The sequence below is a fragment of the Glycine soja genome, chromosome 1 (assembly GCF_004193775.1).
Source record: "Glycine soja cultivar W05 chromosome 1, ASM419377v2, whole genome shotgun sequence".
NCBI classification, from domain to species: domain Eukaryota; kingdom Viridiplantae; phylum Streptophyta; class Magnoliopsida; order Fabales; family Fabaceae; genus Glycine; species Glycine soja.
In genome coordinates, this window is record NC_041002.1 from 51,029,194 (window position 1) to 51,100,381 (window position 71,188).

The 71,188-nt window shown below is 31.7% G+C and overlaps 8 protein-coding genes across 13 annotated transcripts in view; 5 read left to right on the plus strand and 3 right to left on the minus strand.

The window, feature by feature from the left end:
* Positions 1–3,716: 3,716 nt before the first annotated feature.
* Positions 3,717–8,326, minus strand: LOC114419884 (filament-like plant protein 4). The gene is made up of 6 exons (XM_028385686.1): positions 8,158–8,326; positions 7,167–7,312; positions 6,872–7,073; positions 5,180–6,731; positions 5,011–5,059; positions 3,717–4,384 (listed from the first exon to the last, which is right to left on the minus strand). Exons 2-6 carry the CDS (start codon positions 7,296–7,298, stop codon positions 4,055–4,057), a joined length of 2,265 nt encoding a protein of 754 aa, XP_028241487.1. The 5' UTR covers positions 7,299–7,312; positions 8,158–8,326; the 3' UTR covers positions 3,717–4,054.
* Positions 8,327–12,047: 3,721 nt separating this feature from the next.
* On the plus strand, positions 12,048–13,511 carry LOC114419910 (60S ribosomal protein L8-1-like). The gene is made up of 2 exons (XM_028385725.1): positions 12,048–12,559; positions 12,999–13,511. Exons 1-2 carry the CDS (start codon positions 12,120–12,122, stop codon positions 13,342–13,344), a joined length of 786 nt encoding a protein of 261 aa, XP_028241526.1. The 5' UTR covers positions 12,048–12,119; the 3' UTR covers positions 13,345–13,511.
* A 28-nt stretch (positions 13,512–13,539) lies between these two features.
* LOC114419892 (zinc finger CCCH domain-containing protein 45-like) lies at positions 13,540–16,955 on the plus strand. Of its 3 annotated transcripts, none has more exons than XM_028385705.1 (5): positions 13,540–13,650; positions 13,725–13,838; positions 15,053–15,244; positions 15,417–15,539; positions 15,646–16,955. In XM_028385705.1, the coding sequence occupies exons 4-5, from the start codon at positions 15,490–15,492 to the stop codon at positions 16,481–16,483; spliced, it is 888 nt and encodes a 295-aa protein (XP_028241506.1). In that variant the 5' UTR covers positions 13,540–13,650; positions 13,725–13,838; positions 15,053–15,244; positions 15,417–15,489; the 3' UTR covers positions 16,484–16,955. The 3 variants fall into 3 exon arrangements, with proteins under 3 accessions (XP_028241506.1, XP_028241514.1, XP_028241499.1); XM_028385713.1 differs by having other exon boundaries at positions 13,725–13,827; XM_028385698.1 differs by having other exon boundaries at positions 13,645–13,838.
* A 7,813-nt stretch (positions 16,956–24,768) lies between these two features.
* LOC114419919 (GDP-mannose 4,6 dehydratase 1) lies at positions 24,769–26,263 on the plus strand. Its single transcript, XM_028385737.1, has one exon. The coding sequence runs from the start codon at positions 24,882–24,884 to the stop codon at positions 25,977–25,979; it is 1,098 nt and encodes a 365-aa protein (XP_028241538.1). The 5' UTR covers positions 24,769–24,881; the 3' UTR covers positions 25,980–26,263.
* An 838-nt stretch (positions 26,264–27,101) lies between these two features.
* LOC114419926 lies at positions 27,102–31,680 on the minus strand. 3 transcript variants are annotated; one of them, XM_028385748.1, is made up of 6 exons: positions 31,446–31,680; positions 31,274–31,357; positions 31,099–31,183; positions 29,521–29,636; positions 28,242–28,353; positions 27,102–27,880 (listed from the first exon to the last, which is right to left on the minus strand). In XM_028385748.1, the coding sequence occupies exons 1-6, from the start codon at positions 31,539–31,541 to the stop codon at positions 27,660–27,662; spliced, it is 714 nt and encodes a 237-aa protein (XP_028241549.1). In that variant the 5' UTR covers positions 31,542–31,680; the 3' UTR covers positions 27,102–27,659. The 3 variants fall into 3 exon arrangements, with proteins under 3 accessions (XP_028241549.1, XP_028241564.1, XP_028241557.1); XM_028385763.1 differs by having other exon boundaries at positions 29,521–29,603; positions 31,446–31,679; XM_028385756.1 differs by having other exon boundaries at positions 29,521–29,609; positions 31,446–31,678.
* Positions 31,681–34,294: 2,614 nt separating this feature from the next.
* On the plus strand, positions 34,295–35,240 carry LOC114419947 (histone H1-like). The gene is made up of 2 exons (XM_028385775.1): positions 34,295–34,521; positions 34,610–35,240. Exons 1-2 carry the CDS (start codon positions 34,366–34,368, stop codon positions 35,045–35,047), a joined length of 594 nt encoding a protein of 197 aa, XP_028241576.1. The 5' UTR covers positions 34,295–34,365; the 3' UTR covers positions 35,048–35,240.
* Positions 35,241–39,906: 4,666 nt separating this feature from the next.
* LOC114419956 (NAC domain-containing protein 37-like) lies at positions 39,907–44,857 on the minus strand. Of its 2 annotated transcripts, none has more exons than XM_028385786.1 (4): positions 44,722–44,857; positions 42,630–42,809; positions 42,109–42,380; positions 39,907–40,927 (listed from the first exon to the last, which is right to left on the minus strand). In XM_028385786.1, exons 2-4 carry the CDS (start codon positions 42,790–42,792, stop codon positions 40,328–40,330), a joined length of 1,035 nt encoding a protein of 344 aa, XP_028241587.1. In that variant the 5' UTR covers positions 42,793–42,809; positions 44,722–44,857; the 3' UTR covers positions 39,907–40,327. The 2 variants fall into 2 exon arrangements, with proteins under 2 accessions (XP_028241587.1, XP_028241595.1); XM_028385794.1 differs by having other exon boundaries at positions 44,628–44,845.
* Positions 44,858–70,277: 25,420 nt separating this feature from the next.
* LOC114419971 (V-type proton ATPase 16 kDa proteolipid subunit-like) overlaps positions 70,278–71,188 on the plus strand; it is a 1,808-nt gene continuing 897 nt past the window's right edge. Inside the window, exon 1 of the mRNA XM_028385804.1 lies at positions 70,278–70,772. Coding sequence (XP_028241605.1) covers positions 70,411–70,772 — 362 coding nt within the window. The 5' untranslated portion in view covers positions 70,278–70,410. The remainder of the gene's footprint in view (positions 70,773–71,188) is intronic.

Sequence of the window (71,188 nt, forward strand, 5' to 3'; positions counted from 1 at the left end):
AATAAAAATTCATTAAGTTATAATAATAGTAATTTTTGAAAAAGGGCCTCATTTTATATTTTATTTTATATATAAGAATAAGAATATATAATTTATCCAATCACACCCCTAATCTGAAGATGGACATTCTCAATAATGTTTCATTTACTCTTCCAGCCGACATGGGACAACAACAGTACCTGTCCTTACAATTGCAAGTACTGAGATATTTTCCTTCTAAGTTACCTGAGAATTATAGTACATACATTGGCCCCATATAGTATCTACTCAGAGTACGTGTAAATTCCGTAATTTACCATTACATAATTAATTAAATTATAGGCCTCCGGCAAATGCCTGCTTAATCTGTCTGTAACTTTGTTCATTTGGTATGCACATGGAAATGAGGCCTCATAGTTCATCTAATGGGGTCCCCTGGGCAATTAAACGCGTAGTCCTTTTGTCCCTTCCTTGATTAACAGATGACAAAATCTAATTATCTTAAGCCACAGAAATAAAGCAGAAGTTCAGCTTGTTTTCTTTGATATTGTTAGGCTGCTATACTATGGACAAGTGTGTGTCATAAGAGAGTCAGAGTCGAACCTTTGTCCGATTCTTTCAATATTAATTTTATTAGCTTAGAACTTTAAATTAATTAGGTTGATAGTCACCCACTAATGTCGATCGGATGTCTGCATGTATAGAGGACAAGGAATTAGGGATCAATTAATCACTGTATAATTGTCCCAGCAAGAAAATAGTTAAATTATAATAAATAGTATTTTTATTGTAATAATTATTGACCAAGGAAAAAAAAGGACAACAAATTGAAATGATAGCAACACTTTTCAATAAGGAAAAGAAAATATTGACAGGTTAACCACTAAAGTTCACATCTGAAAGTACTATTGTACAAGACATGAACTCTTTATGCCGTCGACCTTGCTCTCTGTACTGCATGATTCAAATATAATGATGAAGGTAAGCACGAATCCCGTGGTTCCCATGTTCTGTTAGATGAACTTTTCATGATCTTCTTCTAAATATTCACTGGTCGAGTCATGTGTGATTGTGTACTGTATCCTAAGATGCAAGTTCTAAATCCAAATTCTTTTGATGATCAGTGGGACAAGGATGAAGCTTATAAAAGGAGACATTATGTCCATTCAAGATAATGATGTAGTATTTATTTGCATGATGTGGAAGGATGCGGGGTTTATTTAAAAAATGGGCCTTCACTGCTAATATGCACCATCCTTATACTCTAATCTAATGAGCATCAACCTATCATGCATGTACAATTTAAAATTGGCTAAACACCAAAATTGATTGGATGAGAAATTAGCAATTTCTGAAAATTTATATGAAAAATACATGGGGCTAATGAATGGTAGGTTAAGTAATTAGCAACAATCTGGCAATTTAGCTAACTCAATCCCTAGAGAGTGCTCAATCTAATTTATCCTTTTTCATTCTTGCAGATACAATATGTAATTTATAAAACTTTTCTAGCAAACTCCCTGCCAATAGCTCTAGAAAATCATTAAAAGCACCCAAACCCAAAAGTCCAACAAAATAATAAATTTCAAATATTAACCTGTATTCAGATGTACTTCATAGACAAGACTTGCTTTTTGCACGCTGTTTTCCAAATCTAAGACCCTCCATTTGATTATTTGAAGATGCACATAAGGTAGGTTCGGTTGCTGAAGAAGTAGTAGGGCAGACATGTCAGGTTCATGAACACAAATAAAACCTAGCGTTGCCCACGTACCCATTTTTCTGTATTTTAAATGTTGTACACTCATCAACACCACGTCAACAAGTCCTAAACTAATACCAAACACACAAGCTCAACCACTTTAAGAAATTATAAAATCAGTATATCAAGTATATATGTCTCCCAAAATTCAAACTAAATGTTCAACTATGACATCTATTTGCACGATTTAATGGAGACAAAGTAATGGTTCACTGTCCTCATCTTCTTTGGGTGCTTTTGCTTCCATCAAAACGTGGATTCCAGGTGCATCCTAAAATATTGTCCGTAAGACGATGGTTTTAAATTTTAGTTGAGCTTGCACGTGAAATGTTTTCAATTTTTCATCCGTGATTGAGCACGAAAATGAGTGTATGCTATTGGTTAGCTTTTCTTCTTTTTAAATTAGTTGACTTTTCTATTTAACTAATTCGAGCTTATCAACACACGTGTTCGCTCCACGTTATTTTTGGACAAAGCTATCAAGTTGTTCAACTTCTAATAAACACTGCCTAATAGAAACATATACTTATAGCTCCCTTCTTTCTAAGTCATAGCTATAATATAGTATATTATAATTGATAAAAGAAGAAAGTTTCTATATATGATATTGAAATAATGTTTGGTTTTGACTTTTTCTATAAAGTCAGATGTACCCTTGACCCTCGTTTCCATTTAGTTTCATTGTACATGGTCAGATGAACACTTATTTTTCATTTTGGCTGGTTTCATTTTAAGAAAATTTCACTAGACCATTTTTATTACCCCGATCACTATAAATTAACTTCCTAAGGATGGTGTCGATTTTTCAGTGTTAAAAATATCCGTTAAAAATAATAGACAGAAACAGAATCAGTCCTCTAATTTTTTTTTTAGAACAATATTAGTGGATAATTTTATTAGAATGTTAGTAAGAAATTTGAACTCAGCATTTCTTTCTCTCACTTTTTAATTTAACTACTACTCTAACTTTATAACTTCACATTAATCCTCTAATTAAATTTGATTTAAGTTCTAATTTGATATTTTATTTATTTTAGTAATCTAATTTAATTTTTCGCTTTAACATTGTTCTCATCATTACCTGCTTCTTTTAATTTAGCAAAGGCATGTTCATAATGTTTAAAGTCATTAATTGAGAATATTAGTTAATTGAGGGGTTACTAAGAAAATCTAGCTCGATTAAATAAAGTGCGTGAATTTTATAAATTTTTTAATGTTATTTTTTATTTTTACGGATAAAAAAATCATTAATTGAGTTTCATAATATTTTCTTAATATTTTATTATTCCCTCTATTTTTAGTAAAAGAAAATTGTTCAAAATTAATCGTCGATAAATGAATTAATAATGTTAACTGCTAGTAAACTATTAAATTGAAAGAAGGAAGTAACAATTAAGAATGTTGGAGGAAAATTTTACGACTGAAATGAATAAAAAAAAGGTAGGAGAATTAAATTCAAATCTAATGTAAAGAGGATGAAAATATAATTTTTGCCAAAATAATAATCAAACTTAAAACGTAATATCATTGTTTGTTTTTTAGAATTCCCAATGACTTCGGCCGGGTTCATTTAGATAAAATACTAGTATTAAAGTCAATTACCCAAGATAACACATGTTTCAATAACATCAATGTTGCAGTAAATAAAAATAACATCAATGTAAAAATTATGACTACGATTAATTTGAACAAATCGCAATTACGAAAGGTCAAAACTATGATTCGCCCAAGGGGAAAAAATTTTTTGCTTCCAAATAAATTTGCATTAGAAATTGTGTAAGAATCGTAAACAGACTACTATATATAATTTTAAGGTGTTTATACTCAATTTACGAAGAATATTTATACCTTTTTTTAAAAAAAAAATAATAATTATATACTTATCTTTCTAATAACTTGTTAACAACTTACCAGTTTCAGTACACAATTGCGAGATAAAAGTGAGAGTTTCATTGTCTCTTTGATGGAGGCCGAAAGAGCAAAAAGGATCTGTATGTTTTATAACCAGATTGGTGAACCCTCACAGATTCATGGAATACAAGTGCTGGAATAAGAACCAAAGTTTACCCAAAATCAACATACTGAAGAGAATTACACACAACATTCTCCACAAAATTTGACTATATAGTCTATGTACAACATCATCGGGGAGCTCTCGATGACACTTGAGAATTAACAATGTTAGTGACTACTCTCCTGACAAAAAGAAGTGGCTCAAACCATGAGCATTCTTCCATGTAACAGTGGCAGAAGAATGGGAATTTGATTCAGTAAGAGTTTAACCTGGGTGGTTTGAGCCTACTTAAGAGTTACTCAAGTGTTTAACCAAAAGTTGCCTTCGGTGTCTGAAAGACATGATGTGGCACCAGAGTTATGCGATGAAAACTCATCAGTCACTCCTTGAATGTCAGACACTATGCTACATGCCTCAGCATGATCAATTTCATTTGAGTTACATGACCCATAAGAATTTGACCAGCCATAAGTTGGTTTGGCTAACTTTTCATTCATTTGAAGCCTTTTACTATGATGAGTCATGGTTACCCCTATCTGAGGGCACATAGCTTGCAATTGCCTACCAAGTATAGACAGAGTTTCCTGACATTCTGCCAGCTTTTTCTCTGCAGCTGCTAGCTCTTTATCCTGATGTCAAGAAGATATTAGAAAAAAAAATGAGGACAAAAAGGTGATGAAGCCATGAAGGAAGCCAAATAACATTAGAAAGAGGAACAATTGTTTTTTTTCCGTTATAGAAAAAGAAGTTTATTTCACAAGTGCTATGGCAAACATATCACTAGAGTTAGTACTTAGTAGCATCAAACAACTGTTTTATTTAGAATGAATCCACATTTTTTAGTTTGATGCAGTGTTTTAGCTATACTATGATTGATTTCCGTTTGAATTCAAATGGGCACATTACTTCAGATGCTAATTCAATAAAAATGCAAAAGGAGTTCCCTGCATAAAGCAAGAAAACCATGCATTGTTTTGCTCTGGTGGGCAAATAAATTGGTTCGAAACACCACTTGTTTAGCAGTCTGCATCTAGGTATTTCAAAACTTGGTTGGAGATGGAGATGCATTCATGATTAGTAGCCAAACTTAACCTCAATTTTGATCAAAGATCCCATATGTCAAATATATGTAATTGTTTCATTTTTCATATGCATATGTTCTCTACTTATTGCAAAACAATCATGATGATATATAGGAAATAATGCATGACCGACTGTAGCTATAATGACGTGTAAAGTACGTGAATGTAAATACCTTCCCAGAATTTGCCGCCGAATTTGCTGCACACACCAAGCACTTGTCCCTTCAAGTAGCAAACACACCAAAATTTCAGAAAGGATCTCATATCAAACTAAAGAAACAAAGCTTAAATTATACATTACAGAAACTATGTCATTGTTGCCAATTGAGGCTCAGAGCTAACCTTTGCATTTTCTCTTCAATTTCTCTGTACCTCACCAAAGCATCATGATGACTTTGTTTTTCCTCTGCAAGATCATTCTTTAGCTCATCCATCTTTTCCTTTAAATACTTATTTTCAGCTTCTAACTCCTCTACACGTGTTTGAAGTGACTTGTAAGACTCAGTCATGCATTTCAGCTGAATCTCAGCTAAACTACATGATTTATTAGACGACACCAATTGTGCTTTCAGTTCTTCTAGAAGCTGCATGTTTTCCTCTAACATCATCCTTTTTTCCTTAAGATCTTGCATATGCTCATCATGTTCAGCTGCCTCAGGTTCTATTGTTTGGTTTGTCCCATCAAAACAATTTTTATTTGAAGATAAACAGCTAGTCTCCTTTTTATCTTCAGCATCATCATTAGCTTTACTAATGATGCAAAGAGGTACACCACCATTGTCTGATAAACATGCCATCTTCTCCACTTCCAGAAAGTCATCCATCAGTTCTGAGATAGTTTCAGTCTTATGATTCTCAAATTTACCTACACTTCCAATCCTCCTGATATCAGAATGGTCAGGAATTGATGCTGCACTTGACTCAACAGGACTTTCTGAATCCTCATGCCCATTGTCAGGGATAGAAGTGATGGTTGGTGGATAGCTATAAACTCTACTGAAGGAGTTTCCATAATTGGTTGCCAAAATTGCTTTCTGGGCGTTTCTTTCTTGATGCATCTCTGCTTCCAAGCGCTTAAGCCTGCCAACCGTTTTAGCATACAAGTTTCTAGAATCCTGCAGTTCAGCATTACTTGAGGCCAATGCTTCTTTCAATGTCTTTGTTTCTTCTTCCAACACCTTCAACTGTTTGGTAAGAAACTCGGATTCTTGCAGGCTATCAGTTTTTGAACTAGTTTTTCTCAGATGGGTTGCACTGAAGACATGGTGTGAACTCTCAACTTCTAACTTCATTTGTGCCAATGCAGCAGGCCCAGGTAACTTTTTTCTCAAAAGACCACGAAGTCGTTGGCACTCACTTTCTAGCTTGGTGATGTTCTTGACATCCTCAGTGTGTTGCTTGTTTGCCACTTCTGCCGATCTCATAATCATATTCTTCTCTTCATTACGGATATCCAGCTCCTTAGAAATCATGTGCAGCTCATACTTTAGTGAAGTTATTTCTTTTTCTTTTGATTGAACACTCTTCTCTAGATGCTCTACCTCTGCCTCTGCTTCAGACTTCTCTTCTTTTAGTTTCACTATTTTGTTCGAACTTTCTTGAACTGATTTTAGAAGGGCAGCATTTTCATTGGCTAACTCACGAAGTCCTTCATCCAAATTGTCTATTTGTGCTTCAAGTTCTAACTTGATTTTCTCCCACTGATGAGATTTCATAAGAATTACCTCCTGCAGTTTCTGGTCACTTTCTTCCTTTACCGTTCTTATCTGCTTCATGCACTCTTTTAGGGCTTCATCTAGGTGAGCAGCTTTCTCATCAACAGTAAGCTTAGAGAGAGACAAAGATTCAAGTTGACGTCTTAAGGAAACAACTTCGGCATCAGCTTTCTCCCAACCTAAAATGCATAGAAAACTTAATTAACTATCTCTCCCTTTTACTTACCAAGTGGAATATAGAAATTGAATGACTGCTCTAATTATTTCCACTGTTAAAACTGAGTTTTCTTTTATAGTCACTTGGAATTATGTACATTACCTGAGATTGCTTCCTCAGCAACTTTTGCATGCTGTTTAACTAGATCATCTTTGTTATTTAATTCTGAATAAACTGCAGATAGCTTTTCTTCCAAAGCTTTTACTTGATCCTCCAAGTTTACAACTTGATCTTCCAATCCAGACATATGTGCGTATGATTCCATTGTTATTTGAACATAGTTCTTATTTTTGCTGTTGTCTTGCTGAAAAAGAGAAGAACAAGGCTAGTGAGAAGTTTAGCAAGGGACTTCATGTAAAAACTTCTTCCCTCCCGAACCTCTAAAACGAACAAATACCTGATCTCCTACATGTGCCACAGAAAACAAGGTAGGACCAACAAATTCAGAAGTAGACACTGGTTTCTCATTCTCAACCTTTATGTTTTTATCGGATGATCTTTTCTTCCATAGCCAACCCCGGCGGTCCATCTCAAAATTCTACCCTGCTCACATCATTTGATCAACAGGTGTGATAAGAATTTTATAGTATTTGTTATCCACGCACCACCAAGTCCAAGAAGTGTTAGGCGTGAAGGGACAACCCTCACTTCTTGAATTAACTTTTGGGGTTGAATTAGATCTAAACTTACATTTTAAAAATTCTAAAAGTATTAGCAGGCATGGATGAGCTAAAACCAATACCAGCTTCAAGTATTGTTATTAACTTATTATAATAAAATCAAATGGAACCAGATAGAAATAAATATACTACTATAAATAAATTTATGATTTTTTTTTCATAATTGTTGTTAATGACGGAAAAATATATTGCTATTTTGGCAATTGCATTCGTAGAAAATAAATTTTGGAAAGTCTTGTAATAAAATTGTGGTATTTCCATCCACAGTATAATCGCAAATAAGACCTTATACCATAATCTGTTTTTTCTTTAACATACTGTTCTATTTTGCATATTCTTAATGTTATATCATCATTACCATGGTCTAAGAAGTTATCGCTATTTATAGTCTGCTAAACGACCTAAACTGAGCATGAAAAGTTTGAAATTTGAAGGGGGAAAAAACCACAATCTAATATATTGGGAGTGTAAATCCGAGTCATTAACTACGTTATTTTGTTTATTTAGTTTAGAACAAATCAACTACCTCATGAATTTCAAAATCCAACAAAGAGAACCCCAGATTAAAACAGCAGTAACAAAGTAGAATGCACTAATATACACCGCCCCAGGCCCCAGAAACATGACTTGTTTTTGCAACACATAAGTTGGCAAACTGATATAAACACAACATGACACTAAAAATATAGAGAAAGAAATAAAACTCACCCGGAAAAAATAGAATTTTTTTAGTTGATGCGGTGGAAGCAACAAAAGCAGAATGAAAATGAGGATTGGAATTGAATGGGGTGTGTTGGCTCCTGAAGGGCTCAAAGAGTGACTTAAGTCTTTGACTTTGGAGTGTGAAGAGAAGAGAGACAGACAAACGAGGAAAGGAGCAGGGGTTAAGGTAATGAACAAAATGGCCAAATGTGCGCGTGTGTGGTCACTGTTTAAACGCTCCTGCGGGCTCCACCTCGATAAAAAATAAAAAATAATAATTTGAAAGAACTACTACTATTACATGAAAAGGTGACGAAAGAACGTCATAGTCAAAAAACAAAACAATATTTTTTTTTTCTCTCTTTAATGGATAAAACGTATTTGATTTGAACGATGAGAAATTGTTTAGTTGTTTCTAGTGTCGTTTTGTCTTTCTTTTTCCACCTTCAGTGTTGTCGTTTATGTGGCTCAAAGGTTGGCATTGGGAGGCGCGAATTCCCATTATCTACGTCAACATAACAGAAATCAAAAGCTAAGCTGGAGCGGGCAAATCGTTGGCGTGAGACCTTTGTCCAATTGCACCTTTGCAGTGTGTGCGTGAATTTGAATAGCGATAGCAATGTAATGGGCTGTTTTGTTTTTGTCATGGCTATAAATACATGATGTGGTGCTTCGTTTGATATCACATGCACTTTCTTACACTGCATTAGCCATATACAGTTACCTATCTTCCATTATGTTTTGCTTTGAATTGCTTATATGGATTTTTTTTCTATACATTGCTCAAGGCATGTATTGATTCCATATTTTGGGCAAAAAGCCAATACAAAATTTCTAAAGGCAAAAACAGTGATCAAGTAATACGGTGTGTTGGGTGGGAGTGTGGATGGCTAATAAGGTATACCACTTACAGTGTGATTAAGTAATCTTGTCAACATATGCATGCACAAAAACTTTTCCTATTGACGGATTTGGGGGGAGGCTTATTTTTTGTTGAGTTTTTATCCAGATTTATTATAGAGTGTAGTTGACAAGATTTTGAAGTCAATTTCAAATTTATTGTCTAAATTTAATACTTAATTGATTAAAGCATACTAATTTTTGTTAAGTTTTTAGCCAAATTTATTATATGGAGTGTAGTTGACAAGATTTTTCAATCAATTTCTAATTTAAAAACTTATATGACAAAAAAAATATTTTCGTCAAACTTTTTTTTTGGATAAAATTGGTCAAGTTTTTATCCAAATTCAATACATGAAGTGTTGTTGACAAGATTTTTATCCAAAATTATTTTCATCAAGTTTTTATCCAAATTGGAAATTTAATTTAACTATCTTATAATAGATATGTTGTTTTTCCTCTAAATTACAAGTATCTTTCATCATAAACAATCATATTTGAGTGAAGGTTATTATAAATAAAAACTTTCTCTATAAATATTTTAAACTAATTGCATATTCAAGATTTAAATTTGAAACATCTCGTCACATTAGATAGATATGCATGATTTAAAACTTATATTGGATTTTTATTGTTTATAAAAAAAGTTATCTTTATCAATAATCACTAATTCTCGGCTTGATTTTTAAAAAATTCCGTTTAAAAAGAAGATAAATTCAAATTTATTCCTAAAAAGTGTGATAAAGTAACAAATTGGTCCCTAAAGAAAAAAAATACAAATTTAATATTTGAATATGTAAAAAGCACAACAAATTAATCTTACCATAAATTTGTAAGACTATTTTATTATTAAGTTATAAGATTTAAAGATCAATTTACTAATAAATTATATTTTTTGAGAATCAATTTCACATTTAAGCGGTAAAAGTTAGAATCAATTTATCAGTTGTAAGCAAAACTAATTTATTATTCTTTTTGCACATTCAAAAAATGAATTTGAATTTTTTATCTTCTAAAAAATAATTTGCTAGTACCTCATAGTTTCAGCGACGAATTTCACTATTTACAATTAAAAAAGTAATCATATTACTTTTATATCTTTTTCTTTTTTTTAAGGTTTAATTACTTATTTGATTTCTATAGTTTCATCATTTGTATCTTTTAGTCCTTATAATTTGAAAGTGAATTTTTTAGTCCCTATAATTTACATTTTAATTTTTTTTTAGTCCTTATAGTTTTAAAGTGATCTTTTTAATCCTTATAATTTGCATTTCAATTCTCTTTTAGTCCCTATAGTTTGAAAGTGATATTTTTAGTCCATATATTTTATATTTTAATTTCCTTTTAGTTCTTACCATCAAAATATGAGTAATATTATCAATTACAATTAATTACAAAAAATATTAGCAAATAATTCATAACTAATTTATCACAAGATAATTTGTAAATAGTTGATGATTTATAACTAATTTGTAGCTAATTATTTTATATTTTTTGTAGTAAGACTAAAAGGTAATTAAAATACAAATTATATGAATTAAAAAAATCACTTTCAAACTATAGAGACTAAAAGAGAATTAAAATATAAACCATTAAGACTAAAAATATGAATCATGCAGGTTTTGATGATGCCAAAAGAATTTTACTTGATGATGATTGTCATCATTAAAAAGGGAAAGAATGTAAATCATGCACGTTTTGATGATGTTAAAAGAATTTACTTGATGAAAGCACAAATTGTTTCAAGTCAACAAACAAGATTAAGAAAATCACAGATAAAGACTTCGTTAAATTGTCAAATGAATCTCATTTTTTATTGCAATAGTTTGGCCTTAAAGTCTTTTATCAAAATTTCTTTATCAAGCTTAATCAGTTCAAAAGTAAGATATTTTTGAACTAGTAATCGATTACAAGAGCTTGTAATCGATTACCAGAGAGATCCTGAACATGGTCTGTTTTAAATTTTGAACTTATTTGAATTTTGAATTGTATAATTGATTATCTATGAAGATATTTCAAAAAAGCTTTGAAAAGACATGACTCTTCCGAAATATAACTATGTAATCGATTATCGATTACCAATGAGAAAATTTTAGAAAAACTTTTTGAAAAGACACATCTCTTCAACTATTTTGAAAAGGCACAATGGATTTTCTATGAGAACTTAATTGTCAAATTCTCTCTAAATAACAATTGACCAAACTCTTGCAAATTTATTGAGAATTCTTCTAGGAACTTCAATTTGTATCGTGTACTCTAAAGGAGAGAAATCTTTCTCTATATCTCATGTACTGAGTTGTAATCAAGAGACTGTTTGTCTTTTGACTTGTGAAAATCTTGAACACAAGGATGAGGAATCTCAAGGTTTGTTCAAAGACGGTAAAGAATTTACAAAGATAGTGAAAAATCTCAAGTGGGTTACTTGAGGATTGGACGCAGACACGAAAAGTGATCGAACCAGTATAAATCGAGTTTGCAATTCTCTCTTCCCTTATCTCATTTATTTTATTGCAACTGATTCTATCTTACACGTTTAAATTCTTGCTTCTTGTGCATTCTAATGTCATTTAAAAGAGAATTAAAATTTATTAGTGAAAAAATTTTGAAACTTAATTCACTATCTCGTAAGTTATTGAGGTCATTTGTCCAATAAAAAATAGCACTTTTAAATTATATGAATTAAAAGAAAATTTAAATTTAAATTATAGGAACTAAAAATATCCCTCAGTTAAACTGTAGTAATTAAAAGATACTAATTGTGAAAATGAGTAATTTAATTTATTTATTTATATTACGTCAAACTCAACCCAAGTAATCTTCTCAGTTGTTAATCCAATCCACTTTTTAGATTTGTTTTTGTCAGTCTAACAAAATCAGACCACTTTTCAAAATGCTACATCGAACCCAATTGGGCCCATATCTCCAGTCCATTAACTTCTTCAAGTTGCAATCTAGGTCAGAGAGAAAACGATATCGCCTCCGCTATATATTATACACGAAGCAAAAGCCCTAACTTCTTCACTATCCTTCTTCCATCGGCGCGGCACCCACACACACAGTTCGTCGGAATGGGAAGGGTGATTCGCGCTCAGCGTAAGGGTGCTGGGTCGGTGTTCAAGTCTCACACTCACCACCGCAAGGGTCCGGCGAGGTTCCGCAGCCTCGACTTCGGCGAGCGCAACGGCTACCTCAAGGGCGTCGTCACCGACATCATCCACGACCCCGGTCGCGGCGCCCCTCTCGCCAAGGTGGCATTCCGCCACCCCTTCCGCTACAAGAAGCAAACGGAGCTCTTCGTCGCCGCCGAGGGCCTCTACACCGGGCAGTTCGTCTACTGCGGCAAGAAGGCCACCCTCGTGGTCGGCAACGTGTTGCCCATCCGATCCATCCCCGAAGGTGCCGTCATCTGCAACGTCGAGCACCACGTCGGCGACCGCGGCGTTTTCGCCAGAGCCTCCGGTGACTATGCTATTGTTATAAGCCACAACCCTGATAACGACACCTCTAGGTATTTACTTACTTGTCCTTTTCGTTTTTGTTTGAGAATTATTGGTTTTGCACATGTTTTGTCTGTTTTGTTGATTCAAAATCTGTGCTTGAGAAGTGGGTCTATTGCTTAGCGAAATTGTATTAAATTTAGTTTAAGTGTATTATGTTACGAAGTCAGGGAAAGTGTAAGTTTTGTATAATTAAGAACTAAAAGAATGATGTGGAGTGTAAAGTGAGATTTACCGGCTCTAAAGCAAATAAGGTTTAATGATAGAAGTAAATAATTCCTTTACAAAATTAAGAGTTAATATTCCAACACTAAGAGTTATATTTCATCAGAATAATGAATGTAATATCAATTCTTTTGATCAATTTGTAGGTGTTGGATTTAGTGAAGTGTTAGTTTGCTCTGAGGAAAACAATGTAAGGGTTTGAATGTGTGTGCACTTTGTTGGCAGGATCAAGCTTCCTTCTGGTGCGAAGAAGATTGTGCCAAGTGGGTGCAGGGCGATGATTGGGCAGGTTGCAGGTGGAGGGAGGACTGAGAAGCCTCTTCTGAAGGCTGGTAATGCTTACCATAAGTTCAGAGTGAAGAGGAATTCATGGCCTAAGGTGCGAGGTGTGGCGATGAACCCAGTTGAGCATCCTCACGGAGGAGGTAATCATCAGCATATTGGGCATGCGAGTACCGTTAGGCGTGATGCTCCTCCTGGCCAGAAGGTTGGTCTCATTGCTGCTAGGAGGACTGGTCGTCTTAGGGGGCAAGCTGCTGCCACTGCTGCTAAAGCGGATAAGACTACTTGAGAAGATTTTTAGGGTGTTATTTGTTCTCAAATTTTGTTTCTTTCATAGTTTATGTTGAACTCTTTGGGTTCTATTTTGAACAGCATTTCCGCCATAAATATGAAAAGCTTTGTAACAGACGGTGTTTTATATTAGTTTGACATCTATTCAATTCTGCTGTTTGTTAACCTTTTGCTGATTTTTACTAGTTTGAAAGTGGAATGTACGAATACGGTTTCTCTCGGGTTTGCAACCGCAGCGGGCCATACTTTTGAGTTTAATTTAGGCATGTTTACTAGTTTTCAAGTGCAGTCTTCCTATCTTCGGGTATGTTGTCAGGGAGTGGCTTGTTTAGGTAGAACTCATAGCCGTAGTATTGCTCAACTATCCTTGTTTTTCAGACTGGTGTAGCTAAAATTGTGCTGCGAAATTCTGGAAAGACATGTTGCATGAAAGCCAGAAATTACAGGACGTGGTTGCAATACGTTTAGAAGACAATGGCAGGTGATTGCTAGGTTAGTTGCGGATTTTTTTATAATTGATGGCAAAAAAAAGAATCTACTAGTCGGTGGTATTCTATAATTCCCAAGTCTGCGGTTAAGACTTGAGTATTAATAATATGTTTTAGATTAATAGCATGCACGAACTTGCTAACATTTCAAGACTTGGACTAACTTGTGCATATGATACATCGATTCTTCTCCACAAAAAAAAGATACATTGATTGAGTGATTTGAGAAATTAATTGACCATATCATTATCAAATAGCCTGATTTTTTTTATTTCTTTTTGTTGATAGGTGATATGGAGTTGTAAGTTCACTCCATTCAGCCTAGCCCACTTAGGCCTTGTTGGGTAGAAGGAAAATTTTTATTTTTTCAGGAATTTTAAATTGACAAACTATGATTTTGTATTTTATATAAATCTTTAATTTCCAAGTAATTTATTAAAATTAACCAAATGTATTTTATACATTCTCGGAAATTATGATTTTAGGTATGAAAATTTTTCTCCTACCAACCAAGCATTTCCTTAAGGGAATTTTGTTCTTATTTTTTTTAATTATCCGTACAAGGTCTAACACTTACAGAACCATAGTGTTATGCCCATTTCTTACGCTAACTCACTATTTTACTTTTATTCACCAGATGGCCAATTACGAACTTCGTTTATTTGATTTGTGATTTTTAAGATAACATGCGCATGTTAAAGGTCAAAAAATTGACTGATAACAATACGGAGTATAACATCAACTTAATTACCCAGTTTTTATGTAACAATGTCATTGAATCGTGCACATTCATGCATGATAACAATCGATGCGTTGTTCTTTTTTTAACAAAAGGAGCCACAAACCCCAACTTAGCAACCCACATTCAATATTGTACAGTAAATGATGGGCACAATGACTGTAGAAAAAAAAATAAAAAAATTATACAAACCATGTTATGCAAAATATAAAAAGAGGTGTGTAGTCTGGTTCAATTTATTTTTACAAAAGAAAATTAAATTGAACCACAAAAAATTTTGATTTTTTAAAGTCATTGAAAAAAAAATAGACAACAAACTTCGTTAATTCGATTTTTGTGTTTTTTCAAGAGATAACCCATGTCAAACTTTGGACAAAAGAAAAAAAAATGTTAAAAAAATTGTGAATTTTAAAGGACAAGGAAAAAAATGGCTGATATATAACATCAAATTAAAACTGATACTAGTGTGATCTTGACAGGTAAAATTGTTCTTATCTGATGATTGCCCTTCAACAGTTGGCCACAAATCCCAAGATCATCTTCAAGCAAAGAAAATGTCAATAGGACCTTCAGATGATTTACCACCTGGTTTTGAAGACGATCATTTCCAAAATCAATCAAAGGCTAAACTCTCTCACATTCCTCAGATTAAATGGGAATGCCCTTCTTTGGTAATGAAATTAGAATTTTTTTTAAAAGATGTTGGATCTTCATACATTTGTTTCAAGATCTTTCCATTGTTTACATTTTCCTTTCATGTTTTATACTTATATTCTGTTTACATGGTTGGTTTTAATTATATTACTTGATCAACGTTTATTAATTTATTTACTTTGAATGCAGTTCACTTTGAGTAGTGATTGGCGCGGCAGCTGGAGAAGACAGTAGGGAGACATATGATCAGAAGTAAAGAGAAATGAGAGTGCTTGAAGAAGTTTATCCTCGTATTTCTGCCATTCCTGATGGGTAATTAAAATGTCACATTTAGTGAGAAAATCTTATGGTACTTCATTTTCCTTTCTAGCTAAATTTAATTCTTTTTTTTTTTTTTTTCTTTTCTCGTATTTGGTAGACCTTCAGTTTCTTCTAACGTGGAGAATGAATGTTATGATGATAATGAGAGCGTCATTCCTCTCCTCCCTCTCATTCCTGTTGAGGAGGAACAAGAGTCAGTAGAGGATACTGAACCTGACTTTCCCACCAAAAAATTGCAGTCACAAAACTTGCAGCAGCAATATATACCACCAGCAACATCTCTCATTAACCCACAATGCAACAATATTAATTCACGTTGCAGTGGAAAACCACTACCTGCAACATCTTCTGAGTCAGATATAGTTGCAGCAGCTTCTGCTGCTGCTGTAGCTGCCATTATAAAAAGCAATGAGCAAGGAAGCTTGATTGATATGGATTTGCTCCGTAAATTATTTACTGACCCAACAATGATTGAAAAGTTAATTGAGCAAAATAGAACTGCTACCACCACTGTCAGTGCACCCTCAAATATTTTGAGTATACCAGCTTCTTATTCTAAACCTGCAGCTGTAGCTTCTGAGACTAAACCAACTGCACCAACAACCACAATGGGTTTATGGCCTACTTCTGTGACAAGGAAAGCAACACATGAAAAGCCATCAATTACATCTGTTCCATCTGTTTCTTTGGCTATGCCTTTAACTCCTCAAACAGTAACAAGGCATAAACCTCAATCAACTCACAGGCCTGTCAAGAAAAATATTCCTCATATGCCAAATGGAGTGCTTCCCTCTTTAAACACTCACTCTCCACAACAAGGGTTAAAGAGAGCAGCACCATTGGCTTCTGTTTCCTCCAGTGAATTGAAAACAGTGGCAGTGCCTTCTGCTTCTGCAAACATGCATGCAGTTGCAAAACAGATGAAGCCTGGTTAAAGAACATGGTACTCATAAGCAAGGCAAGAAGAGTCTTAGGAATTTACAAGGTTTGAAACGATCGCAGGGGGAAGTGAAATTCAAAAGCAAGAAACCTTGCATATACTTCGGAACTCCAAGGGGTTGCCGTAATGGTTCTGATTGCCCTTTTCAGCATGATATGCCAAATCAGTGGGAAGCTGGTAACGTCCTAATGGCTCAAAATGCTAAAAGATTGAAAGTAGGAAGAGAAATTTAGGGGAGGTTATATACTTAAAGGGCACAATCTGATGGTGAAGACCGAAGACTATAACCCCTTGTACATTAATTAAATTGTACAGGGAAAGGGAGGAGGCCAGGTAGATAATTATGTACGGGAAACATGTTTTAATTTTAGTATTTTTTTAACAGGTTTATCATTTTATTTTCATTAGTTTTTCTTTCTCTCCTGATATTGTTGTTGTAGGCTAATATCTTGGAAACTCCTGTAATGTTTAGCCTTATGAGATTGAAAAATTAGTTTTAGACTTTTTGAATTAATTTTTTCGTTGACAGATGATAGTCACCCATAACATTTTATAAATAAAAGGGAAATAATTATATATATATATATATATATATATATATATATGTATGTATGTATGTAAACGCAAACTATAAAAATTAATAAAAAGATCATATTAGAGGACAAAATCTTTTCTCATTAGATTGACTAACTCCGAGAGCATCCGTAATAAATGATTACTAAAATGAATTATTTATCTTATTAAATTTATTGTTTTTTTATTTTTCATAGATTAAAAAACTTTATACAAATATTGACTCAAAGATTAAAGTTACTGAAATGAAATTAACTTGTATAAATTATATTTTTATCGTATAAAATTGGTTAAATAATGTTGCATTTAAGCAACTATACTAGTATAAACAATATCAAATCATATGTTCCAATGGAAAAAATTAGACATCCTTTCTTAGAATTAAACAGCTTATATAAGCATTCAGGACCAGGCAGTACATGCTCTAAGCCTAAAAGTTAAATTAAGAAATTTTTAGGTGGGTCACATGAAAATAAATTTATTATTCTTTTATTATTGACAAAACATTAATATTTCAAGTAGCTCTCAAATTGGTTTGATTTTTTTTTTCAGATTTATCATTTTTGTTTACTCTTTATTCACTGTATACTAATAGAAAGGATAAAATTATTAGGTGCATGATGTAAAATTAGATAATTAAATTGACAATTTTTTAAAATTCAACTAATATATTTTATAACTATTTTTTATTAGAATAAAATATTAATTCAAATGTCCAATATGCTGAAAAACTAACAAAAAAAATTGTAAGATGAAATAAGGTATAGATAATAGTAATAATTGAGATTTAAAAAAAGGTTTTAATTGCTAAAAAAGAATTATAAATGTTTATAATTGGAGGAAAATAATAATATAGTGAAGATAAGTAATTTGTAAAAATAAAAATAGTATAACAATTACATAAAATGTGTCTCATATTGTGAATTTATTAAAAAAATAAAATGTTTAACTACTTGACTGTGTAGAAAGGTAAAGAAGATGAATGTAAAAATTAAATATGTAACATTCACAAGATTTTATTTAATCTTATAAATGAAAAACAAGTTAAGTACTCAACAATAATTTGTTTTTAATATCTTATGAGTGAATTAGTTTTTTAATTAACAGCACTCCACTTATACCATGCAAATTTGCTGCTAGTGTTGTAATGAAATCCTCACTCCTCGAAACTTTCACTTCCGGCGGTTATTGTATAGATTTTTGTCAGTTATTTCAAGTTTGTATCCTAGTAGAAATTAACTCGAATTTAAATCCTGTCCTCTTATTATAAATAAAATGATTTAATAATGTTAAAGAGAACAAGATACATCTTGAGTAAAAAGAAAAGAAAAGAAAAGAACAAGATATATCTTTTATTAAATAACATATCATAATTAATTTCAAGACTCATGAATTCTATTTGATAGAAGTTATATTTTTCTCTCTCAGGGTGACCTAACCACAACCTATTATATATTCAACAAGAAGAAAGGATTCAAATCCTTTAATTTATAACAAAGATTTAGCGAACCAGATCCATTTTAACACGAATTTAGTGTATAGCGAAAGAGGTAAAGTAGTAAAAATTGAAAGTCCCAAAGAAACCTATATGAGTGCAGAAACTACAACAAGAGAAAAAAATAAAAGAAAATTAGATTTCAGAAAAACAATATTATCAGAAAAATCCACCAGTAATCTGACATTGATTTGTTATTTCCTTTTCAGCATATTGCACTAGCTTTGTTTGCTTTTTTTTTTTTTTGGATGTCCACTAGAAAATTAATGTCCTTTACTTTTCAAAGAATTTGTTTGCTTTTTTTTTTTTTTTTGGGACAAAAAGCAAAGGGTTTCATTAATTTCTAATACACATTAATTAACTAAGCCTATTACTATGATTGTTCTGGCCTACCTAAACAAAATACTCAAACCTTGATAACTTACCCAAAGATAAGAAAATTGCACCTTAACACTAGCAAACCAACCTAAATTGAACTCAAATAAAAATTTGGCTTGGTGGTGGTGCTGCAACAAAAATGGCACCACAAAAAACAGAGAAACAAATTTTAGTATCCAAAGTTCAACTAGTTGAAATCAGAAAAAGGTTGACAGACCACATGATATTGAAGAGATATCTTTTTTTTTTTTTTTTCCTTTGGGATAAGACAAAAGTATATTGATGATAAATAGAGTTCCAGGGTACGCCTAATTACATAAGGTACTGTTTTACATCAGCGAAGAATCCAATTATAGCTCAATTACGTGCATCAATGAGAATACGTACCTAATTGCAGCAATGCAGTACCTGCTAAAATGCCCTTCCTTGATACCACTACCTAATAACTTCAAATATCAGTGTGTTCATATTTATGTCAGATAATGAATAGATCTTAAACAAAAATAAAACACCATCTATTACACACTTTATATTTATTTGTGCCCCTTAGGACGACAATTCCTCTTCGCCCAGAACTTGTGGTAAGCATTACTAGCAAGTTATAAAGTAAACTACCAGCAAGCTTTTGTTTCAGAAGAACAAAAAACAGAGCAACGATATAGCCAAATAAGAAGTATATGGTGTGAGTGATGATTGTGTAAAGCGTAATTTCTTAAAGAAAAAAAAAAAACAAAGCAATGAAACAATAGTGATTTGAATCCTATTCAGGTAAGCAAAGCCAAATAAGAAGTATATGGTGTGAGCGATGATTGCCTTCCTATTCATTTTTAAGCTCTTCAGGTAAACTTTGTCTCTAAGTCTTAATTGTTTGAGCTGGGAAAGCCTATTGTTAATGAAGTCACATGCAAATTAATTTGGACTGAAGAATTTTTTAACTAATCACATAAATTAATGTAGATTATAGGGGAATTCATATGATTTTTTTGCAATCAAAATATATTTACTGAAATTGACTTAGCAATAACACAATTAGGAGGGCCACATACTACCAGACAAAACAAACAAGCCAGACAAGATGGCAATACAATATAAAACCACTGTTGGGGTAGTGCCATCTGCACAATAATTATGAACAGCCAAGAACACTGTTACCATGCATACAACAAAACAAAAGCTACAAAAAAGGATATGCGGGCATCACAGTTAGTAGTACTAGTACTTGACATAACTGCCTCTGTAGTACATTCCATCCTTGTAAAAACCTGTATTTGTTATTGTTCGCTCTTCGGTGAACCTAATCGGAAAGTGTACCAAGTCGCGCAAGTAATATAAAATGATAAGACCGAATATCATATTTACAGGGAACTTGTTTCATTCAGAAAATATGTGTTCAATGAGCAAACATTTGTTTAAAGCACTAGATATTAAATGGGGTTTTTATATGAAAATCTAATTAACTACAAACTAAAATATCTAGAAGTTGAGAAGTAAAAACAGTCAAGTAAAAAACGTTGAGTCATTCTACTAAACTTGTTTTTATGTTGCTAAAGGTTTTTCTCTATTTAACGTTGTTTTAGTGTTCTTATGCTGAAAAATTACCCAAACCAAGATCTCTCGAGTGAATGTGCCTAACTCTATTTAAACCTCATTCTTGATCCTTTAACAAACTTAGTTTAAATGAGTTGCATTAAGATTATAGCATAATAAAAACTAAATCATTGCACTCCATTCCTAGACATATAATTTTCTAACTTGCTCTATCAAGTTCTAAGGCTTTAAAGCACTTCCCAATGCTAAAAATCCTAACTATACATACAAATGGGTGATCAAGCCACAAGCATGTAAAAATAATCATAGATAAAAGTAATGAACACATAAGAACATCATTAAATAGATAGTAAAAGAGTATTCAGCATAACTCTTCAACAAGAGATTTAGCATTCCATTACAAGCAATGAACTTTTCAGCACAAAGTATAAATTTTTAGGAAAGAAAATGGTTGAGAATGGTTGAGGATGTCTCCTTCAACCTCTTAAATCCTAATCTCACCCCTCTAACCTAGACTCTCTTGGAGGCTGATAGTTTGTTGCTCTAACTTCTTCTCTTACTTTGTTTTTCGACTCCTCTCTTATTTTACGCCAACTTCAGTGTTTTAAAGGCTCATTGACGTTTTAGATTCTGAAGGCTCGCTTAGTAAAACGAGCTTGGCTCGCTAAGCGCGAGTTAGTGAAATATGGCTTAGCGAGCTGGGTGCGCTGAGCGTGAGAAGGAACAAACGACTCGCTGGGCGAGCTGGTGGCGTGCTGAACGCGCATCTCTCTAGTTAATCCTCTTTTAGGGTTTCCCTAGCATGCTAAGCAATATGTGTGTCTCGCTTAGCGGATGTCACTCGCTAAGCACATATGGTTCGCTTAACGAGACACCAGCTGCTTGAACCTCCTTCTTTTTTTAGTCTGAAACTGAAGTTGATTTACATTAATTCACAAAATTGGGAGTATCTACTGAGTAAAATCAAACTAAACATAAAAATATGTACAATTCTTACAAAAAGAATCATAAATTGGGGGAAAGATGTTAATTTCATGTGACTATTAAATACAAAAGTTAGTCACAAATAACAACTAATACTTAAATATATAGGTCAATGTGCTATCAGGGAATCCTCCTATGGGACCAAAGTTATCCTACCACCTAGTTTTTTATGCACTACACAAAAACCTCAAACATTACTAAAGGACAACTAGGCTTCTTAACCACTTCGACCAACAACCAATGGTAAACAAAAACTAGAAGATTGTGCATCACTCTCCACCCTCACCCACACCCTAACTTATTGAATCGTGCATACAAATATGGTTTAGGTTGTTCAGATTGAGACAAGAAAGAATGCCTTAAACTATATTTGCATATGCCTAAACCCCAAACCTAAAATTCAAGTTACATAAAACAATAAAAATGCAACTATTTTTAGTTCGCAGGAACAATTGTTTGTGTGCGAACAGGACTTGAGTATACAAGTGTGCCATATTTTTGCAATATAAGTGATTTTAATGAGGTTTCCTTACCAGCTGTAGGCGCGAGATGTACCAAGCGAACTCAGGCCACCAAAAAAACCCAGCCAGACGACGACGGTGACGACAGAGGGACGGCAGACGGTGAGAGCCACGACAGACGACAAAAGGGACGATAGAGGGCCAGAGGCACGACGAAGGACAAGAGAAAATTGATGCTTTTCGGGGAGGCGGACAACACGCGTGAGCTAGGGCACTTTTTTATTTACTCAATGAACCAAGACGGTCATAAACAAGGACCGTCGTTGTGTTCATTCCATGTTATTACAAAATTGCCACCATGTAGATAGTTTCTTATTACCGTCTTAGAACCTGTGACGTAAATAATAATTATAATGCCATCAATTACAAAAATACTACCGCGTTGTTTTCTAAGGCAGTTCTACAGAACCTTCTTAGAATGGATGTCGTAGAAACCTTCTTTTCTAGTAGTGTTAACCTTGAGTGGATAATTTGGTATATTCTTCTATAGAGTTAACGGGATTGAGAAATTAGAGTTATATTTTTTTTTTCAAAATTTGAATGAAAATGTGTTTTCATTGATCACCACTCCTATTTTTTTTCCTAAATAAAGGAAATTAATAATAATAATTAGCATTGTTAAAGAAAACATTAGTTTTCACTTATCAAAATTTGTTTTATATTTTGCAGATTTATAATTTTTGTTAACTCTATTTGCTTTATACTAACAGGATAAAATTATAAGGTGGTGTTAACAATATGACACTCTTTAACCCAAAAGATTTTTACGTATTTTGGAGCAAGATAAATTTCTCTCATTATAATTAAAATTCAAGTGTTAAAGTGAAAATAGTATATGAACAAATCATAAGATGAAATGAAAATATATAAAGTTTCATTGAACATTCATCACCTTTAGTTTTCTTCATAGTTGAATGTTTTTTTATTTATTTATGGAAATGACATTTTGAAACACATTTTATGTACTTGTTTTATATTATTTTTACTTTTACAAATCAATATATCATCACAAACTAACTCATTGTCTCATTTTTCAAATTAATATTTCATAATTTATTATTATTATTATTATTATTATTATTATTATTATTATTATTATTATTGTTATAGTCTAGATCGTATTGTCTTACAATTTTTTTTTTTATCATCACATTAGCCATTTAAAATTATATTGATTCTAATATAAAATTGTCATAAAATATATTATAAGATGCTTAATTCTAAGAAATGATGTCTAATTTTTTTCCATTGGAACATTAATTTGATATTATTTATACCAGCATTGTTGATTAAATGCAACATTATTTAACCAATTTTATACGATAAAAATATAATTTATACAAGTTAATTTCATTTCAGTAACTTTAACCCTGGAGTCAATATTTGTATAAAAAATTTTAATATATGAAAAATAAAAAAGCAATAAATTTAAGACAAATAATCCATTTTAGTAATCATTTATTATGAATGCTCTTGGAGTTAGTCAATCTAATGAGAAAAGGCATTTGTCCGCTAATATAATATTTTTTTTGTTAATTTTCATAGTTTGCGTTCACACACGCACGCACTTATTTTTTATGTTTCTTTGATTTTGTGAAATGATAATTTATTTTGAATATAAAATAGAACATATAAATAAAAAAATTAATTATAGTTAAATTAAGCAGAAAATATAAAAAATGAATAACTTAATTATAAAAAAGGCACAATAATTCTAATAAATCTTTAATGATTAATAAAGTCAATTACTCCTTTAGGTGTATATATTTTTTATTTTTAATTATTCTTTCATATATATATATATATAATTATTTTTATTTCTTTTATCAACATTTAAAATATAATTATTATTATTAATTTTTAACTACTTTTTTTTAGAATATCGATAGAGACATTTTGTGTCTCTCTAGTTCAAATACAGCAATTGGTGGTAGAGTTAAAACTAATTTTTGGCTATGACTAAAACGTGTGGATTTTCATTTGTTCCTTCTCGTGTCATCATCAGATCCACACGGATCCTCAACCCCAAAAGAATCACAGCTCACAGATCACAGACTCACCACCCTCACCGACACACCCAACGGGACACTTCCATCTTACGAGTGATTTATTTACATAATAAATTGAATTGAATCTGCAAAGTAATATGCTAATGTGTACAGTGTAAACATTATTACTTTTAATAATCAATTTACATAATACTATCTCTTTATTATGCAAAATTAATACTCGAATAAACAATTTCATAAATCGTTTTCTTTAATTTCACATACAAGATTCATATATTATCTATTTCTAATATAAGCACCGATCCTAACTTTATCATCCAAACATTAGCAATTTATTCTGTTAAAAAAAAAACCCATTACTAATTTATTGAGTAAACTATATTCAATCTTTTTAAGGTTTGGTCAAATCTTTCTTGATTTCTCTTTTATTTATTTATTACTATCCCTATAGTAACTCATAATTATTTGAAATTATATTGAAACTTTTTAAGGTTTGGTAAAATATTTCTTGGTATTTTCTTTTATTCCTATAGTAACTCATTTAATTATTTTAAAAATATTACACTAAATTCAAAGTTTGAAGAGTATTACTATGAATCGTATAATAAATATAATAAGAGACAGAGTGGTAAAATAAATATTGAATAAACAAGCATTTTAATATCTAAAAATCAACACTAATTCAAATTCAATAATCAATATAATACAAGCATATTTAGAAATCAGGTGAAAAGTAAAAGTGGGTACTAGTAGTAATATTGAATTAGAAGGGTAGTGAGAAATTGTGAATCGGAGGGCGTTGAAGAGTTGTGAGCATAATAAATTGAGAAGCAAAAGCGAAAGGGTCTGTGTCTTCACTCATTCTTCTATTCTATTCCATCATCAATGGAGAACACCGAGGGATCCGGATCTGCGACGAACGGGGTGCTGGCTCCGCCGCGCAAGGTGGCATTGATAACCGGAATTACCGGACAAGACGGTTCGTACCTGACGGAATTCCTCCTGGACAAGGGGTACGAGGTGCACGGCCTGATCCGCCGCTCGTCGAACTTCAACACGCAGCGCATCGACCACATATACGTGGATCCCCACAACGCCCACAAGGCCCGCATGAAGCTCCACTACGCCGATCTCTCCGACGCCTCCTCCCTCCGCCGCTGGCTCGACACCATCCTCCCCGACGAGGTCTACAACCTCGCCGCCCAGTCCCACGTCGCCGTCTCATTCGAGATCCCCGACTACACCGCCGACGTCGTCGCCACCGGCGCCCTCCGCCTCCTCGAGGCCGTCCGCTCCCACATCTCCGCCTCCGGCCGCTCCCACATCCGCTACTACCAAGCCGGCTCCTCCGAGATGTTCGGCGCCACCCCTCCGCCGCAATCGGAAACCACCCCCTTCCACCCCCGCTCCCCCTACGCCGCCTCCAAATGCGCCGCCCACTGGTACACCGTGAACTACCGCGAGGCCTACTCCCTCTTCGCCTGCAACGGCATCCTCTTCAACCACGAGTCCCCCCGCCGCGGCGAGAATTTCGTGACCCGCAAGATCACGCGGGCCGTGGGCCGCATCAAGGTCGGGCTCCAGAGCAAGCTCTTCTTGGGCAACCTGCAGGCCTCGCGAGACTGGGGCTTCGCTGGGGACTACGTGGAAGCCATGTGGCTGATGCTGCAGCAGGATAAGCCCGATGACTATGTTGTGGCCACCGAAGAGTCCCACACCGTCGAGGAGTTCTTGGAAGTCGCGTTCGGCTATGTGGGACTCAATTGGAGGGACCATGTCGTCATTGACAAGAGGTACTTTCGCCCCGCCGAGGTCGATAACCTCAAAGGGGACGCTTCCAAGGCCAAGAAGGTGCTTGGTTGGAAGCCCAAGGTTGGGTTTGAGCAGCTTGTCAAGATGATGGTTGACCAGGACATTGAGATGGCTAAGAAGGAGAAGGTTCTTGTTGATGCTGGCTACATTGATGCTCAGCAACAACCTTGATCTGATCTGCAACTTCCCAAATTTTTAGATAAATGTTTTAATTGAGGATGGAGGAGGGGGGTTTTTCTGTTTTGATCTTATAATGCCGCTGTTCTTTTAAATCATTCTTCATAGTTGACACAGTTTAATTTATGAGTAATTTATTTTGTTTTCGTGTTGCAACTGTTATTTATTAGTCGTGCATTTTTCGGACTTTATTTTATTTTTTGTAAGCCTGCTGATTCATTCAATTAAATCTATATGCATCTACATCCATAGTCTTGTTGTAGAAGCTGTGATGCTAACTTCTTCCAATTGTTCTGGCTTTTTCACTTTTCTTCATTGGTTTCTACTATTATATTCCACTGCCTGGAATACAAAATGGGGTCCAATGGGAGTATCAAGTATGGCTCTCCTCATTTCATTGAGTGTTCAAATTAAAAACCAAACTGTTAAATTAAACCCAGTGGGGTTAGTTTGGGGGTTCTGTCGGTTGCTTTTCTAAGATTGTGTTTGAGGAGATGACGCTGGTTTTGGGTGATAGTTTGGATGATCTGTTTCTCCTTTGAATCTGATCCGGTTGCAGATGAAGGGGAATTGAATCTGATTTGTTTTTTATGGCATTGTCATGTGCTAGTTTTTTGTAATCTAGTTCGCGCAACATGTTTACGATTTGATTTGTTTCTATTGATCCCAACCTGAATGTGATTATGTGAATATACCACTAGAAGATTGCACTTGGAGCTACACAAAATATCTATTGAAATTTAGAAATGAATGAAAACCGTCATAGTCCGATAGTGTGTTTGGATCTGCGTTTACTGGTGATGCACGTTTACTGGTGTAAAAGCCCAATCAAACATGCAGTGAGAAGACAATGTGAAAGAAAAGTAATGTTTTTTAATTAAAAAGTAATGATCAAGGCTTGCTTGCAGGTTAACAACTTTCATTTACGAAATCTTGGGTGACACAATCCCAATCCCGTGGCTTTAGGGATTATCATATTTACAAATCGCATCCATCAAGAATCTTTTGCATGGATATTTTTCAGACACAAAAACGTGGATAATATATGTACACGTCTTTATTATTTGATGCATCTTCCAACTTATAACCAGAGAAATTGATTTTGTGGACATTTCATCAATAATACTTGAGTGCATAATTATTTATGAACAATTTTGCACACAAGAAAATATATCTTTATTTTGTTTAACATCGTTAAAGACAATGGCAACATGTCGCACACAATGAATTACACGATCACGTGCTCATTTTATACTGAAATTACCGCAATATTCTGCAACTGAGATCGTCGAAAACAATGACGTGAACTTGTAAAAAAAAAACCACCCAAAAAAAGACAAAAGTTATCTCTTTAGATCTGATCACATGCCCGTTATCAAGTCCTTTCATTATTTTGCCTCAAATTAGCAACCAAGCCCAATATGTGCGTGTCGGTGATGGGCATCATAGCTCCTTTTCATAGAAGCATTGTAACATGACCGGGTTGCTCTGTGGTTGCCATGACTTGGTCCCAATTAATGAGAAGTTTCATGCCCTCCAAAACATGGTCCCAATAAAAAATTAGTCTATCAAGTGAATGTGATCCAACCGTTCTTCAGACTATCGAGCACCTCATTCGATAAGAATGCAGGAAGCTTCTGAAAATATGAGCAAGAATCAAACCTATTGGTCTAACTATTCTTCTGCTGAAGGTGGATTTGTTTTTGAAACTATCCGCAAACTAGATGAACTTGAGTAGGTTTCTTGATTAGCCGTAGTAACTGCAAAAGGTTTGATTGATGACACGAGAGATTCTGGACCCTCTGTTGCAATCCTCTTGCACAAAGCATCACAGTTGCTGATAACTTCAGTCAACCTTCCTTTGAGCTCTCCAATTTCCACCTGCAATGAATGAACTGCATGCACCTTCCAACATATAGTTAACAATTTCCACATACAATCATAGAATACCACATGAAAGTATTGTGATTTATGACATAAATGCAAATGAATCAAGATTTTACAAGTTTGTGATCCTTGTAAACAATGAAAGAGGAAATTTACCTTTCAATTCGTTTAAAAGATTACAAAAACACATGTTACAGTGTTAGTCACTGCCTATAGGTGTGTTTGAATGAGCGTTATGTTCGGTTGAATGTCAATTCATTGTGAGTTTAGCTGAATGTGCATTGGTAAGTGTGTTTTAAGTAAAACAAAAACTATAGAGTTGAGAATCCCCGTATTCCAAATATTGCTTGAACTGTGTCTGATAATTACCTCCGGATAGATGTTGTGAGGCAGTCTTCATTGTAGAAGTCGAATCATTATATCGCTGAAGAAGTTTGATCGCTAGAGCATCTGCAACTTCTATTTTGTTTTCTATTTCCTCCTGCAAAAATTGCATCCATTTTCATATTAGAAATATTGAGTAGGGAGTTATCACCAAATAAGGAAGGGTTCAGCCTTTTCATTTTTTCCTGTGTATACTCAATTAATTAAAAATAATAATGAAAATTAGCTTCATGATTCAAATCTCCCACTAAAAAAATTATATTAATAGTTTGAACTATATCCTTTTCACAATCATTCACTACCATTATTTACATATTAAAATAGTTAGAAAGATGCCTAAATCAGTTTTCCCCGGCAAGGAAGGGGGAAATAGATCAGCTTTAGCTGTATATACAAAATCCAGAAAGGTAGAAAGTATGTGTTCAAAGAGAATGACTGAACATAACAAAATTCATTAAAACTGTTGTCATAATTGTTACCAAATCATCATTATTATTATACATGGAATATTTACATGGCTGAAAAAAGGGGAATGTGTTGTCAACACATAAAAATGTAATTCCTCATACTGGATTTTGTTAATACCACAAGTATTCTGTATTTATTGGCATAAAAGTGTGCCCAACTTAAAAATAAATTCAAGAATATGTTACATACACCTCACCTCTCCAAACTTTAAATTTTTGTTTGAATGTCACATACTAAATTGAGCAGCCATTTAAAGTTAGTTTCTTGTTGACAGTTAACTCAATGGTGACAACAACACAAATATTAGAGACATATTTCTTCCCCTTGTTGTGGTTACTAACTGGCGCTGCAACACTGCTTATTCTAATTAGCAAATATAAGTCAATTTGTTATATCTAACAAATATAAGTCAACTATATATTATGTTTAAGTGCATGTCAGCTATACTTATTTTATTTGACAAGTAAAAAATAGGCCGTGTTTATCATATAACTCAAAATTTTAACTAAAACCATTGGCAGTATTTTAGTTATTTCAAGATAAATTTAACATTGCAGGTCCTTCTATTAATAGAAGATAGGAGTTTTATGTCTTGAAAATCAAGAAGCTAAAAGGGTGGTTTGAGTTTCGGTAGAGGAGGTGTATGTAATTCACTTGAAATCAAATTATACATTTGCAAGGAAATAGTTTTCATCTTGTGTAAGTGACTAAGTGTGAGGGGAAAGGGTGCGTGTATTCTAAGATGTTGAATGCATTAGTAGATGAATTCACTGAACTATTCTTGTATTGAACAGACCTGTCTTATGCTTATCTCTTGGGTCTTTTTCTCCTGCCAATCATGGTATATTGAGAAGAGCTCCAGTATAACCTTCGGATTGACTGTAGCTGATTCAATCGTGAAAAAGAGAGCAACTAAGTAATTGCCCCCAAATAAAACTACTAGTATTAAATGCAGCTGCTAGCATACAATAGAATGATCCCAACTAACATGATATATCAGAAAAAGGGTTCTATAAGGACTTAAATGTAATAAAAAAACAAAAAAAATCATACAGGAAACATGTGCACATCAAATGTGTTTCTGAAAACTAAACAAAATCATCTAGCAACAAATTGAACAATATAGACATCTTCCCTTACATTAATGGGCGGAGGACATACCAATTCAACAATCTTTAATAATTCGATATAGCATGAGTGCATGACATATTTATGCTCTCACATCTTGTTTGAGAGCTATAAGATAGGGGAATGTGGGGTAAAAAGTTTAACAGAAAATAGAAACATTCCTCAAACTCTCAAAACATTTACAGATGTAGACTTGGCATATACAGTAAGAACCATAAAAGTATCCTTGCTAATATGATAGGCCTATGGGTCGAGAATAGCATGCCCATAAAAGAACCCACAACAAACGACCAAACCAAACACGCATGTGGAAGCTTTATGTGAGGAAGAGATGTGGGGCACAAATGGAATAATCACAATTCATGATAGAGTTGAGCTGGCTGCTGTTAGGAAATGCAATGCACAGCAACACTGCATTCTATTATAGCTGTCATAGGGAATGGACAGACCATTGAGGTTTTTTTTTTTTTTTCCATTTTGGGAATTAGGATCTTGTTGTTCCAAACAGGAGGTTAATTCCCCTAGTTCTGGTGCCTTCTAGCTGTGGTAACCCAGGGAAACTTCTTCTGTTAGAGGAGCATACTATCTTTCAATGAATAAATAAACCTTACAGTTCACATTTTCACTTCTGAGCCTATCAATATCATTGCCAATGTTATAAGTCAAAACCAGTTCAGTTTCAAATCTTAAACCGTTTTCCAGGGTCATATATACCCATGTCAATTAATAGCTTGTATCAAGAGGAAAAGTTCATGAAAACTGCCAACTAGCTAATCTACTTTTAATAACTAATCAGTTGCAACAGAAGCTATGCAAAATATGTTGAAATCACAACCAATAAAAGCAAAAACTGGGAGAAGATAGTACTCTGCATTTTCATTTTTATTTCACAATAGCCACATCAACAGACATTCCATTCTTAAGTAAAGATGTGTTGAGCCAGGAAGGGCAATAACATCTAATAGTTACCAGAGTCGTTTTACAACAACAACAAAGTCTTATCCCGCTAGGTAAGGTTGATTATATGGATCACACAATATGGCGACACCATTTGGCAAGGTTAAAAATCAAAGTTTCAGAAATATTGTTCAGCCTACCACAGTCATTTTAGGAAAAACAAATTCCACCGCAAGGGGCACCGCTAGATACATAAAAAAAAGATGCTTTGGAGTCCAATAAGCCCTCTGTTGAATTCTATTGCAAATACCAGGAATAACAGAATGATTGAGCCATAAGAGATCATCACCTGAAACTGAGGACGACGAAGGCTTCCTCACTAAAATATCAGTTAAAGTCCCCTCTGTTGGGGGTGAGGTCAATATGGGCGGTGTCTGCAGAGAAACAATTAAGGGAATCATAAACAAATAAAATTATCAACAAAAAAAATATTAGTTTTGTAATGTGAAAAAAAGAGTACATACAATTTTGAGAGATTTAAGGCGCTCCAAGATAGGGTCAGAGGCTTCCGACCGCTCGGTTATGGTGGTGATTTTGTCATCTGGCGTCTTCGGCCATAGCAAATCGAGAGAGTTCAGTGAATGAACAAGGACAAAATTAACAAAGAGGAGGAATTGAAAGAGTTAAATAAAATACCTTTCCGCTTGAGAGAGTAGACTCTGAAGCACCCATGTTTGGCAATGCGGTGTGAAATCGTAGCTCAAAAATCAATCTCTGAGCCGAAACTCTCATTCACGTGCGGGCGAATTTGGGAAGGAAATGAAAATGCTTCTCATCACGAATTCGTGTCGCAGGAACAGTGTGTTCAATGACAACAACCTTCGATTGGGAATGGGTTGCCCGTTGCCGTAAAGTTAAGCTTGGAAGACAATTACGGAGGTAGAAAATTAAAAACCTTCGGGCTAGTTTTTTTTCTTCTTCTATTTTTTAAATTACGTATATAAATACGATTCCTCTCTAAAATATTGTTTAATTAAAGTTTTCAATTCCACTCAAATACTTATAAATTTGAAAATTATAAAAATTTGAAGAAATTTATAAAAATAAAATAAAATAAAGATTTCAAAAATACAAAATATCATGTGTTTATTTTGGATGAAATTTAATGCTTTGATTAGTTAATCTCAAATAAAAAAAAAGTTTAAAACTATTTTTCTTTCCATGAAAAAATAAAATAGAGAACTGGACTAAATTTACTCAGTTTTAGAAATAAAAAAAAATTAATTGACTTGAAAGTTTTGAGGGGTTAAAAATACACATAATTCAAATTGAATATTTTTTTTACTGAAAAATATTATATCATTTCATTCATCATAAATTGTCCAATTCAAGACATCATATGATAACAAGTATAGAGAGTAGAGACTAGGTTGTCTTAAAAAAACAAAAAACAAAGAATAAAGATTAGGTAAGGATGATATCACCCTAACAAGTTTATGGGCAAAATCATTAACTTATCTCTTAACAAATCCAATATCCAATAGAATGTGATGGATTAAGGGCTAGCAATCTTCTACACTCATTCAAATCGAAGAATTTAAAAACATAAATTGAGTGAATTAAAATTACTATGTACCAAGTACCAAAATGTACCAAAATGTATTTCCGGGACAAGAAAAGGGTAGTGGCGGGGGAAGGGGTGGGGGATAAAAGAGTAATTGCAATCTGTTTTTTTTTTTTCAAGCAGAGGGTGCCAACAGCAATAAGGATGGAGCCAATTATATTCGCCAGATAGAATAGAATATTATTATTATATTTGTCCAAACTATCTCAACCCAAAAACACAATAACCCATCACGAGCCACTCTGAATGGGCAACTCAAACTGATAATTTTAGAATATGCAAGAAATTTATTATGTATGTTGTGAAGTGAGTCAAGTATGATTAAAACATTTGTCAATACATATTTTTGTTTTCACAACTTTCTTCATCAAATATTAACTCTCGTATAACAAAGGGTAAAAATCTTTGAAATTTTTTCTTGTCTTTGTTTTGGTCAACCTAAACTCTAAGGTTTGAAGTAAACTTTACAAATAAATTAAATTTTTTAATTTAATAATATAAAAATTAAACATTGCAAGTATTGAAACCGATAGAATTAAATTTATTTCTTTGAAGTGTGAATTTAACTTATTTCTTAAATTTAACATTGATATTACTTATTTATTTGATATAATTTTTAAGGTCTAATTTTTAAATATGTACTATTAAACTTTTAATACATCATTATTGTTGTCACCATTATTATTATTATTATAATTGTTGTTATTTGAATAAGATTTTTTTTTATTACGTATAAAACACTTTTTGAATTGTCTAAATACTAACTTTTCTTAAATAAACAAACTTTTAAAAAAATATTAACCTGATTTCTCCAATAAATAAACTTAACCTGATTTTAAGCTTAATGTAAACTAAACTATAAATCTTACTCCAAATTTGTGAGCCAGTGGTGAAGATTTTAGTGGAGTGTTGTTTTTTTTCTTTTTTCTTAAAAGAATTGAAATGAATTTTATACTACTTTATATTAGTCTTAGAAGATAGTGTTATAAAAATCAGTCCGATTATTGACTCAATAGTGGGTCAGTGATTCAACTGATGAGTCAATAATTGATCCAATTTGACTCGGTATATATTAAAATTTTAAAAATCATATATGTATATATTATGTATAAGTATATAACTAATATTATTTGATTAAGAAAAATCTATTCATACTCAACATTCAAAATAATAATTGATAATAATGAGACATTAAAACAACATAGTAGAGGTGTTCTTTTTTTTTTTGCGTGCATAACTTAGTTCGAGTTTGTAAAATTGAATCGGGTTATTAAATTTTCTTAAAACTGATCGAATTATCCCGAACTACATACATGAACATCCAATAACAAAATCAGTTCAATTAGGTCACAAGATCTCAATTAAATCGGTTTCACATGTAAAGAAACCGTATTTCATAATATTACTTACAAGTCATTACAATTTTTAACTATCTAGAATAGAAAATACTGATCGGGATAAAGGCTTTACTTAACAATGGACAAATGGGGATATGTGTTTGATGATTCTGTTTGGGTCCTAAATGGGTACCATTTAACCTAATTCAACCCACATTGTAACCTACTCTCCCTTATGATTAATCCTGCAAAAAAAAATTGGGTGAGTAGCAAAGCATGCTTGAAGAAAATGAACGAGCAAAACCCGCAAGAAAACACACCCTTCATTAGTTCTCCATTTAGCCGAGCTAACCAAACAAAAATCAGTTATAACACAAAAACTGTTGGCATTCCCATCCTCAGCCACAGCCACATCACCGCCTTTTTCGCTGTCCATAAAACAACGCTATAAATTCACGCCACGTGTACGTTCTAGATATCTCTCCGCCACGCTGGCAATCCTCATGCCACTCTCTCCGCCAATAGCACGCAGTATTATTTCCAGCACACAGATTACTCCCACGCTATTTATAAGACGTTCGAGTCATCATCAAAACCCACCGTTTCGGTTAACACTTTCCAATACAATAATCACTAACTGAATATTCGATCGGAGATGTCTGCCGCCGCCGAAGAAGCTAACGCTCCCGCCGTCGAAAAGCCGGTTGAGGAGGTGAAGGCGCCGAACCCCGCGAAGGAGAAGAAACCTAAGGCTCCGAAGGAAAAGAAGCCAAAACAGGCCAAAACAGCTTCACATCCTCCATATTTTCAGGTAATTTTCATTTCGCGTTAATTTGTTAGTTGAATCCACAATTAGTGTGTTGTTTGTGTATTGATTTTGTGTTAATATTATTTTGTAGATGATTAAGGAGGCTTTGATCGCTTTGAACGAGAAAGGAGGATCGAGTCCTTATGCGATAGCGAAGTACATGGAGGAGAAGCACAAGGCGGTGCTCCCTGCGAATTTCAAGAAGATTCTAGGTCTGCAACTAAAGAACCAAGCTGCGAGAGGGAAACTCGTGAAGATCAAGGCTTCGTACAAGTTAACCGAAGCCGCGAAGAAGGAGAACACCGCCAAAGTGACGAAGGCCAACGCTGAGAAAAAGGAATCGCGTCCAAAACGAAGCAAAACCGCAACCGCCGCTGCTCCGAAGAAAACCGAGGCGGTTAAAAGGGCAGCGAAGAAGGTAGTGCCGAAGAAGACGAAGAAAGTGTCGACGCCTGCGAAGCCCAAGCAGCCCAAGTCCATTAGGTCTCCGACCAAGAGGGCCCGGAAAGCAGCTGTTGCTGCGGCTTGATATTTGTCTTGTTTAGTTAAAACTATGACATATATATGTAGATATGAAAAGGTGTGGGTGTGGGTGTATGTGTGTGCCTTGCTGCACAATCTTGAAGAAAGTTGTGTAGTGTAGGATGGTAGATAGTTTAGTGTTCTGCAATGTTCGCTCTAATAAGTGATCTAATGGAGACGAGTTTTACTGTTTTAAATCATCCTTTTTTGCTGTTGCTTGTTTTTCACGGTTGGTTTTATCGGCGAATTTTCTGGAACCGGAAAGGATTTATGATGTGGGTACGGTTGAGTGTTTTCATTGAGCCGGTTGTTCTTTTTGGTTTTTGGTGGTTCGTGATTGGTCTAAAAATAGATGCGCACTAAACTATCATGATTAAGTGGCTGTGATGTTTCCTTAATGATTCGATGTTGTGTGGATTACTTTTCATGAAATTAATGCTTAATTGAAGAAACTAGAAGTTCAAAATAATGTTTTCATTGTTACAAAAACAAAATGAACAATATATAGCATGAAAGGGAGACAAGAAGGCATGGAAGTTCTCCATTAAGGCTTAAGAAGGAATCTTTAAACTCTAGCTAAGATTATCAAATTATTTTGTAAAAGCTTTGTAACAAGGAAATAAAACTCAAAAGGAATATCAGAATTTCACTATAAATCTGAGAGTATGCAAAAAGTCTTCCAAAAATGCCCCACTCTTTAGAAATTGTAATAGAAGAGACATAACCTAGCACCATCAAGTATCAACATTTTTGGTTGGACACTATCTCTAGAATTTCCATTTTAGTTCATTTAGTGTCTCGTCATGCGTCCTTGTAACTAGAAATAGTATAACAGACAGTTGTTCTTTGGTGTTACTCTTTACTGGATGTCCCATCAGGCTTCGATGCGATTCAGTTTTTGTAACTTTAATACAAAAAAAAAATTATTTACAAAACTTTACTGACTCTTATGATTTATATTAGATTTCTCGTTATTTTTTATTTTCCAGAATAAAAAATGTAGGTGCATAATTGTTGGCAACATGGGGTTTGATTTGCATCTTGATACTAGTCACCGTAACTTCAATTTCACTACCAGAAAGTAAGTTTCGATAATTTTAACGCTTATGGAAATTAGTTTTTGAAAGTGATAAAATTTTAATACTTACCCAAATTTACTTTCCAGAATGCTTAAACTTTTAGTTGAGATCACATTCTAGAAAGTTTCCAGATAGGGTGTTTTTTGGGAGAAAGATGTACAAAAATTGTAAAGTGGTGCATTTAGCAATTCAGGGAAGTGCATGCTGTAACTGATATGATGTAATTGTAAGCTCGAATAATCCATGTAAGCCTAAATATCGATAGCACCTTGGACCAAGTGTAATCTGCGACCCAAAATGTCTTATTGCCCCTTCAATTCAGGCCTTCAATTCAGGTTGATGCCAGGAGTACCTAATATTATTGCTGATGCATCTAGTATTTAAGGGAAAAAGATTGAAATATTTTTGATTCGTAAGTCTTTTAAGTTGATCTGCATGTTTAATATCAACATACGAATCAACTTGATTTGTATCAACCTTACGGACCAACTTGATCCGTACGATTTACGGACTATCCTCACGCACACCCAACACAAATGTGAAAAAAGTGCAGAAATAGTTTTGAATTTTTAAAAATACTGGGTGCACCTAGCATCAACCTTCAATTCATGATCACATAATATGTCAAGAGGTTCCATAAGGAACCCGATTTTTATTTATTTTTAGTTTACCTCATGATCAAATATATGAATAGTAAGAAATGTTTTAATGCATCATAATTTTAGTCTTCCTTTAATTTTATGGTTGAAATTTCTTCTTCTCATGCTCTCATATCTTACCTAATATATTTCAGAGAAGCACATGTGATAAATGATTTATTTAATAATCATAAATATTTTATATTTTTAATTACAATATAAATGAATTAATTTTGACCATCTATTTTAATTAATTGCATGGTCAAAAGTAACTCTTTACTCTTCACACATCTTGATATGTTTCTTGCCGATCCTCTCCCTATCTATATATTAACTAGGAAGTATTTGTTTTACATTCAACTAATTTATAAATTATCAAAAAATACTAATTTATAAATCATAGTAACAAAGCATAATAGTGATATGTATGTGGAAAGTTGATGGTTATGGCCTAGGGATTGTCTTCCCTTTTAGATAACATATGCAAGAACAAATATATTGTGACCAATTTATAGTGAACTGATTACGGGGGAGGGTATCTATTCGTCCATAAGTAATTGGATCATCTAATCCTTCTAATCACTACTTTATCATAAAAGTAAAATTGATGAATTTGTTATGTATAGATTCTTAGAATGTGATTTTTTTTCAATATACCTCCTCACATCTGTATTTTTTGGGTTAATGCATGTGTAATAATTGTGGATTACCCTTTGGATTAATCTTGAATATGCTTTGATACCATCTTAAATTCTTAGAATACAAGTTTAGACCTAACTCAACCTTACAAGCTAGCTAAGGAGTGAGGATTGTCCCTCACTTATATACTCTAACTTTGTTTTACTTTTAGTTGACGTGAGACTTAAATTTTTTTAATATTTCTGATCGCTAACTTATCATAAAAATAAAGCTGATAAATTTGTTCGGTATAAAATAAAAGAAAGGAAAATCATTAAATCTTTTATACGTGCCTCTAATTAGAGAAACCACCACCTTAATAAGGTTGTGTGTAGGGTATAGGTAAGGTACGCACATACAATTTTTTTTTTCAGTTTCATGGCAAATAAAGACAAATGGTAATTAAGGCTCACAAATGTGGGAATAAGTTGATTAAGGGATAAAATTGGACCATTTGGTCCACCTAATAGGCTGTAGAAGCTACTGTCATAATCTTATGAATAAAGAGGATTCTCTTCGATCGGAACCAGAGAGAACTGTAAGGCGAAAAGAAACCAAGAATCACTTGCACTTGCACACTAGTAAGAAGGTAAACAAATGCCTCCTATAAATTTTGAGTTTTGACCATATTACTACAACTCTCACATAAATGTCACGAAGAACACACGAACAAAAACACACATATATTCTTTCATAGGACTTCAACCAAATTAAAGTTAACTTTAACACGTACCAGAAGACAGTCTACTACGGGAAAATGAAGAATAAAGAAAAGAAGAAACTTTTCAAGCTAGAAAGGTAAAAAGAAGAAAAAAAATTGCATGGGGCTGCGAGGTTTGTGCACCGTAGGACAAAGCATGCCCAGCAGGAGCTATGGCTCGCAACGCATGCTAGACAACATACGGACCCACCACAACTCTCCATGCTGACCAACGACCACGATGAATCTAATTCATGCACTATCCATTTTATACTTTATAGTTTTTCAAATGTGTGATTAGTGCTACTTTTCTCATCTTCAGTTCTTGACTTCAATTTCAACTTTTGTCCCACAATCATTCATTAGTTTCCTTTCTCTCCGTCCTTTAGGCTTGTCTGGTTATCAAATATTATTATTAGAACTTGGGGTGGATATAGTGTCCATTTTCTCCTTTTGATCTTACCTCTACGTACTATGACGAGGTTATCACAGTATATACCTAAAAGCTAATTAAACTCCACAGTGCTTAAAAGATTTGAATTGATTAACGTTTTGAATAATTAATTAATTCTTTAAAACTTCTACTGAACATAACATCTCAAACATCTATTGGCAAACTCTTCATTTATTTATATTTTAATATATTATTGACTGATGAGAGAGCAGTCAAATAACGGGATTTTCATGTTCTCAATAGCTCTTGATAACAATTAGGATTTACATGTACATTTTCTCGTTTGTCTTGTGTTCTGTTTATTAATTGACCAAGAAAAATACTAACATTTCGTAGTTTTTTTCCTTTGGGAGGAATGTGGTTAATCATAAGGAGTGACTGTTGGCCAACAACATGTGTTTTTTTAGTGCTTTTCTTAGAAGAAAATAATGAATGATAATCCGTCACTATAACCCCCAGCCTATTGACTTGGTGAGGGAGCAAGCCATTGAGGTATTTGGCCAAATGTTTTATGAAATTTATCTTTTAACAATTAACTATATAATAAGCTAGGTAGAGATATACATAGTAAATCCCGCATAAAAAAATTAATATTATATATAAAACAAAATATTATAAACATAAGGCTGTGCAAATATAAGGTGCATAACATTGTTAATGTGGGTACGAACCGAAGAACTTTGCATGAAAAGAAAGTGCCGAGCTATTTAATTATTGAAGTATATGGATCATTCATGATCAACTGTATGCACTGTTAGACTAAAAGTTTTGGTGTGATTTTTATGCATTCAAATTATATTGACTAAACAAATCAGCTAGTAACACATCATTATTTCATATTGGAAGATCTCTCTAGTGTTCTGATATGACTAACCGGTGTTTGAGCATGCATTACGCATAAGAGCTTTGAAAGTTGTCTTATGTTTATATGTCAAGAAAAGTAACGGATTTAATCATAAGAGCTTTGAACATAAATTTTCATAGCGAGCTGTAATACATATCAGCCACCAATAACATATTCTGCGTGTCACATATTTTCCCTTTTATTAACCAAAAATCCTCTCAAAGACTTAATTAAAGTTATTATTAAGTAAAGATTAGTGACTGATTTTACATCTATAATACTCTGGATTACATCTAATTACAAAAACATGTTAATTTTCTTATTATTGTCACCAATAAAATGGAAGTCAGGTTAGCCAACTGACAGGTATATGGCAGTAAACAGCTATATATATGTATCTATTCTATATTGTGCATGCACGTGACATAAACATCAATGCAGAACAATTGTACAACATGCTTAAACAGAAGAGCAGATAGGAAGGTTTCTTTTAACCAGAGAAAATTAAAGAATACAGGCATTTTAAAATAACAGGAGAATTGTGAAGTATCACAAACATATGCTGTCACATCTGCCATCTTAGGCTTGAGAGCCAGAGCCTATAGCTAGAAGAATCGTTTTATGGCAAGGCTATTACTGTACCTGCTTATCGTGATAACTTAAAATATAGTAAAAACTACCTAAATTCTTGAGCCACTTGGACGCATGCATCTCAATTTGCGAACACAGCTGCACTCACGCAGAAGGCAATAGAGAGTTTTAATTCTTCTGATCCACACATATTTTTTACAAAAATATAGTATGTCTATGTCTCAGCATCCATATAACATTTAACACATGGCGTACTACTACCAATAATTAAAAATCGTTTCCATGCATTTCTTTATTCTTGGATCATTTTTCGAATACGCATATCCCAATATCACAGTCTGAGCTTGTATTTAGAAATGGGCTCAACCTGTTCCCCTCATCCCTACTACTCTGCAGTAGCAGCAGTGCCATGTCGTGGTTATCATCATGGGGTTGAAAGCTTGAGGGTACTCCATTACTTTCATGCGTGTCTACTTCTTGACTCAGTTGAGAGGCTACAAACTTGTCAAGGGCTCTCCAATCAGTGGTGACTTTCTTTGTGTTGTTGTTGTTGGATAACAACCTGTTTTGAATGTCTTCATCTTCGTTATTGTCTGATACTAGTGACACTGTGCTTGGCCTCTTTACTAATGGCAAAGATGGGCTTTCTAGCTGAGGAAGTTGCACAAATGGATCTTGAAGCATGCAACTCAAGTTATCTGCTTCTAACTCTTGCTTGCACATGAAGTTTTGAGCTACAAAGCTCTGAGATTGCCTTGAAATGAGTTCAATTGGATCGACCACAGTGCTTGCCCCACTTGCTTCTTCATAGAAGTAGCTTGAGTCCCATCCTTCAATATTAATAGTCTTCGTTTGCCCAGTGGTTTTCTTCTTGAAGGCTCTGCACACAACCCATCCTTCTTCCTGCATGACACACAATTTAAGCTCCAAAGTTCAGAGAGAATAAAATACAGATAACTTGTATTTCCTTTCTGTTTGAATTGACCAGACTTGCTACATGTTAGGGGAGAAAAAGTAAAAAGTTTATTGGTGCATGTTTATCCTTTTAAGTTTTAAGTATGCTTTTGCTTTTGAAAAATTTTCCATCTGTTTGGTGAGAGGTGGTATATATATCTAGTCAAATAATTATAATTAACTACGTTTTGACAATCAAAATGGCAAGAAAAGTGTGTAGTAGAAAAGGTAGGGAAAAGAAACAAGTTTAATTATTCGCTGTTGAAAGCAGTGACTTTTGACTTCTTATTGAAAGTTATGTTGAGAGAAAGCTTGTACGTCGGTGATTATTCATAAGTTAGTTGTCCACTAAAAAGACCAAGAAAGTTATATATATATATATATATACACACACACACGAAAAGGCCAAGAAAGTGAGTTTAGAGAAACAAATCAATTGCATTGAATTACTTAAGTAACAACTAACAAAGTCTTTTCATTAATTCACATGAAGCATTCTGTCTAGACAGTGACTAATGCGCATATAAAAAAATTCAAAACCAGTGTAGCCACAAAGTAGAGAGAGATCATAAACTACTGTTATGACTCAATGAAGTACAGACACTTAGAGAAGAAGAAAATAAAAATAAAATAAATCAAACTTGTTAAATAAGTTAAAATTAATTAATGTATTTCAAAATGTAGAGAATTCAGATGAAATATATTTTTTATATAAAAAGTTAAAATGTATAAGTAGAGTGTAAATAAAAAAAAAGATTAATTTATTTGATCTCTTTATTTTCTTTTTCTATAAATATTTATGTAAAAAATTATTCAAATAAAGATGGGGAAAGAAAATTATTTTAAAGTTGAAAATCCTTGACGTCATTAAGAAAGCTACAGAAAATAGAAACAATGCTTGATCTCCAGCTTATATGTATTGTAGCTTTTTGTGTATGTGTGTGAAAGAGGAAAAGTTTAAGGAATATGCCATAATTAACGGGCGGCCATCTAAAGCAAAGTTTGAACGTAACACTTCAAACTCAACCACTCATATTACTAAGTTGGTAACAAAAGTCAAAGCGTGTAAAAGAATAAATGGTAGAGTACTTATGCACTACAGATTACTAAACAGTAACATATATGCTTGCCTGTGGGGGTCCATTCTCATCAGATTCAAGCCTATACTCGTGCATGATCCAATCACTTTTCTGTCCATTTGGGGCTCTTCCTTTGTAGAAAACAAGGGTCTTTCTCATCCCAATAAGTTTTGCCCTTTCATACACTGCTTTGTCTCTTCCTGTTGCCTTCCAAAACCCCGCCATGGTGGCTCTATTAGTTCTTGTCCCTGTTGGATACTTTTTATCTTTGTGGCTGAAGAAATACCACTCATTCTGCTCGTCATACCCTATCCTGCATCTCTCTGCCATATCATTCACATCAGAAAAAAAATGAACAAAAAACTAACAGATCTATGATGCTAATATTTTATCAAATGAGAATTAATATGTCAGATCAAATATCAAGCATTCAATTAACCAACAAAAAAAAAATATGAAGCATTCAAAACCCTAATAGTCGATTTAAAATGAGTTATGACGACAAAAACATTATTAGTAGCATGCAGTAGCGTAAGATATATGTTAGTATGTTACTATGTGTGTATATATACCTTGGAGATCCCATGGTTCAATACGATATAGATCGATCTCTCTGATAACATCAAGGTCAATTTTCTGAGAAGCCACTTTCTTCCTGAGGTAATAACCAACAAGCTCTTCATCTGTTGGGTGGAACCGAAACCCTGGTGGGATACATGACTCCATCGACTCCATGATAGCAATTACTGGTACTGCATCACATACACCACCACCATTAATACCCACCACACTTGACTTTCTTCATCATGTTTAAATAATAACCGACCAATATGTGATGTGAGTGTTGTTAATTAGTATATGTATACATGAGAGAGAAGCGAAGCCTTGAGATAATACTAGTAATAGACTGTAAGAGTAATACTATACTGAAGTGATAAAAATAAAAATGCAAGCCTTAATAAAACTATTTTAAAAGAAATATAATATAAGGTCTTTTGGTGAAAAGGTGACAAGTGTTATCAGAGATAATCATCAGCTCATTTGGTGGTGAACAACACTCACCAAATTGAATAGGAAATAAATATAAGCGCGTGTTATAAACAAAACCCCATGATTCCAGAAACAATGATTTTCTTCCCTGGGCCGGGTTAAAAAAGATAAGGAGATGGAGGGGAGAGAGAGAGAGAAGCAAGTTAATCATGAGAGTTTGGTTTTGATAAAAAAAAAAAAAAAAAAAACACAAGGAGTTGAAACTTAGCATAGCCGTGTGTTTGGGCAAGGGTGAGAAACGGACAGGTAGAGGCTCGTGCTAATGATGTTGTCTTGTGTTAGTGAATGGTGAGAATGATTCATCACAGAACGGGGTTCCCCATTCCGCATTACCATTAATAATTATGTATATTCCCAAATAATTAGACACATAAGTTAAGCTCAACTAAACACATACTATATGACATGGATAAAACAAACAAAAACAACTTTTTAGGAAGCAATGTTATTAACATTTTTGAGCCAGTGGCACAGAACGGAATGTTCATGCTTACATCTGACTTAAGTAAAAAAAATACAAATGTAAGATACATTTGATTAGTATGAGCTAGCTGGGTAGTAGTAACTAGGAACTGAAGTGGGTAATTAATTAAAACAACACATGTATTAATTGAGATGGAAAGAGTGGATTACATTAATAATTAAAGTGTGATCATAAACAAAGAAAGGGAATGGGAAATGGGGAGTGACGTGATCACAAAATGTGCACGCGTTTGTCGAAAGAGAGGCAAAAAGAGAGGCACCGTTGTATTGGATCAAGGCCTGAGAGCGATGATAAAAAAGCAAAAGGGTTAATTGAGAAAAAAGAGGGAGAGGAAATAGAAAGCACAGTAGTACTAGTGTTGAGGTGAGGCATTGGTTTGGTTGGTCTCAGCGCGGAAACTGGGGCTCTGACTTTGTTGTCTCTTTGTCTAGAATTTCCATGGCAGCTCTGACCTCTTCCCTTGACGGACTTTGATGAAATATGCTGACCCCAAAACCATTACTTTTGTGGCCTACCCTATAGGCTACTGTATAACACAACAGCTGCAGCTTCAGCTTTCTTTCTCATAATTCCGGTTTCAATTACAAACACTCATAATTCATTAGGTTTTAAGAAAATATAGATGGAATGAATGCTTCTAGCCAGAAACCAATGAAGAGATTAGTTTTCACCAAATCAAGGTTAGAATTCTCATGAAGAGATATTTATATTTAGTATCTAATTGTGTTTTGACTGTGAAGGAGAATACTGGTGAGAAAAACAGTTTTCTAAATATACATTTTTGAAGAAACTGGTTTTGGAGCTGCAGTTCTGTGGGATCAAGTTCAAAATGCTACATTGATTGTTGTTTACTAAGACTCCATGTAGTTTTAGCCATACTTTGCTGATTTAACACTTCCAGCCTTCCAGGGAATGGTGGAGGAGATGGCTAGAAGGTAGGTTGGAAAATAGGGATTATATATACGTATGAAAATAATACTGCAAATTAAGTAGAAGAAAAGCTTTTGGTGGACTTGAATTTTGAAGAAATACTAACCCTTGTATTTGGCGAATTGTGGAAAGAAAAAACATGCATGATTCTTAGTTGGAGATGCAAGAGAAGAACAATTAAGCTTTATAGGCGCGCTAACCTGATGAGGTAGACAAGTGGAATTAATGAAGAGAAGACAAATTGAAGGAGATGAAGAAGCTAGGAAGCTAGCTTGGTAGAAGAAAACAAGATGATGATGGAGAGAGAGGGATAAGTAAGAAAAATTCCGTTAGGACTGAGTGAGGGATTTGTAAAGAATATAAAAGAAGAGAGGAAGGACCGCTGAATTGCGCATGGGTTCATGGCTGTCCCCCCAGTAGCTGATGTCATTGCCTAACCTTCCTACACCCACTACCTTTTCCTTTCCTTTTCCTTTTGGAGGGATAATTAAGAGCAAATACCCATTTTAGCGAGACAATAATAAATTAGTTAAAAGTTAAAAAATTTAAATTTAATTTTTGTATATAAAAAATATGATAGATTAAACTTATAGATAATTTAATAATAAATTAATTCTCAAATTTGATAACTTAATATTACTTTTATTTTTATTTATAAGAAACAGATTATAATTTAAAATATGATTTATTGTCAAAATAATCATTTAATGTTATAATAAAATTATCTTACAAATTTAAGAATATGATTAATTTATCATACTTTTTATATATTTAAAGATTAAATTTAAATTTTTTATTTTCTAAAATGTCAATTTATCATATTTTACATATTTTACATTTTGACGGAACAAAATGAGTATTTACCTTTTAATAAATAACACACTTTAATTAAAATTCTACTTTTACTTTTGTTTTTTCATTAAAGTTTTAATTAACCGTGAGTAAAAATGTACCTAAAGGATCAAATATGCAAAGTAGAGTTTTTTTAAACTCAATTCATGTTTTAAATCTTGAGTATACATTTGTGTTAAGAGTTTTATCATTTATAATAATTTTAGTGTATATTTGAATTAAAGTTAAGAAAATTTTAATGTATTTTTACTCTAAAAAAAAAATCATTTTCATTTTATGCATTAAAATACTTAATTCTATATTAAAATTTGCAAAAAAAAAAAATACTATTATAACATTAAAGTTTAAACCAAACATAGCAAAATTGTTTTGTAAGAAAAATACATTTGTCATCTGAAAAAAATAATCACACAACATATGTTACTTTTTCTCTTTATGTATTTATTTATGATGTGTTTAATTTAGACAATGAAAATAGAAGAATTTTTTGATTTAAAATAGAGAGTAAAATGTGTGAAATTCACTAAAAAATACAAAATTTCTCTTTAGTATTATTTTCCTCTTTCCTTCTAAAGAGACTTTCAACCAAACCTCCCTTATCTTCTGTCCAACCAAACCAACCCTTAGAGTAAACTACTAACTATTCATTTTCTTACACTCATTACTTTGTACTTCCGTGTCTAGCTTCTTCCATGACCACGACTAACGTGCGTCAGTGAGTTGGGTGTCGCAGCCTGCGAAAGTTTTCTGGAATGTCAGATCTGGCGAGTGCGTCGGCAAGGATGCATATGCATATTGAAGTGTAGGCTAATGAACCGTATGGGATCTCTTTAGTGAATATTAGGAAATGATTGTGAAAATCCAGGTGTAGTGGACGTATGTTACTGAGGGTAATGGTGGGTAAGAAGATCTTTACAAAAGCCTGTTTGGCCTTTTGTGATTAGAGAATAATTTATTGTTGTGGGAAATGTAGAGGCACGATGAACGTAAATTTTTACTACCCCGATGTGGTTATGAGATAGTGAAAATAAGATCAGTCGAACAATCTAGGCCCAATCATAGCGTTGAGATGTTGTTTGAGCCAGATGAAGTGCTTATTTTTGCAATGAAGTTTGGGCATTTATTTGTGTAGTTAGTTTTTTTTTTTTTTTACCCCAAACCCTAAACCCTTATATTATTTTTCAATCATTGAAAATTATAAAAAGAATATCATTTTGTTTATAATAATAGATTATGAAGTAATATCATTTTTTTACAATAAAAACTATTTAAAGAGAATAAAATTTGTTATAGAAAAATAACACTTAGATATCGTTATTTTTTTGTTAAATCTTAAGTATTATTGTCTAACTAAGCAGGTATAATTAATTTAATTTTTAGAAATGATAAAAATTAAAAATCATTAAAAAATATATTACAATTATTAAAATAAAAACAAAATGGAGTTTAGATTTGGTTGCAACATCCCTCTCTTCAATTGATTCATAAAATAATCATGAACAAGTAAATAAGCATTGATAGAGATTTTTATTATTAAAATAAAAACAACTGGAGTATGATTTTATGAATTAAAAACATGACAACATAAATTAATCATGCATTAGATGTATGATCTCATCAAGAGATGTTGGTTTCATTGGTTTACTAACAAAGGCAATGATTTCGTTTGGAAATCGGCCAAACATCACATTCAATTCAATCTGACATTTGGTACTAAATATTGAAAAGATAAAAAATATTTTTCCTACATGATCGTCGTGTTTAAGGTTCATACACTCGAATTCAACACGATCATCACCTACATAAATAGGTTGATGGTAAAAAAAAGTGTAGTAAAATTATGCTACCTCATATGATTTTCATAACTGTTTTCCTTAAAGCATCAACCAAAATGTCTTGACTTACTGTGACCACTTTAAGACCACTAAGACATTCAAATAATATCCCTTGACAACGGAGGAAATGATGTCACCATTGCAATACACAACAACATATACACTTTCATAAATGGTTTTACATGTCGTCTATATTTAATACAATTCGTATGCGTATAACAAAAAAGTAGTGTTCAATCAATAATTGTAGTGTTTAGTCAATAAAAAACACCAAATGTCAATAGTTGTCTATAGCATGTACATGGATGTTGTTTTTATTATAGTGATATATGGATTATGATATTGACCCGGTAAGTGTAGTTGGGTTTAAGGTTATTGTTTGTCATTCATTGAGCGTAAGGGCAGCGTTCTGTTGCACATAGCACCCCTCGTCGGGGGAAGAGATTGCCATACCTAGTACGACCATTCCCATTGGTAATGAAAAGATTGGCATATCAAATACCCCAACTCATGATATAGGGACAAATTGATTTTGCACTAGTTTTCTAAACTTTGATAAGAACGATAAGTTATGAAAATTATAGTCATTGAAGTAAGATAATTAGGGTTAGGATAAGGTTTGACCTTATTTTTTGTGATTCATTTACTAAGTTGAGCGTCAGGGGAAGAGATTGGGATAGCTAGAATGACCACCCCCACTGGTACTGAAGAGATTAACATTCATCATTGCCCCATGTCATGATACAAGGACAAATCAATTTTGCATGGTTTTTCTTAAAATTTCATAAGAACGATAAGTTATGAAAATTAATTTGATTTAATTTGATAGCCAATTTTGGCTAATTTTGAGTTAATTGCTAGGATTGCTGATAACTACGAAATTTGAGTTAATTTGATAGTTAATTTTGGCTAAGAATGATTATAATTTCTTCATTTTACTGTTGTTTATAATGAAATAATGAAAAAATTAATATCACTGAAATTTTTTATCAACAGAAATTAAAAGAAGAAAATTTCAAGTGCTTTGGAGAAAAATTAATGCAAAAACTTGAAGAAAAAGCCTTGAGGGAAAAGTTAAGGAAGGGACAGCTCGCTTAGCGCACAAACCAGGCTTAGCGTACACCCTTGCTTAGCGGTCAAGCTCAGGCTTAGCGAGAAGAAGTCCAAAGGCATGCTTAGCGTGACATCCAGCGTTAAGTGTGTGACCGTTTTGCTAAGCCCAGACGTGTCATGCTCAGCGTGTGATTACCCGCTAAGCCCAGAAGGGGCGCACTTAGCGCGAGGTCAGCATGAAAAGTAAGTTGCCTTGGGTCTATAAAAGGAATAGGAAGCAGAAGGAAAAAACACATTGAATCTTAGAACTCTCTATTGAAGATATCCAAAGCCTAAGCATCTCTAATAGGGAAAACCCTCCTTCTCTAGATATTCCTCCCTTATTTTCTTTTAGTCATCAAATCCCTTCTTCCATCCATATTAGCCCTTGAAGTGTAAAGTCTTTCATGGTTATGAGAGGTTAAACCCTCTTTGTTGGAAGCTTAGCAGCCAACACCTTTGTAATGTAACTTCTTTTACTATCTATTAAATGCAATTTCTATTTTTATTGTTCCTTTTCTGTTCTTCATCTTTATTGTATGGTCTGATCATCCATGCATTTGTTTTAAAGGTTATACATTGGGAAATGATAATTTCTAAAAGAATTGGGAAAGAGAATCTAAATAATTTATTGCTAGGAATAAAATGACTTTGTTTTTCCTCTGCATACATCTCCATACTTCATGCGATTTACTATTTTATCTTTGCAAAGAGATTTGAGAGAGAAAATAGATAAATTAGGCTCTTCATCTTAAGGGATCAGAGTTGAGTGTCTTAACAGATGTGGGTGAAAATTGGAAAAACATTAAATAAAGAAAACCATTAATATTGCATCAAGGGTAGTTAGGCATGCTAGGCCCCAACATATTTAAATTCTGAAGTTATTTTTTGGCATTTAATCTTTGTTTATTTTATTGTTTTTACCTTTTTAATTTCAAATTCTTTCTTTCTTCTATCCATTGTAATTCTTTTTTCTCTTGTTTACAAATTAAGTATTCATCAACGTAAGTACAAACAAAGTTAATGTGAATTCGATACTCGGACTTTCGTGTTAAACTTTCTACTTGTGACAAATTGGTACACTTGTTAATGAGTTAACAACTGCTCACCCTTGTTGACGCGAAAGTAGGGTCAAACAACCAAAGGTAGAATAGGGACAACTTTAGGGTACAACAAAGGGAGTCACAAAGTAAATTAGGGCAGAAAAATCCATGACTATGTCTGGGCAGAAAAACAAAGCACCGTAGTGTAAGGACCTTATTGTCCAAGGTTACAGTCATTAAGTAAGCTCGATAACTATTCACAAAGTACAATTGGATTTTCAATTTCATTTCTTAATATTCAATATATAGCGATCACATACTGTATGTTAAGAACACATCTACACCATTTGTCATCCATGCCCTAAATCTGACACTCCAAATAACTTTTGCACACTGCGAGACCCACTTAACTCACGCCAGTAGAAGCTTTCCTTCTTCCTTTACTTTTCATCTCACATCTCATCATAGCTTTTCAATTCTACTTATTTACGTGAACTAAATTTCATTAGTTAATATTTTAATAAATTTATTATATCTTATAAGATTTTTATTAAAATAAAAGTGTTTAATAAAAATTATCTCATTAATTTATAACATGTAATTATCTAAAGTAGTAAAAGAACTTGTAATTTATAATTTATTATTTTTAATATTCTAATAAATTTCCTATTTTCCGTGCTTGTCTTTTTTTGTTTCACGTCATCTTTTGCTTATTATCATTCATAGACTTATTCTATATTATAATTTGTTTTTTTTCCCTTAAAATATTGATAATTGTTAATTATGAGTATATTTTGAGGTTAAAATATATAGGAATTTATAATTTTTTTCTCCTAATTTTTCCTTTTTGAGCAAACAATTGTTAAATTAACATCATTTAAGTTTTTGTGTAAAGAATATTAAAAGTGAGAATTTATGAGATTTAGTGAGTAAAATAAAGTCTAGGAAAACAAACTAATTAAGGAAAGCAAACTAATTGAGAAAAGTAGGATTAATTAAGGAAAATAGACTAATTAATGAAAGAAGATTGATTGAGAAAAACAAGACTAATAAAGGAAAGAAGAATAATTAAGAAAAACATGACTAATTAAGGAAAGTAAAATCGGGCTTACTGTAAGAAGTTCACTAATTTTCACCCATAAAAGAAGAGAAAAGAAGGAAAATACACATCCCTTTTACTAAATACTTTTCTCTTTGTTGTGAACTTGACAGTCAATTATTCTTGATGTAATTTTTCTTCCTATCAATTTATGAATATTATATTTATATTATCTTTTCATATGCTTAATATTATTACTTGTGGCTTGATCACCCATTTGCATGATAAGTTTTAGGGTAGCATTGGAAAATATTATCTTCTAATAGAACTGACATAAAGTATCTAAATAAAGTCATCACTAGGGATAAGTTGATATTTGTTTAGCCTGTTATACATTTTTATTCTTAATGTAATTTATTATTTTAGCTCTCCAAAGGAATTTGAGAGATAAAATAAATAAATTAGACTCTTTCATATGAGGGACCAAAGTTAAAGTATACTAGTAGATACAAGTATAAATTGAAATAATTATAAATAGAGAAAAATCATTAACACCACATCAAATAGTAACTTTGGTAGACTAAATTTCTAACATTATCATCTTCTGAATTTCTTTTTACAATAATATTGAATTTTTTAATTTTTTCTATCCTTAATTTATGTTTAATTCTTTTTCTTGTTTGATTTAATTTTTAACAATATATTTTACTCTTTTTTATTATATTTTTTAAATCTTTTTCTTAATTAAATATTATCTAAGTACAAACAAAATTTCTATAAATATAATACTTAAATTTCTATTTTAACTTTATTAGTTGGAACAAATTGATGTAATTGTGAATCCATCAACAAATATAACTTCATATCTATGAATTGATGTAATTGTGAATCCATCAACAAATATAACTTCATATCTATGAATTGATGTAATTGTGAATCCATCAACAAATATAACTTCATATCTACCAATATTATATTTATATATACATTACCTGCATAGTTAGAGGCTTAAATTTATTTTCAATCTGCATATTATAATAGTAGTAACGTAGTGACTTGTGTTTATGATTAATGGATGTTTCTCGGGTAAAGGGGAGCTATGCCTTTATTATTATTGGCTTCTTTACATTATGTTTCTTTTTTTTAGCACTTTTTGTGCAACCCTTTTCTTTTAATATGAGTTATTGCTGATAAAAAAAAAAACAGTAGTAACTTGTAGTTAGTTAACGTCATGTTAGTGACTCCTTCGGTTCACTTATATGATATTTAAAGTTTTGATACATGCAACTATACAAGTATGAAGAAATATAATTAATACTATAAATTATATTATGTTAGTTAATCTCTCTAACCAGTTAGTTTTTTTTTATATTTATTACACGGTAACAACTACTCACACTAAGGGGCTATTTACTTCACAGATTTTTTTTTTTAATTCTAGAAATATGAGATTCAAAAAATTTATTCTCATGTTTGCTATAGAGTAATAAAATAATTATTGTGAGAAATTTCACACATTTCTTTAACATATTTTGGGAATAATATTTCCAGGTTATATTCTCAGGAAAAAAATTAGAATAAAAAAATAATCCATGAAACAAATACTCCCTAAAGGTACTGCATCAAAAATATATTTAATGTTTTATTAATTTTGTAAAATGACAATTAATTTAGTATAGATTTTTATGCTAAAAGTAGGCCATATAAAATGGAACATATGGATAGTTTAAATAAGATATTTGTAGTTTTATGATTTGTCCAATTATAATAACAAAAATAATAAAAGTCTTATCTCTTTAAGTGAAGTTAATTATATGAATCATATAATGTAATTCAGCTTGGTTAAAGATAAAGATTAAGTGTGGGTTTGCTTTTCACTTACTTTCAATCAAATGTGAATCCAACGTGTCTTTCCTTCTCAATTTATGTCTTCAAAAGTGGAAAAATTAATAACATTTAATGTGGTTGAAAACAAACAAACACACTTTTAATCTTTACAAAGATTATTAACAGCAGGAAAATTAATATTTTTTTATAGAACTAAATAACATACAATCTACTCTCTTTATTGGTGTTTTACTTTGTACATGTTCAATGATTTTTTTTCCTCAATGAGTGTATCATCAATATCTCCTTGTATGCATTTATGTTGTATTAATTCATCTTTTCTTGTATGATCACATATCCATGAACATTCTCATTTTTGTTACTATTGTATTTTTTTTTGTCATTGTCTCTTTAAAATTTAATATTCACTATCAAGAGTATAGTTAAAAGTATAATAATATGATAAAACTTTCATTTAAATTTAATAGGTATTTTATGATCATAAATAACTCTCCTATCTTTCTTCAATTATTCGTCCTAGTTGTATAATAAGTCTAACATTCTGACTGATTTTTCCATTATTTTGTAATATTGATACCCATTTTATTTTTTTTAACTTAGAAGCCAATGATATGACATCTTCTATTTTTTTCACTTACAACTCATATTTCTCACGTCTTCAACTAAAATTGCAATTCGTATAATTTGTCTTGTTTCAATTTAAAAGAAAGCTCGTATTTTCAAAGTTTGTCCTTGATCAAAAGCTCTAATTTAAAGTTAATTATTTTTAAGACTCAATGAAGAAAAGCAGACATTTCGCTCAAATTAAAAATTAAATCTTTTTCTTAGATGATCAATTTTGTTACCAATTATGTACATTCAGTATATAACATATCATGTCTTAGTCATCCAATTTTTCAGGAGACATAGGAGTCTTGATTAATCTGAAATTAGATTGAGAAATAAATAAAGTTTGATAAAAATTATTTTTATTAAAGATCGAGTTAAGTATTAAAAAAATATAACATATCAGATCAAGTTTCAAAAGTTTTGTACTTTTATACAGCATTACCGTCCATTTTTATAAGTTTTGGGATAATGTTAATTTGGTCATGTTGTGGCTATCCTTCGACCTTAAGACAAAAAAAATGATGAATTCATATTTATAAATTATTTTATGGATATTGTCATTAAATAATTAAGAATTAAATATAAAAGATAAGTATGATAAAAATATATAAAACACATAAATATATCATAATCAATATGATAACAATTAGTTATTATATATTATTATCAAATTAAAAAATATTATAATAACATATTATATGTCATTCAATAATTAATTATTAATAATTTAATATTTTATAGATTTTTTTTTAAAAAAACTTCTCAACCAAATCAAAATCAAATTAATTCAGTCTAAGTCATCAAGTTTCATCGTACTTGTCCGGGTCAAACTAGACCAAATCAAGTCGTATGAATTTTTTGTCCTACCCTTTAACCAAATCACCTATTCAATTTTAATAACTATGCTCTTGATATTGCATGTTCACAGTGTCTTTTTTTTTTTCTCCTTTAATTTCTATTTTAACTATCACAAACGCAACTAACTTTCAAAGCATAGAATTTTGCTTCTCTCAATAAAATGTTCTCCATGTACATTACCTAACTCCTAACAACACATTTAAAAATTTATTTATCTTTCAAGTGCAATGAACTTTGTTGATATCACATTGCCTTTCACGTTTTTTTTTTTATAAAAAAAGCAGTGCCTCTTCCTGTTATCTATTTTATCAGTCTACACAAATTCATTACGTACATTTCACTCCTTCCGTACTTCATAAACCCAAATCTATCAATTAGATCAAATATGCTTTTAGTAAATAATATAAATAATCAAGGAATTTAACTTAATTAGTTTATGAACATTGCATGAATTATTTTAAACCTTGATTATGATATATGAGTTCAATTCCTATGCATAAAAAATTTATAAAATATATAATTTTTAATTCTTTGTCAAAAACTAAAATCATATATTTTTTAGAAATAATTGTATATTAAAATAAATAATATTTTTACAGTAATCAAACCTAAAATTCTTCATATTTTAAAGATTAAAATCATATATAAACTTTAAATTAATACAGAAAAAAGCTTCACCCCCTTCCTGATTACTCTTTGGTTCCAAGTTATAACCCTTTTATTTCGTCTTTTTCGATTGAACGTTTACTTTTTTTTTTTCCTTTCGCTCTAATAAATAATATAAGAATTCAAAGCTAACAAGTATATTGAGAAAAAATAAATCACTTATCTATGTGGCAAAAACCATATATAATAATTTATATAATAATAAGGAAATTTAATTATGTTTATTTATATATTTTTCTGTGGTTGGTTTCACTTATATATATGGTTCGATGATCCTCAATTAAGCTTTATCCTATAATTAAAAATGGATGACTTAACATAAGAGTTTTCACTTATTACTCTAGTTTTTCTTTCGAAAAAATCTAAACTAATAAAAGTGGATTAGTTAATTTTGTTTTAAATTTATAAAAAAAATTGTGCCAAATTCGAACCAAATCCATCAAAATGGGATTGATTTGATTCCATTCGTTGAGTTTAATGGGTTTTTTTTTTAATTAAAACAGCAGCCATATTAAATAAAAAAAGTAACAATAAAACAAAACAAAATAAAATATTGAAATTAATTATTTTGAATAGCCATGTCTTATAGCTAAAATGAGATGTATAATACCGACAGATATTAATCATTGAAAAAGCAGTTAATATTTTATATCAATAATATGATAACAACAATAAAACAAGATATATATTAGTTAAAGAAGTTTAATTCAATTACTTGAACAAAGTAAAAATTATTATAAATTGGTTATTACATGCTTTTAACTCTAAATATAAAAAAATATGTAACTAAAATGTAAAGAGAAAAATTAAGAGATAGATTTAGGTTGATTAGTTCTCTTAACGAGTCATTAAATATGTAAGCAAAATGCCTAAAATGTACTTTTTAAACAATAGATCACATTTTGGTCCAGAATAAAATTATATGCATGCCACTACTTCAAAATAAAGTATCAATACTTTTGAGTGACTTTTAGGCTTTGTATTAGGGAATTTGTGTCCCATCTCAGAATCATAAAAATACAACATTAACTAATGTTATTGATAAACACTAAATATATCATTAATCTAGCAGAGTTTCTACTACGGCTGTATCTTTTGCATCCGACAGTCTTCATTCCTATGGCAATAATTGTCGTAAGACAATGATCATAAGAAACTGGATTCATCTTTTACAAGTATTCACCTATGTCTGCGATGTCTCAATTATGCTGGCGAATCGACCAAATTCAAGAGACCTCGTATCTCAATTTGCTAGGGAGCACATTCTAGTTAACATATCCACTAGAGTCCAATCTAAGTCAATTATCCACCTTGGACACGTTAGTTTAGTCCACTTTGGATAGATCACGATTAGCCTAATAATGAACTCTAATATAATTTTTTGTAATTGAAGACTAGCTAATTTCTTCGTGAATAAAAATATTGGCAAATAAGTTTCTATGAAATCATAAAGAAATTTCTTAATAAACATTGTTTTGTCCAAATAAAATTGGACTCATATTCCTTAAATAAGATTTTAGGATGGAGTCTTATGAGAAAGAAAAATGTGATTGAAATAATAAATTTTATAATTGAGTTTCTTGATGACAAAAATGATAACATTTTGTACTAATAGCAATCCAGAAAAGGTTTTAAAATTTCTTAATCCATTAAATTAAGACTTAAATAAGTTTTTCATATGTAAAAAATAGGTTGTTTTTATATTATTATATATATATATATATATATATATTTTAAAATAGGTAATTTTTAGGTATTTGATTGAAAAAAAATATATTAAGTAGTAGTATAAAAACAACCTATTTTTTAGGTTTGAAAAATATGTTTAAATCATATATAATTAGTGTTTTGCAATCTATGATCAATATACACATGTAACATATTATGTTTTTTTTCACTCTTCCTTCATTATTCTCTCTGGATCTAAAATATACATCTCACATTTTGATCTTGTTGGGTTTTCTTTTAACTTTGTCCAATATACACATTTTAACTCTTTAATTTCACTTTTAATATTATCTTATTAATCTAGTTTTGTTGGTTAAACATAATAAATTAATAAGTGAGTTATTATAAGTTTTAAATAGTGTTTTTTTTTCCTATCAATAAAAAAATATCCTATTAATTTAATATATTTCTTATTTTGAATGAGAAATTATCTTAAAAAAATAAATAGGATAAAGTTTTTTAAGTCTATAGGAAAGTAAATTACATAGATGTTCATCAAGTTATTTTAATTAATTTTTAATATTTTGACAAGTTTACAAATTTATTTGATCAAATAAAAGTGTTTAAAAATGATTTTTTCTTATTGAGTTATAAGATTTGTTTTTAAACATAACTTAAATTTACGATTATCATTTTTATTTTTATTTTCAATAAAATAATAAAATTTTTCATTTATCATTTTATCTAAAATTAAATTATTTATTTTGATAAAACTTCTCATTTCCATTTGTTAACTAAAAAATTATTTTTCAGATTGATTTAAATATGTTTTTTATGTCTGAAAAATAGATTATTTTTAAATTATTACCTAAAAACTTATTTTTTTTGTCAAATAACTAGCTAATTTTTTTTTTTAATTTACTATCCGTCATTAGTTTCATTCTGTTAAGTGATAACATGACAAAGTATCATATGATCACACATGATCATTGACACATCATTGTCACTTGAAGAAGATAACATGACAATAAGACGTCAATAATAAGACACATAACGATAATGTGATACTCTATCAACAACGTCACTTAATAAAATGAAACTAATAAACATGAAACTTTTTCAGATACATAATTTTTAAAAAATATTAAGTAAGAATCTAAAAATAACTTATTTTTCACGTACCAAAAACTTAATTAAGTTTTAAATTAATATAATCAACACGTGTATTTAACAACATATTATATGCACACTCTTACTATTATGTATACTGCATTTGGGACTTGGGAGAACGGTTCTTTAATGAAAATGGTTTATCTTATGCGGCTTCATAACTTCACGATGAAGATATAACATTGTGGTTTGTGAGAATATTTAATTTTTCACGTGAGCGATAGAATTCTTTGTGTCATCATACGATCTTCATTATCTTCATCTGGAAAAACAGCTAAATTAATGTTCAACAAGCTTAGAGCTGTCTGCCTCGTTAGGATAATATATTTTGTTAATTAATTAAACGTTTTAAACAGGTTATAGCTATCACTTTGGTTATTTATGGCCTTAATGATAACAAAATCAGATTATGCGCAATACCTTATGAAATCCTTTTTCTTTCGTGGCCTTCTTTTTCTGAAGCCTAACAGTGTCCATTTTAAGGTACAAATTTACGGTAGCCGAATCATTTCTCGACAAGTATTTTGGGGAAGGAACTATGGAAAAGGAGAGAAAACGTAAGTTGAGCAACAACAGTGTGATTAACCAACGTGCAAGTCACGGGTTGGTGAATTTGTCTTTCAACTTTACGTAGAAGATAAACAAAGAAAAGACAAAAATAACTCAAAAATATTCCTCCTTAACGCCATGCCTTTGATTACCCCGGAACCCCACCTTCTTGGTCCTCAATGGAATTATAGTTGAAATAAAATTCCTTTCATGGAGTTAGCATCAGTCTTCAAATTACAATAATATTATTCCTTTCATACCAATTAATCCCATCGTCTTGCTGGTGGAGACTTTACCAATAAGCTATTCACCAATTTAGTTAAACAAGTTTGTTTGCTTAATGTTTTAAATGATTACATATTTACAAAATAATATATAAAATTAACAAAAAAAATAATATGGCAATGACTGCACACCCAAGAGTAGCAGTTGGTCAAGTGGCGACTCCTGCTACTTTAACTATTCAAGAAAATAATAAACACATGGACTTAAAGGGTGGAAGATTGAGGAATCTATGATATTTTGTTTTTATATACATCATTATGCTATAGATATTGGATCAGTAACTATCAAGCATAATATATATACACGAATAGAAGAGGAGAGCATCAAATGTCGGCAATGGCATGTAAACATTAGTGGTTCTTTTATGTACACAATTGTTAATATGTGAATAGTTCATTCTTTTTCTTAGATTGCCAACGTCGTGTGGACCATTTGGGCCAATGGTGAAAAAACAAGATTTTTTTATCGCGGCCTGTTTCATGGTCTTTTATCGAGTACGAAGATGGGTGTGTGGTTTGAGGGGTTTAGATAGCTTGGAATGTAATTAATTTTGCAATAATTATTACTGCCCTTTTTATTGAATATATATGTGTAGCAATTTCCTTCTAGAGGATTAACAGAAAGTGACGACTTGGACAAAGATATTGAGCTAGTGGGTTATTTATTCGTAGTGGTCTCCACCAGGACATCTTGAACTATTATTATGTTTGGCAAAAGCCCCTATCAATATAAGTAGTAGAATTAATCAGCTGCTAGTTATAACAAATTCTTAGTCAAAATGACAAAATCAGTTTGCTCCTACTTTATTCAAACTATTTTTGAGTTTTTTAAAAGTTTGGAATTTCGGATACAATGTTTTGAAATGGTATGGTTACGGTTAATTCTATCACATGGTAATTTCTTCCTCCCATTTCTGCCGTTTTGTGAAGATTCTTATATGCTTTACTTACCTAAAAGGAATGAGGAAATTCAGGGTTTGCAAAATAGAACTTAACAAAAAAAAAAAAAAAAGGTTTGCAAAATAGTAGATGGTGTCCTATTGTCTCTCATCTAACTTCTAAGCATTGCTTAATGGTCTCTTGTTACTTTGTCAATGATATGCTTAACTTAGGCAGATTTTTATTTTTTTCACAGCAGAGATGCCTCATCCTCCTTTGTTTCAAGAGGCCTTGAAACTAAAATATCTCTCACGCGATGAGCCTAGGAAAAATATTTGGAGTTGCCAACTACTATACTTTTCAATTTATCGGTCGGAAAGAAAAATAAAAAGTAGACACCAGCCATTAAAGATAGCATGAACAAAATAGGTCACAGCATTGGAAATGCTCTAGCCATGCATGTCTGCTAGCTGAAGAGAACTTCCGTCTTGTTTAAGGATTGTATTTTTTATCAATTGTTAGTGTTGCTGCCTCTCTTCATCATGTCTGTCTTTATGGTTGAGTTAACCAAAACTATTTCATTTTCTTTTAGTAGTATTAAAAATAATAAGAATTGAGAACTATGATATATAGAATCAAAAAAAATGTGGGATAATATATATAGGATATAAAGTTTTCTTAAATTAAATCCATAACTTTTTTTTACAGCAAATCCATAACCCTTAAAAAAAATATTTGTCATCAATTGTAGTAACTAGCTAGGTGATTTTGATTAAGAGCCACATGCATGGGTAATGGTATAACTGTGGGGTATTGGATAGAAACTTCTATTTTGTGGTGATCCATCCTGTAAAATACGTGGTCTAATTGGTGACGAAATAGAAGCAGATTAGGCGTCACGGGCATTAGATGACTGGTGGTTGGAAGCAGAAAAGTGAAGTTAAATGCATTGAACAATTTATTGTTAGTAAAACGAACCATATCTTTTAAGCAAAATCATTACTCATTAATAGTGATTTTGGAATCATAATACATGGAACACGTCTGTCTAATCTCCTAATTTGGTTGCATATATTTTACCCGGAGAGGAAGGATCTATTTGTGTTAACTGTTTTTATCAAAATACCTTAATTACTTTATAATAAATATTATGAATGATTAATGTTTATTTTTTATTTTTTTAGTTCCTATAAAATTAAAGTTATTTTAGTATTTCTGTCAAGTAACAGGGTTCCTATAGCCAAGAATTGTTCTTCACAGGAACTCCCACTAAAACAAAGGGAAAGTTCTCCACGGTGGTGGAAGAACCGTGCTTGCTGGAAAACTCTTAATTAAGAACTTTATTTTTTACAATAAAAAATTAATTTTACATATCTCAATTTAACTAATTTCAGAGGAAAACGATCGAACAAATTCAAGAACTGTTCATCCCCAATGTGAATGCATTTTACAATGAAAACCAGATCAAGAACAATAGCAATTCATCCCCAACAACAACAAGATCAAAATAATCAATGATGTTATAAAAATAAATTACAATTAGAAACATTAAAAACAAAACACCCGCAAAATGCAATTGAACAAGTGCCTTTATTGTAGTCAAGTACTCCCTCAGTCCAATTATAAGTGAGGTAAGAGAAAAAAAAATCCCAAAATAATTGTTAATTTAATTTTTTAATATAATGTTAATTATTTTTTATTTACATTTTTTATTATTAGTGATAGATAATAAAATTTATAAATGAGTTAATGATCATAGAAGGTTAATTTTATAAAACTATTATTCTTTTTTATCTATTTATTTTTTTATAAAATAACTATAATTTAATGTTTAAAAAAAACACTTTTATCTTTAATTAATTCCTAATGTTCCAATTTTAAACCTGACCTTCCCTATATAACAATCTTGATTTTCCACAGTTGTCAAGCATAAGAGTACTGACTCCTCAAGCATAAGAACAAATAATAACACATATATCTTCACCGAGCATAAAGACAAATTATATAAGATAAATAAAACCTTGACTTCCAAATTATATTGCTAATGTGAAATAACACATCCTTGTTGCTCCCTTCTGCTAATTTTTGTTCTCGCCTTAACCTCATACACATACAGAGCTTGTCAATTTTAGTGCCCACATTTGATTTATGAACACAACTTAATCCATATTGCGGAAATGCTCTTCTGCTTGTGGAGCCAGTGTTATTCTGCTGGATAACAGGTGGAAAAGATTGATACGGAGGAAAGATTAAGTTTAAAATTAGGAAGATTAGGAATTAATTAAGGATAAAAATATTTAAAAAAAAAATATTAAATTAAAAATAATAAAATATCAAATTTGTAAAATAATTCTTAAACTTTAATTGAAAAATGAAAAAATAAATTTAATAATTTGATGTAAAAAAATAAGAGATTATATAAATGAATAATATATAATGTAATTTATTTTAAACTCACAGCAAAGACAATGATGTGGACAGGCATAGTCCACGTAGGAGGGTGATGGTGGTCGGCCGGGGGTCTCCAATCATGGGGCGGACTGCATCATTGAACTCTTGTCGACCCCACCAATAACATTCCCTCCTTTCTCTCTCTCAGCTATGGCGGTGAGGAACAATGAAATTAACTATCTCTATCTTTCTCTAACATATCTATTTTACTGTGTCCACATTATTATTATTATCTTATTATATAAAAACCCCATAAGAAATATATAGCAGAGAAACAAAGGTTGGCGTAACCAGCTAAAGGTGGAGATCCTTGCGGGGTCCTATAAGGATCTTAGCCCCTTTTGACACGGACTCTGCTCCAAACCTCTCCCTCTTTCTATCAATTGCATCTTACCCTTTAATTTATGGTTGACGGTGGTTGCTGAAGAGAAATCACCATATTGAATTGAACTCTGCCTCAAACGAATTGAAAAAAAAAAAATCAAAGAATTAAATGGGGTTTGCTAAAGTTTTCAACTTCACTCCCTGTTTGCGTCTAGGTGTGAATATCAAGCTTCTTTCAAAGGGGACATGAACCATGATTACACCCTTATAGGTGCTTATTTTTACATTTCACTGAAAACGCAATAAGAATATGTATGCTCACTTTCTAGAGCATCTCAATACACCATGATTAATGCCCATTTTTAGAACTCCCCCCCTTTTTTTTCTAAATTTGTGGGTGTGAAATTATAAAGCATTAATCAACTTGTAATTTTTCATTCTATACAATGATGATTATTATGTTCTATCAAGAGTGGACATTCCTGCCCCAATTTCTATTAAAAAACTTCGTACCTCATTGTTCAGAGGTCTAATTTCTATTACTCGTCCTAAAATGTTTGAATTGATTGAAAATTATACCGTCAAACGGATGAACTGTGTTGTACCAATTGGAGGTTTGTTGTGGATGTTTATAATGATTATGATTATAGGATGAGATACCAATTGGATTATCAACGGAAAGAAAAGAAGGTGCAATCTACGTGTCTAAATTAATGGGAGGTTGTGTTCCTTGTCAATGTATACTCATTTGATGTCCACAAGATTGTTATGTGTGCCCAGTGCAGTGACCATTCATTCTTAGTGAGATAAAGTGATCATAAACCATTTGATAAAGCCTCACACAACATTGTGTTAATGTGTTTTATTAAAGTCATACGTGATTTGGTTTGTTCCTATCAACAATTAGGTAGAGGAAACCGAGGATAACAAGAACTGAAAGTGATGGATAGGTAATTCATTTGAACACGAACTCTCGAGTCATGAAATGTGATGGGGCAGAAAATGGGCCTCTGATAGAAAAGAATGGCTATTGGCAAATAGATGACATGATGGTCACAGGCTAACCGAAGGGTCCTCCTTCAAAGATCATGGTGAATTTCAATGAAGAGGTTCTGGCTTTGCCTCGTGTTGAGTAGAGCTTTCTAAGGTTTCGGTGGAGGGTCCAATTCAAATCGATGACAACGCGTTAGGAATTGACTAGTTAGATCTCTTGTTGCTTGTGTTACACAGACATGCCTCTTAATGTTTCTGTTAAGAATTTAGCAATTGATAAGGAATTTTGCTTTGTGCTTGTTTGTCAAAAAAGGCATGATTCTCCTTGCATTACCTTTTTCTTACTTTCTCTATCACCAATTTGTAGTCAATGAGCTTCCTTACCTAGTCCTGATTGAGACTTACCACTCTTAATTAATGAAAGATATTTCCCACTTCTTGAGGAGGACAGCAGGTATATGTTTTCTTCACACGATGTCATAGAATTGAATGCAAAGTGCCAACTATTTTTAGAATTTGAATTTAGGTGTAACTTAATTCTAAAATATATCTCTACGTGTATGTTACGTACTTTGATCACGTTACTAATTACTAGGACAAATTTTTATACAATCCAAAAAATTAAGATTCATTCTAACTTAATTCTAAAAGATTATCCTCAATTTATATATTTTATTTTTATCCATATTAGGAGGATGACATCTTTAATAAATATATTTTTTTTTTTGTATTTCATAATAGAAGCTTAAACTTGTAACTTCATACAAATTATTCATTTATCAATAAATCAACCTTAATAAAATAAAATAAAAATACAATGATAGTGGCAATAGTAATGGCTGCCATATATAATTCTCACAGCGTAGCTATTTTGCTTGTCCTGAACCTGAACTGTTTTGGCAAATGCAACTTTGCAATAACATGCTCGTTTCCCAGGCCACGGCAAGCTTTTGTAGGTCAAAATCTAAAAGGGCTATTCTGGATTTAGTGATGCATTGTCAAACCTAAAATTACACGACATCGCACTCTAAGTCATGACAAACAGTAGGATAATTGTGAAAGATTTGTATATAATTGTCTATTTGTTTTCCTCGCCATACTGAGAAACAGTGACAAATATTTATTATTGAACACAACATAACTATATGTTAGTGGTGAAGCATTACAAATACTTATTACAAAAAAAAAGAAGCATTACAAATACTAGTAAAAATTGACTTTCTTTGCCAAACGTGCGGGGAACGCGGAATCACCAAAGAGGCAAAATAACGCAGTGGAAGTAGGGATGTGAATGGATAATAGGTATAGCTGTCTCAGATTAAGGTAAGAAAGAATCTTCCATTTTCAGTTTTGGTGTAGCCGTGTAGACGCGATTTATTTCTTTCTAAAATATGCACTCTTCAAACATATTTGAGAATACAGGCACATTATTCTATGTATATATTTTTCGTTAAAGTTTTGTTAACTTTCATTGGAAAAAAATTATTAAAATATATTTTACATTACTATCTCACAAAAGATACGTATTACTTTTTTTCTTTTCTTATTTTAAGTGTACGATTTTTCTTTTAATATATGAAAATACATTATATTTTCTTTATTTTTATTTTTCTACAGAAAACTAATAATTTCTATTAAAAAATTTCCCAAAAATCATTTGTTAGTATATTTTGTATTTTTTTTTTACAAAAAATGTTACTAATTTATTGGATTTTAGTATAAAATATTTTCGGTAATAAATTCTTTCTTCACTGAATGCCATTTTAACTACTTTTGTGTATTACTAATAACAAATTTAGATATTTTGACTCATAGAATATTTACTTTACCTACAATCTCTTATAAAGAGAAATAATATTGATGGGTAGAATCGCAGAAGAAATAACTTAGAAAATTTAAAATACTTTAGTAATATTTTAATTAAAATATATATTAGTGTATTACTTCCATGTCTTAAGTGATGAGAATATAATTGACTTTATCGATATTAAATTGAATGGAGCAATTTATGTATTTGAAGAAGGAGCTGGACAACATAAAAATTTAATTATTAACTTGCATCTCGTATAAGAGGGGTTGTAATTTACTCATTAAATAAATGTATTCTGATTATTATAACTTAAGGCACACATTTACAAACTCTCTCTCTCTCTATATATATATAGACACACACACTAGGGGGAAGACACTTTGTGTCTCTTTACATAATAAAAGTTTAAAAATTAATAAATGATAAAATTATTTAAAATTTGGTGGACACCAAAAAAAAATCTTTATTAATAGTATAATACTATAGATTACGTATTTTAATATTAAATATGAGCATGACTATTTTCTAATTATCCTTATTTTAATGTCGGGAGTAATTTATAAATAAAACTAATAAAAGGTTCTGGATAGGAATCATGATTCACGAACTAAACATTAACTAAATGCTTGAAACTCCAATGACGTATGAGTGCAAGTTAGTAAAGAGATAATTAAATTGTAAGTACCAGTAGAGTATTTGATTGGGTATTTAAAAGACAATTGTAAGTATAAGTTAAGATAGATAAATAATATTTATATTAAGGATCTAGAAATGTTTTGAAGATTTTTTTGGAAAAAATGTAAATTATATTAAACCTAAAATGATACAATAATAAACGGGACATACCCCACCGTTAAAGAAAATCAAAATGTTTTAAAAACTTCGTATTAGATGAGATGGTCAATTGACCTTCTGTGAAACGTACTTGCGTACACGTAAGCCGATAAAATAATAGTGTTGCATAACAATTGGAACCAAAATATTTTTTTTAAAAAGGATAAAAATAAAATTTTAACTTTTTTATGAATGAAAACTAAACAATATATTTATAAGGATTAAAATCAAAATTTATTTATTTTACAGAGATTAAAAACATTCTTAAGTCATTTAATTTTAATATATGCTATTATTTAACGGATTTGGATGAGATTAGTCATTTTAGAAAGTAAAGTTAATAATGCTAGTTGTTGATAAGAAAATTATTAATTAACATTATCTATATAGATTTAGCTTTTCTATAATAAGTAAAGATAAAAATAAATAACTTCAATTTTTTATCATATAAATATTTTAACTCATTCAAGATTTACATTATTAGACATATATACACATAATATTAACTATTAATTTTTTTATTAGTGTCTACAATTATTTATTTAATCTTTTAAAATAATTTATTTTAAAAAAAATAGTCAAATCTTGTAAAAATCATTCATGAAATGGGTATTAATCATTAATTTATTTTACCAATAATTGAAATTACTTACTTTAATTTATTCTTACTCAATTTAGTGAAGCCAAATTCCCATCTATTTTTTTATTAACAAATATTAATTACTAATTAGTATTATTTTGTTGATGGATAAAATGGTTTCCACTATCTTTCCTCCTTTCTTTTCTTCTTTTATCACCAAATCAATCTTATAATTAATATAACATCAAACAAGTTTGATTATATATATATATATATATATATATATATATATATATATATATATATATATATATATATATATTATTCATTACAAACATAAACAATTTTATCATAACATTTTGCATCTCAATTTGTTTTAGGCAAACATTCCCATCTCAATTAAAGAATATATGAAATACTAATATAATATGACATAGTTAACAAATAACTTTATTTTTTAATCATGTAGTTAAGAGTTTGATTATACCTATTATAAAATATTTATTAAAAGAGATCTACTTAAAAATGATGTAAGTAGAATATATAAAAGATGGAATACCAATGAGGATCCCTTTGTTTTACTCCTCGCTTTTTATTAATTACAGGACAAGCATACATTAAGTTCCACTTTTCTTTAACGGTTCCAATGATAATCTTACTGTTCCCATACGTACCAAACACACTCTAACGTCTTGATCTTTATTACCCAGCTACAGTTGCTTTGGTAGTTGTAAGCTGCAATTTTACCATGAAATTTTCATTTAGCTAAATGGCCAATGCTTTTAGTTTAACATCTTTTTGGTGATGGCAAAGACAAAATAACAATGATGGCACATTGAAATTTAAGTCAAACAATCCGTGTGCAAATCATAATAGGTCTACATATAAAACTTCTTCTCAGACAATAAGATGGAATGCAAGAAAAAATCCATGCTCTAAAAGAATTGTGAATGATGAGGCATTAGTATGAATGCGAATTAAAATTTACAATTTGCTACGGAAATTGGACAGTTCAAGAAAGAGATACGAAGGCCTTGAGAATAATTACAACTCCATATCAAAGTGCCAATGCCTCTTATAATTATTTCAGTGATGGTTTCATTGGACTTTTATCATGCATATTTGAGGACCCATATCTGAAATGAACGTGTGGCCAAAACTGTTTCTTCAATGTGAAGGTCCGGAAAATGTGGCAACACTTCTAAATTCCAATAGACATTATTAAAACTTGGCCAATGATAACAATTTTGATCTTTTTGAAGAAAATTTATTATTTTATTTAACCTAAGGTGTTGTAAACGATTAATTTGATCGTTAAACATGTTTAATTAGATAAATTCAATGATGAAGCGTGGTCCAAAAGAACAAAATTAATGATGAAAGCAAGAGTTTAATGTTCAATTGTTCATCCCATTACCTAAATCAACCTGCATTATGTGTTAAACATTCTAACGCATTGTGTCTATAGTTTATTTGGTTAGTTGTTGACAGTCCTTGAGTGGTTGTTATTATTATTAATTCTTATTATTGAACTCATATCAGTCATAATATTACATGTCATTCACCAAGATAACCTCAACACCCCGTCCCTCCCGACACCTCCTCCTTTTTCTTTTCCTTTTTCTCAGTTGAAGACTTGAAGTACATGAAAGTGAGTAAAAAAAAAAGGGGGAGTCTAGAAAGTTACCGAAAATTGAAGGATACTTAACTGCGTTTTAAGGGAGATACCCATATTGTGTGATATAACTTAAATTGATTCTATGTTATAATTAAAAATAATTTAAATTAGATCCATTTTTTTAATTTTGTTAAATATCAAGTATCTCATCTTGTAAATTAATTACTACTCGCTTAAATGTAATATATTCTCTTTTAGCTTATAACGTTAATTTTCCTTTGTTTTTATGATAGTTTTTATCTTGAACTTAAACCTTAATTCACAAAAAAAAAAAAAAAATACTGGTCACAGTTTATTTGCTTTTCCTACTACTTATTGTTATAAGTTCGTAGCAGTGGTGATTTTTTTGTGCTATATTTGTATTCTTTAATTATATTCACAACTGATAAGCAGAATTGATTTGCACCTAGCTAATGGCAGATAATTGGAACTTCGCATCTCCACGAGAAAAGTGAGTAAAAGATTAAGGAGAAAGGAGATAAGGGAGGAGAATATTTAAATAAATTTAATAACAAAAAATAAGATATATTTAATAATTGCCTCCATGTAATGAAAATCGTAAAGCCCGAAACATTCATACAAGCTCTTATGTAACAATTGGTAAATACCAAAACTAACAAACATGGACCAAGAAAGTATTATCGACACATTCCATTATGGGTCAAAAAATTAAATTTGAGAAGTGTTGGTAACACATTCTCAAACTCATTTTAATATTTTATTATTATTAAATAAAATTTATTAAAAATTATAGAATCATAAAATAATTTTATTAAATAAAATGTGGGAGAACTCACAAAATTTAATAATTTTTAATAAATTTTTCCTAATAAGATAACGTATCGTGTGTTAAAAAAGTATGTTGAAAAGTGTTAGTAGTATTTCTCAATTCCATAACTAAGATTGAAATGCTCTCTTTTGGTAGACAGCAAGGCTATTTTTTTACACTTAAGCCCAATCCGGTTTCCTCTTAGCATTATTGTTTTGCGGAGAATAGATGCCCAAAATTCAAACCGGACCTCAATTTTTTTTGGTGTACTGAGCCACAAATTCTTGGCAATTACTTCTTGCACCCCACTAAAAACATGAATGGACAAATATGTCCATCCCTTCCCTTTCCTCCTCCTCCAAGCCAACATTTTCCATAGCCGCCGCCACCAACTAACCTCAACACCACCAAATCCACCACCCAGTAACCACCCACTGCGTCCAATGTGGTGCCACCACCTCACTCTGACCAAATCTTTGCACAAGAACCACCACCTTTCACAACCCAACCAACCAAACCCACTAGCCCGACCCAATACCCTATCACCCCTCCTCCTATTTGCTTTATTTGAATCCCCAAAGACATCCACTCAGTCCATTAATAGGAAAAGCACACATGGAGTCGGGGAGGGGTAAAACATGATAAATTTTAATAAGAGTTTAATGTTTATTTATTAATAACGTAAAATAATTATAAATTATCATTTAAATTATTTAAATTAATTATTTTAAAAGTTAATAAATTTATCATACATAATAATTATAAGTGAATAATTGTATATAACTTTTTATATTGTTAGTATACCATCTTTTTTCTCATTTGATAAACTCCTTTTCGAAATAGTAAAATGAATTTAACATTTCAAAAAGATGTTTACGGAATTAGGATTTCACTATTCCAGAAAAGGATAACATAATTCCACAAAAATCCCTTTTAAAGTAGTGATTTTTTTTTTACATCCTGGAAAAGAATTTTTAGGATTGGAATTTTAACATTCTAGAAAGGAGATTTCGGAATTAGGCCAATGCTATTAATTAGATTAACAAAGAACAAAAAATATACTTTAGATCAAATTTATTATAATAAAACACATTAAAAAAGTTTGAAGAGAGTGGATGGTATAGAAAAGGCTTATTTTTGTTGTTACTTAAATTATCTTTTAATTTAGGTGTCAATATTTAAACCAACAATTTTAAATCATTGAGCAACGTAAGAGGTTAGTAGTTCAATTAATAAGTAAATGTAAATCGCTTAAATGGGAGACGTGCGTAATAATATCAGGACTCCAAGCTCACATATAAATACTTATAGTAAAATGTAACCTCAATATTATAACAAAATAATAATAATTATAAAAAAGAGGAAATTTCTGCAAGATTTTCCTCTTTATAAGTAAGTAGTAAAAATGTTTGAAGGACTCAACTATTACTAACTAATTGCTTTAGATCTAATTAAGTTTACATAAGATACAATAGTAGTTTTTTTCTCCTTCTATTTCTCAATAAAAACAATCATTTTATCATGCATTCATAGATAGTTAAGAAAGTCGGAAGAGACTTAAATCTATTTTACCAATCATTTTTTGCTAGTTTTTTTATATATAAAAAAAGAAAAACCAATCATTTTGGATCAAAAGGGATAAACTTATATTAACTAAGTAATATTCTTACTGTAAAAAAGAAAAAGAAAGACGATTAAGAATAAAAATACCTAATTTTATAATTTTACTAATTTATTAAAAATATAATAATCATATTCTGTTCTTTGTATTTTTAAACAAAAATAATTACTTCATCTGAGAAGTCTCTACTTATTCTTTTATTATTATTATTGATTTTTTTATCCTAAAAAATTACAACAACTTATTTATTATTATTATTGATAGATAAGAGAATGAGCAGTATCAATCCAAAAATGAAATAATTATGTCTGTGCCGTGGCATACTTGGCGGGTCCATTGAAGAAACTTCCCTTGGCTCAGGGAAGAAAGAATAGAAGAGACGGAAGAGGCAAAAGCAAATAATAGAATAGATCTGACTCTCATTTTCAGAAAGCAAAATGGCTGGTTTCAGCGGCGATGAAACTGCTCCGTTCTTCGGCTTCCTGGGCGCGGCGGCCGCCTTAGTATTCTCCTGTATGGGAGCGGCGTACGGCACGGCCAAGAGCGGTGTCGGCGTTGCTTCGATGGGCGTCATGAGACCGGAGCTGGTCATGAAATCCATCGTTCCGGTTGTTATGGCCGGAGTGTTGGGAATCTACGGCTTGATCATCGCCGTCATCATCAGCACCGGCATTAACCCTAAAGCCAAATCCTATTACCTCTTCGACGGCTACGCTCACCTCTCCTCCGGCCTCTCTTGCGGTCTTGCTGGCCTCTCCGCTGGCATGGCCATTGGCATTGTTGGCGACGCCGGTGTTAGGTATTCTCACTCCTTTTCTACTCTCTCTTTTTCTTTCGAAAAAGATGCGTGTAGTTATAATTATTTTCTTGCATATGGTTTGGTATTTGGTTCAAGGCCACATTCACTTAGTACACTTTGACTGTTCTGTGTGTTTTGTACTGGTTCCTGATTTTGAATTTCAATGATCGGTGATCTTCTGTGGCAATTTGTACTACTACTGCTTTATTGATTCATTAATATGCGTTTGTATTGTAGAATTTGGCTGAGTAAGTATAGTGACATAATGTTTTGGTTGCTCGTGCTAGGTGCTTCATGTATTGCGTTGGTGCTGATTTATGCCTAGTTGTAATTTGTGCTTTGATGAATTGAATGGTTTCAAACTTGATTTTGGTTAAGTGTGAGTTTGAGGTGAAGTGATATTCGGCATTTGTTTA

What these genes read in the sequence shown, in the direction of transcription:
- LOC114419892 (XM_028385705.1), top strand. Translation starts at nt 15,490, where the DNA reads ATGAGAGTGCTTGAAGAAGTTTATCCTCGTATTTCTGCCATTCCTGAT. An exon ending in ATTTCTGCCATTCCTGATGG is followed by an intron (nt 15,540 to 15,645) that starts GTAATTAAAATG and finishes CGTATTTGGTAG; the next exon opens with ACCTTCAGTTTCTTCTAACG.
- LOC114419910 (XM_028385725.1), top strand. Translation starts at nt 12,120, where the DNA reads ATGGGAAGGGTGATTCGCGCTCAGCGTAAGGGTGCTGGGTCGGTGTTC. An exon ending in CCTGATAACGACACCTCTAG is followed by an intron (nt 12,560 to 12,998) that starts GTATTTACTTAC and finishes CTTTGTTGGCAG; the next exon opens with GATCAAGCTTCCTTCTGGTG.
- LOC114419884 (XM_028385686.1), bottom strand. Translation starts at nt 7,298, where the DNA reads ATGGACCGCCGGGGTTGGCTATGGAAGAAAAGATCATCCGATAAAAAC. An exon ending in TGCTGAGGAAGCAATCTCAG is followed by an intron (nt 6,732 to 6,871) that starts GTAATGTACATA and finishes TATGCATTTTAG; the next exon opens with GTTGGGAGAAAGCTGATGCC. An exon ending in ATTGAAGAGAAAATGCAAAG is followed by an intron (nt 5,060 to 5,179) that starts GTTAGCTCTGAG and finishes TGCTACTTGAAG; the next exon opens with GGACAAGTGCTTGGTGTGTG.
- LOC114419947 (XM_028385775.1), top strand. Translation starts at nt 34,366, where the DNA reads ATGTCTGCCGCCGCCGAAGAAGCTAACGCTCCCGCCGTCGAAAAGCCG. An exon ending in CACATCCTCCATATTTTCAG is followed by an intron (nt 34,522 to 34,609) that starts GTAATTTTCATT and finishes ATTATTTTGTAG; the next exon opens with ATGATTAAGGAGGCTTTGAT.
- LOC114419926 (XM_028385748.1), bottom strand. Translation starts at nt 31,541, where the DNA reads ATGAGAGTTTCGGCTCAGAGATTGATTTTTGAGCTACGATTTCACACC. An exon ending in GCCTTAAATCTCTCAAAATT is followed by an intron (nt 31,184 to 31,273) that starts GTATGTACTCTT and finishes GTTTCTCTGCAG; the next exon opens with ACACCGCCCATATTGACCTC. An exon ending in TTCGTCGTCCTCAGTTTCAG is followed by an intron (nt 29,637 to 31,098) that starts GTGATGATCTCT and finishes GCAATTACTTAG; the next exon opens with TTGCTCTCTTTTTCACGATT.
- LOC114419919 (XM_028385737.1), top strand. Translation starts at nt 24,882, where the DNA reads ATGGAGAACACCGAGGGATCCGGATCTGCGACGAACGGGGTGCTGGCT.
- LOC114419956 (XM_028385786.1), bottom strand. Translation starts at nt 42,792, where the DNA reads ATGGAGTCGATGGAGTCATGTATCCCACCAGGGTTTCGGTTCCACCCA. An exon ending in TGAACCATGGGATCTCCAAG is followed by an intron (nt 42,381 to 42,629) that starts GTATATATACAC and finishes ATGATATGGCAG; the next exon opens with AGAGATGCAGGATAGGGTAT. An exon ending in ATGAGAATGGACCCCCACAG is followed by an intron (nt 40,928 to 42,108) that starts GCAAGCATATAT and finishes TGTGTCATGCAG; the next exon opens with GAAGAAGGATGGGTTGTGTG.